The sequence below is a fragment of the Lepidochelys olivacea genome (assembly GCF_965140295.1).
Source record: "Lepidochelys olivacea isolate rLepOli2 genome assembly, chromosome: 3".
NCBI lineage: Eukaryota > Metazoa > Chordata > Testudines > Cheloniidae > Lepidochelys > Lepidochelys olivacea.
The window spans coordinates 11,090,312-11,151,259 of NC_140413.1; the positions used below are offsets into that span (position 1 = coordinate 11,090,312).

Below are 60,948 nucleotides of genomic sequence, written 5' to 3' on the forward strand. Positions count from 1 at the left end.
CTGTACTCTATCTGCTGATGTAAGTGTAGATGGACCCATAGGCAGACCCTGAGAGTGCTGAGTTTACTTTGAGCCCTGGGTGAATGTTAATGTGTGTATGGATGGGGGAGGTGTTTCTAGGAGTGTGTTTATGAGTCTGAAGTGACGGAGACTGAGTACATTTGAATGTGTGTGAGACAAATGAATAAGCAAAGTCCCGGCATGATTTTGTGCACGGAGCACAGGGAGAAGCTTCTCTTCTTCTTCTCTAGAGAGGCCCATTCCTAATGTCTTTGAAGATTTCAGCATTTTTCATGCCATTTTGGCAAACCGTTGTGCCCCACGTCCCGAAATAAAGCGACTGAAGCTTCCTGCTTCTCCCGGTTGAAACGCAGGCGGGGGGATAGTCACAGCATCTTTTGAAAACTGTTTTCATTTCAAAGTTGAAAAAGGAAACGATTTTTTGCTTTACAAAAATAAAAAAATTATTATCCAAAATATGTGGGGTGGGTATTCCCCTTCCCTGCTAGTTCAGATGTCTGGTATATACCCGGTAAGCCAGATAGCCAGCCAATTCATCTGTTTAGATATATCTGACTATCCCCATTAAAACTCTGTAGTAGACTGTTGCAGTGGGAAAATGAACTCCCTGCACTAGAGTAAACTATGGACATCTGTACTCACCAGTCAGTGACTGCACATTCCTATTGTGCCAGTTGATTGAAATCAGTCACATTTCCCGTGTTTTTATGGGAATAAACAAAGAATCTGAGAGTCTTTTTCCTTTGTGCAGGTGGTGGTGTCTCTGAAGGCTCTGCTGATTGCCTAAGCAGGACCTCTGGGAATTTGGGAGACGTCCCCTCATTTCTAAAATCACTGAATCCTGCTGCAATGGAAGCACCATTCACTGGGGCTGTAAAGAACCCCATGAGCTGGAGAATTTCCAGAAGGGAGCCCTTGTATCACCTGTAAAGAGATTCCCTCTTAATTAAATCAAGTTGCTTTGAAAACACAATGCCGAAATGTGTTTTTGTGTCAGAGTGGGAGGGGGAGGGGGGCTTTTCTGCCATTCTTCTCCATAGAAATTCATTTCTTTTTTTCAATTGTAAATAAAATACAAAGCATGTTAAATCCACATGTGCATGTTTATTGACCGTGGTCTACACATCTCTGTGTGTGTCAACAAGCTCAGGTGGATGGATCTATTTCTTACACAAGTTACAAATCCTTTTGGTTTGTGTTGTGTCAGAGGAGCTGATACAGTTGAAGCTTGATGTACAGTGCGTAACCCCCACCGCAGTGCTCCATGGCACCCGGATCTCCTGTCCTGTTATTATTATGAAAATCTATGGGCAAATGCCACAGGGTCTGTACTGGGACTTCTCTGATGCGTGCAAGCAGGGCCGGCCCACAACATTTTGGCACCTGAGGCGGGGAGCTCAAATGACACCCCCATGCCCCCTTGCTTGGGCCAAAACTTTGAAAGGTCTCAATTCTGCCTTCTTCCCGTTCTACTCCTCTCATGGTACTGCTCTGCTACCTACCCCAATAAAGGAGAATGAACAACTTAAAATGCCTTGTTCAAAAATTTTAAGTAACATTTAACTTTCAAACGCCTGAACAGCAAATGTAACTTTTCTTGTCTGCATAGTAAACACTGGCATTTTTATCTCTTTGAATAATCAAAGTGGTGCTTTCCGTGCCTTCTTCATTGTAAAGATTTGAACTACTTCCTGCTGAAGGTCCACAGTCTGGGCCAGCTCATGCTCTATTGAAATGGTTGCAAGGCCAACCAGCCTCTCCTGTGTCATTGTGGAGCATAGATGCGTTTTTATTAACGTCAGCTTGGAGAAGCTGTGTTCTCCACTGGGAACTGTTACAGGAAGTGTTAGAAGTATGCGCAGAGCAACAAAAACATTTGGAAAGAGGGTGGCATCTTATTTGTGCACATATATTCCAGAACAGCCTTTAGAGTTGATCCTGCTGAAATGTATCTTGAAAGGGCTTTCAGTTCATCACCTAAATAACTCGCATCAATATTGTGCATGTCATCATGTGTCAACACTGTCTCTAGTGCCCTGCATTGCTGGTTTAGGTCTTCTTCAGGTATAGTGAAGAGTTTTGGAATATCATACAACATCCCAAATATACTGCTGTGTTCCTTGAGCTGCATGAAACGTTCTTCAACTGACTGTATTGCATAATCAAGCACCTGGTTAAAGAATTCAACTTTGAATTGTTGTTTGAGGGTCTCTTATGGGATTATCCTGTGCCTCGTAACCAAAATGTCTTCTTCTTCAGTGACTCTCGTATTCTTGAATGGGTGGGAAAATAGCTTCAGTGTGAAGTTCCTCTGCCAACTTCTTTGCACTCTTCAGAACATTTTGAAATCCCTCATCTGACTGGTAAGACTGTAGGTATGACTTTGCTTTGTCCAGTTCTTCCATTGCTCCAGATATATCAAGGTCAACACCTTGGAGTCTCTTGCTTACAACATTTATTTCAAACAGTATGTCATGCCACAACACTAAGCCACAGAGAAATTTGAAGTTATGTATGTTTCTGGTGATTCCATTTCCCTCTGCCACTGTTCTCCCACAAACAGTTCCTCTCATAGCATTATCCTCCATAATGGCAACTATGGCACCATCTATCTTCCCAATTTGGTGTTTGATAGGCTTTATCGCCTCCACTCGACTTTCCCATCATGTGGCACTCAGTGGTTTCAGTGTCAGAGAGGATGTTCCCAGATGCTGCTTCAAAATTTGCCATCGATGAGTTGATGCATAGAAAAATACATAGATGCTTTGAATTACATTAAAAAATTCAGCAGTCTCACTGGAAGCTGATGCTGCATCACTGACCACCAAGTTCAATGAATGAGAACTGCATGGGACAAAAAAAGCTCGAGGGTTTAACTCTCGGATCCATGTCTGCACTCCTCTGTTCTTTCCTCTCATGTTGGCATCATTATTGTAGCCCTGACCTCTCATGTCAGCTATCACAATTCCCATATCTTCCAGCTTTTTAAGAAGCACATTTGTCATACCAGCTCCTATAGTAGCATTAATGTCAATAAATTCTAGAAAATGCTCTCTGACAGTCACCATTGCAGGGACATTTTCACTAGGTTCTGTTGTTGTTACAAAACGCACCATTAAAGTCATTTGTTCCATATGGCTGATGTCAGGTGTGCAGTCCAGAATAACAGAGGAATATCTTGCTGACCTCAGATCTGCCACAATCTTCTGTTTGACTTTTGTTGCCAATAATTGTATGATCTCATTTTGAATTGTTTTTCCAAGGTAGTGGTTGTTAGGATATAGATATTCAGGCCTGCCTGTAAAGGCCTAGACTCTAAGAATGTAGGTATATGTTTATCATTTAGCTAGTAATAGAGGTATACAAGAAAGAAACTGTGTAAGGGCCTTCTCTCGCTGTGACAGTCTGAGGCCCTGTTCTTAGGCCAAGGCCTTTGGCTAAGCAGCAGAGGCAGCCATAAGCTGGGAAGCGACCGGTCACATCCTCACATTCCAAACTAGTCAATCTGGGGCTGTTAGGAAGGTGATCCGATCTATCACCTCCAGAGAAAGGGAAGTGCCTAGAAGATGTAAAAGGAAATTTAGGTTGATAGTTTTCTGTCAGGTAAGAACTCACTTATCAATAGACACAGCTGGGAAATTTTGCTGGGTGTAAACTAACTAAGGTGGAGGGATATAATTGGTTAGCTAATCATGTTACATAATGTTAGGATTGGTTAGGTAAATTTCAGGAGAATGATTGGTTAAGGTATAGCTAAGAATATTACTATATAAATTAGGGGCAAACAGGAAGTAAGTTGGGATTTGAAAATAAGGAAAAAGGAACTTGGATTTAAGCTTGCTGGAAGTTCACCCCAATAAACATCGAATAGTTTGCACCTTTGGACTTTGGGTATTGTTGCTCTCTGTTCATGGGAGAAGGACCAGGTAAGTGGGAGAGTGAAGGAATAAGCTCTCTAACAGTGGTGTGTGTACATTGCTTGGGTGGTGACTCTTCTTAGTTGCTCCTGGAGTACAGCATCAAACTCAGCCATCAGCTCCACAATTTTAAGGAAGTTTCCATTGTTTGGCACATACAGCTGATCTGAAGTGCCACGCAGTGCTAGGTTTTGGATAGCAAGCATTCTCACAATGGCAATGAGCCTTTTCAGAACATTTTTCCAGTAAAGAGACTCTGATGAAATCTTCTCTTGATGCTGATCGTCTATGGTGGCCTTTAACCTTAGTCTCATCTCAAGCTTTTTCCGCCTATGGAATGCTCTCTGGTGATTTGCTGCCTTCTCATGGCATGCCAGATTTCTAGCCAGGTTTTTCCAGTTTTTTGTTCCTGTAGAACCCAATGTGGCTGGAACATTAGACTGGCAGAGTTTGCAACAAAAACAGTATGCAGCATTCTGGGTTTTTGAGAACATAAGCCAGGGCCTCTCCACTTTGTCACCATTGGGGATTTCATGCCAGTAATGTGTTGGATGGAAACTTCTATTTTCATTGTCTTTGAGGTACATGAAGTTTGCCACTTGCTGTGGCCCATGCAGTACAAGGAAGTCCCTCAGGCTATTGCTCAAGTGGTTCCACAGCCCTGGATCATCTAGACTTAAAAAACTAAACTCAGTAGCAGCTGTTTCTTGTGCCTCCACCATGTTTTTCTCTGATCTAAACTTTTCTTCAGCAATGTGCATGGTTACATCCATTTGAGATGCAGATATGGATGCTGCAATAGCTGCCAGGTCACCTGCACTCTGACTAACTGGAAGATCAGGCATCTCCTCACCACTCACATCCTCACTGCGGCCGGAAGGCTCACCGTGAACATTTGTGTCTATGTATCTCAGGAGAGCTCCTTCCAGCTTAGATAGAAAAGCTTCCTTTGCTTTCTTTCTTTTTCTGAATGCTGCCCCAGAGTGGCGTTTTCTTCTTCCACTCATGACTGCTGTTCTGTGCCAGCTATACTGGCTCTCCACACTCAATTGAAGGGGACAAATAAGGCTGGTAGCAGGGCCTGAGGGAGGGAAGATATCAGCGTCTTAAGGGACTAACTGGCTCCTACTACTTCAGTTGACTGCCTGTTCTCCTCAAGTAGGTTCAGGGAACCAGTAGGAAACAGGAAGCTCCCTGAGAAGCTGGTGTCAACCAGTCCAGGCTCCTGGGGGTGCTAGAGAGGTACATAAGAAGCTCCTCCTCCTCTCTCCCTGCAGCTCCTGCTGCTTTCTGTTATTCCCTCTCACCTTTTCTCCTGCCTGCCTGTTATGTCTCTTGTGCCCTCCTCCCTCCAGCCCAGCTCTCCACCATCTCTGTGCATCTCGAGCAGAGGGAATCCAGATGCACCAGCAGCAGACACAATCTTCTACACTCTGGGTCCTAGTGGTGCCCCCCCCGACAGTCTGGCACCTGAGGCAGCTGCCTCAGTTTGCCTCATGGTAAGGCCAGTCCTGGTAAATGCTGCCACCACCCAAATGCAAAAAAAACCCTTGGACCCAGGTATTTTCAGAGTGTAACAACCACAGACACCAAGGGAAAGCTTCCTTCCCAATTTTAAAAAGTACCAGCCTTGCCATTGGCTCTTTTCTTTAACTGGGGGACTTTTTAAATCCTTTACAGGTAAAGCAAGCAGAGAACAGCTACCAAGAAGGATTTTACAGCGAACTGGCTGGCTGGGTGTCCATAAAAGGGAGCTACTCCCTCCCCCCCCCAACACACACACACACTTCATTTATCACAATACTGTTCAACAGAAGTTTTTTCTTGAAAAAACAGGTTGCTATGTAGACGACCCAGCGGCTGTATCTTCCTGTTCTGGGTAGTCAGGTTTGCCTGTCTCGTAAACACTTGATTCTCACCATCCAGCTCCACTGCTTCACCTTGTCCAGGAATATCTTTGTATAACAGGCCAGCAGAAAACAGTGTGGTAAGTGTGTCATCATTGTAATTTAGCACTGATTTTATAAAGACCCTGTAAGGGTACTAGTTATTGCTTTGGCTTATGAGGTGGTCTCCCAACTTGACATCCAGCTGACTGCAAAGAGAGGCCACAGAGGAATTCACCAGTTGGCCCTCGGCCCCCCCCGTTGAGAGTGGTTCCATCTTCTTTTACAATATCCGAACAAAGGTACAGTCGCATGTTGTTTAAATGCATATAATCTACGCCATTCCCTGCTATATGAAAATCAAGGGGAGCAGCATTCATAATGGCTGTAGATGCTTTTCTTGATGCTGGTCTCTGTAGGGGCTATTTGGAACAAGTCTAGTTGGTTTTAGTGCACTCTTCAGACCCGCAGTGAACTAAAGCCATGGTGATTAAAATATCTCTCTTTTAACATGTGGAAAGTACATCACAGGGGCTCTGTGATATCCAGGAAGGGCATATCCAGCCTCTCATTGTAATAGTTTCTGTAGTTGAGGAATCTCCGTAATAGTTTAGGATCACCATAGTGTTTTGCTTTTTCAAAGCCCTGCTGTCTCCGGGAGCGCAGGTGCAACTTGATGGCCACCTTCTCAAAGTGAAATGAGATGTGTCTCTTCCGGTCTGTCTGTATTTCAGTGCTGATGGTGCCAATGTGGTGTTTACTGACAGGGACATAACAAGCTTTATCATAGGTGATTGTGACAAACTTGTTGTTTGTTCCTTGAATGGGGATGCAGACAAACAGGGGTAAGGAAAAGTCCCCCATAAACAATTGTTCTACAATGTCTGTGTATAGGCAAAAGAATTTGAACTCCCGCCCCCACCACATAATGTTTGCTGAGAAGGTCATTTTTTGACACCACAATTGGGGACCAAACCCAAAATATTAGTTAGCTCCTTTCTTGAGCAACATCAGAGGATTTAAATCTATATATTCTTCCTTTGTAATTTGATCTGGTTTCACTTTTGGTGTTAGTCTTTTTTGAATTTCAAGTCATTGGAGATCTCCTGGTTAAGCTAGGGTGGTCTCTTACCATACTTCTGTCTTTCCTGTATATTGCGGTATTTGCTCTTGCATCCTTGATAATGTCAAACCAATTGTGGTCAGAAATAAACCTCTGTCACTGGATCACACAGACAAAATTTAGAAATGGAGGTTGTAAACAGAATGTCTCATGACAGACTTAACTAAGTAGAGCCTGCCTCTTTCCATGATTGTGCTGGTTCCTACTCCCCAGCTAATATTCCATATGGAGAAACAACTGTCTTTGGTCACCTTGGTCCAATGGTTAGCACACAGCACTCACAGTCAGGGGGTAAGTAAAGGGCACATTAGAAATGTAGATAGATTCCACCTTCCCCACACTTCCCTTAATGAGGAGACCGTAATCTCTCCCTTCCCCAGATGTACAGAACTTCTCAACCCCCACACTGAACAGGGCAAATTGGCATTTGGAGGAAATGGAGGTTGGGGATAGGACAGGCTGGGCAGTGGGACGTGCTTGAGTCCTGTCTTAAGATGCAGGGAGGGCTTGATAGTTGAGGAGGTGGGAGTCTGGGGCTCGTCTCGTCCATGTGAGGAGGGAGGAGTCAGGTGGGTTTTGAGGCTGTGGGTGTGTCAGCTGGAAATCAGGTAACCGACGTTTTGTCTTCACTGCTGAACAGGGTGACCAGAAAGCAAGTGTGAAAAATCAGGATGGGGTAGGGGGTAATAGGTGCCTGTATAAGAAAAAGCCCCAAATAGCAGGACTGTCCTTATAAAATCGGTGTGTCAATGCAATTACAGTCTTCCCCTGAGATCTTTTCCTCGAGTTCATTACTACATGCCAAGGGAGAGTTCATTCACACCCTCCTTATGGTCGGTTCAACTCATAAATTAAGCTGTTTCTGTGCAATTGTCAACAAGCAGCTGATCAGGCCTTTTGGTTGTTTAGACTTTATAACATTTCAGTTGGATTCATTTTTAGAGAATTTCACTTCTCAACATATCAACTGAATGTATCACCTTCTACAATATAAAACAAAGTCCTTTTTCCCTTTATGAACAATCAGTTAGACATAAATATATATTACATTATCACAATTGTATTTAAAATAGATAACATCGTAGGACATATTTGCAATACTCTTTGAGGTCAGATCTCCTTGGTAATAAAACTTCCTCAAATAGTCAATACTGGCAATGAATTGATCTTTGACTATTAGCAGTAAATATGCCTAATAGCCTGTGATGGGATATTAGATGGGGTGGGATCTGAGTTACTACAGAGAATTATTTTATGGGTATCTGGCTGGTGAGTCTCGTCCACATGCTCAGGGCTTAGCTGATTGCCATATTTGGGGTCGGGAAGGAATTTTCCTCCAGGGAAGATTGGCAGAGGCCCTGGGGTTTTTTCGCCTTCCGTTGCAGCGTGTGGCACGGGTCACTTGCTGGAGGACTCTCTGCACCTTGAAGTCTTTAAACCATGATTTGAGGACTTCAATAGCTCAGACATAGGTTAGGAGTTTGTTACAGAAGTGGGTGGGTGAGATTCTGTGGCCTGCGTTGTGCAGGAGGTCAGACTAGATGATCATAATGGTCTCTTCTGACCTTAAAGTCTATGAATCTATGCACACCCTGGTTACAGAATCCTCATTAGAGCTTTCAAATGTCTATATAGATTCTTAAACTTTTACTGACAACCTTTACTTCTCTCTTTTCCCATTAAACCATTTGTACATGATATTGCCATATCAAGTAAGACCTGGATCTACTGTGTCTCTATTATGGATTTCTTGGCATAAAGTATACAATTTGGAGGAAAAAAAGATAAAGGAGGAAGCCATTTCCCATTTTAACAAGAGTGTGTGGTCAGCTTAGCTAGCAACTGTTCCTGTTTCTTAGTCTAACTCTTCTGTGAAAATCAGAAGCAGCCTCTGTAATTCGACGTGTTTTAAAGGTTTAGGTCTAAATTATGCCAAGTATTCTGGCCTATTCATGGATGCGTATGACATCATTATTAATAGTAAATTCCATGTTTTCTTACTAATAATGACATCTGACAAATATCTATTTTACACAAGTTACACTCTGGAAATACCTAGTAAATACCTACAGACTAGTTCAAAGCCCGTTGAAGTCACTGGACAATGTTCCTTTGACTGGACTAAATTCTCTGGAGAAATTCAAACACATCATATTTATCACGTGCAGCTCAGCAACTAAGTATATAATTCGATCAAAAAAAAATAGAAAGAAAGAGAGTCTGGCCTGCCTGGCACGGCTAGTTCTCTCCAAACCAGTGGGGGGAAAGATCTCAGGAGAAGACTGTATTTCAATAGACACATATATTCTGCCTATGCAATCAGCAGACAGCCCTACTTTGTCAAAGTGATCATTTTTGGCCATGTAACCCTTCTCCCATGTGGTATAGGTAGCAACAAAGACCGGGTTCAATATCAAGGGCTTCCTCTTAACAACACAAAAGAGAACTGACTTGAGATCCCACCCACTAATCTAAGGAAAATAAACGCTACTCCTGGGTGCCACTAAGAGGCAATACTTCCCCTCTCACAAGAACTGAGTGTCTATAACAAAAGAAAACTTTTATTAAAGAAGAAAACACAGCATTGATTTAGGAAGACACTGCAACAAGGATTTGAAAGTACACAACTAATCAGTAAAACACTCACCCTACAGTATCTTGAGCAGTGTCCATTTTCTCAATTTCCCACCTTGCTGTGTGAAACCTATGGAACGAATGTCTTTTTAACATTCCAATCTCTTTTTCCTTCCACTGTCCCCTACTCACAGTTTGTTGTCTCAGATCAGCAATATCCCCAGAGTCTAGCTGTGTGTTTGGGTGGGTTTGTCTTCTGCCCCTGAGGAGAAAGGGTGGTTGAATGATGCCTCCACCTCTGCTCATCAGTGTCTCTGCAGTCACCGTCACTCCCACCTCTCTGCACAACATCATATTCTGAGGTTCCACCACTTAGCCCAAGTCTCTGTGTTTTCACGGGCTAGTAGACAATGTCTCTGCAGCTGTCTATTCTGCACTGCTTTTAACCAAAATGCTGTCTCCTTATCACTTCTAACATCCAGAAGTAATAAAATGCAGAACTATAAGTGAAGCTCAAGAGATCAGGGAAGACTCCATGGTGGCAGGGCCAAGGAGAACAAGGAGGTTTTATATAAGTATTTCAGGAACAAAAAATATTCTAACACTGATACAGGCCTATTACTCCATGGAGATGGTAAAATAATAATAATGATACAGAAAGGGCAGAAGTGTTCAATAAATATTGCTGCTCTGTATCTGGAGAGAAGCACAATGTTGTACATATATCACCTGTAAGAGTGTCCTGGATGGAAGCGCCAACACTTCTCCTTTCAGTCTTCATCTGAACCCCTTCTTTTTTTCTTACCTATTCGCTCTCTTCCATGCCCCATCTTTTCTCTCCTCTCCTAGCTTCTCCCTCATTTCCCCACCCCTTTTCTTGGTGTCCTCATCCCTAATTCCAGAAATCCTCCCAAATCGAAGTTTCTGCAGCCATAATGTTAGTTAATTAGCAGGTGATTAACTAGCAGCCTACAGAGGACTGTTCATGTGGATAACTAGTGTGTCTGGTTAAAGGGAATTTGGATTACTGGAATTATCCAGTAAATTGATTTTAACTCAGGTAGTTTTAAAATTACCACATTTTCATTTGGATAAATAAATCACATGTATTACTGTTACTTATCCATTAAAATTGGCAGGAAGGCGTGTTCTCCAGCATAGCTTCACTGGAGCCTTGAGTGGTTTCTGAAGATAGTTAGAAAGATCATTCAGTTAGTTCATTGATTTAAGGGGTTATGACAGCTGTGTTCTTCTCTTTCTGGATCTCACAGGCATCTCCCTAGATAGTACTTTAAAGGAAAAGTTATTAGTGGGATTATCTCACTTTATGATGTCACTTTAGCAATTGACAGACTGAGGGGGCTGGGAGGGGCTGGGGGGGGATCTCAGTAGCCAGATGATAACAGCCCAACTTGCTGTCTCTCTCAGCCAGATATTTTTGCCTCAGCGACTGACACTTTGACCAAAGCAGCCTGTTTTATACAGATTCTGAAGGCTTGGTTTCTACTTGGTAAAACTGCGGGTTGCCAATCATAAAGTGACCCATGATTCTAGTGAAGATTTGAAATGTGCAACTTCAATTTGAACTTGTTGCAACTTTGTCTTGGGAACATTCCATCATCTTTGTGCCAAACATCTTGTGGCATCCCAGTTTGCATAGGACACATTAGGACACAGGGGTTTGTGCAAAACTTCTTGGGACATATAACAAACATGTATTGGTTTAGCTCTGGTCAGCAACTTACTTCTGAAGGCCACTTCTCATTGCTCTCCCTGTGTTGTGTTCCTTGGCCAACTTGATAAGACCCTGTGTCCTTCCCCATGTGTCAGTTTCTACCATAGAGAGGTCAATTTTGAAATCAGGAGGGATTCTTTATTTAAAGTCTTTTAGAATCATGGAAATGTAAGGCTGAAAGGGACCTCAATCAAAAAATGACCCATGGTTCTAGTGAAGATTTGAAATGTCCAACCTCAATTTGAACGTTGGAATTGTTGCAACTTTGTCTCCGGGAAATTCCAGCATCTTTGTGCAAAACATCTTGTGCCATCCCAGTTTGCATAGGACATGTTAGGCCACAGTGGTTTGTGCAAAATGTCTTGGGACATATAACGGACATTTATTTGTTTAGGTCAGGTCAGCAACTTATTTCTGCAGGCCACTTCTCGTTTTCCTCCTCGTGTTGTGTTCCTTGACCGACTTGATATGACTCTGTGTCCCCCTCTCCATGTGGCAGTTTTTCTGTCAGCACTTTGATCTGCTCCATAAAGGTCAATTTTGAAGTCAGGAGAAATTCTTTATGTAAAGTCTTTTAGACCTGTAGAAATGTAAGGCTGACAGGAACCTCAAAGGGTGATCAAGTCCAGCCCCCTGCACTGAGGCAAGGGCAAGAAATCCTGGACCATATCTGAGAGGTGTTTGCCCCACCTGGTCTTAAAAACCTCTAATGAGGTTCCACAACCTTCCTTGGGAGCCTATTCCAGAGTTTAATTTAGTTAGAAAGTTTTCCTAATATCTAACCTAAATCCCCCTTGCTGAAAATGAAGCCCATTACTTCTTGTCCCGATTTCAGTGGACCTAGAAAACAATTAATCACCATCCTCTTTATCACAGCCCTTTACATATTATTAGGTCCCACCCCAGCAGTCTTCTTTCCAAAAGACTAAATATGCCCAGGTGTCTTCACCTTTCCTCCCAGGTCAGGTTTTCTGAACATTAGATCATTTTTGTTGCTCTCCAGTGGACTCTCTCCAATTTGGCCACATCTTTCCTTAAGTGTGGCACCCAGAATTGGACACAGCACTCCAGCTGTGGCCTCATTAGTGATTGGCAGAGCAGGACAATTACCTCCCATGTGTTATGTACGATACTTGTGTTAATACACCACAGAGTTATATTAACCTTTTTTACAACTGCATCACATTGTTGACTCATATTCAATTTTTAATCCACTATAGCCCCTAGATCCTTCTCAGTACTACAACCACCAAGCCAGTTATTCCCCATTTTACAATTGTGCATTTAATTTTGCCTTCCTAAGTGAAGTACTTTGCACTAGTCTTTATTGAATTCCATTATATTTTATTAAGAGCAATTCTTTGTTTTAGCAAGGTCCATTTATATTCAAATCCTATCCTCCAAAGAACTTGCTAACACTTTCAGCTAGGTGTCATCTGCAAATTATATAAGCATACTCTCCACTCAATTATACAAGTCATTAAAGGAATTATTGAATAGTACCTCGTCCAGGACTCACCCCTGAGGACCCAACTAATATGCCCTCCCAGTTTGACAGCAAATGTATTCTTTGAGTATGGTCTTTCAACCACCTGTGCCCCCACCGTATTGTAATTTCATCTAGACCACATTTCCCTAGTTTGCCCATGAGAATCTTTTTCCAGATTGAAACCTCTCTGTAATGGGATGGATGCATAAAAATAGGAAAAATTAAAAAAAAACATACACTAAGAATATTAATCAATATTGTATGAAAAAGGTACACAAGTAATACACACATACACACACATAGAGTTTGGTCCCAAGTTACTATTATTTTTAATAGTGTCATAAATGTCCAGGAATGAGCAAGAATCCTTTGCAGAACTTAGGGCTAAGCCCTTAAAACACGTCTAATAACAGAGGCTGCATCTGTGGCTAACAGCGGAGTTAGACTGAGTGACAGCAACAGTCGCTAGCAGATCTAACCACAAACTCTCACTCACTTGTGAAGTAACTTCCTCTTTTATCAATTTCTTCTTTATTATTTGCTTTATACCTAGAAGTCCAGAGCAGATAGACAAGATGAAGCTGGGACTTGATGTGGCAGCATAATGTCCATTTTAGAAACAATATAGAAAATTAAAGTCTATCTGGAGGTTTCTACAACAGAGCCCTGAAGTTTGAGAAAGTTTCATTACCCAGGTGGTCTCACTAGAAAGAGTACTGAGAGCATTTTGTAGAAAGTTGTGTGTTTTAAAGGAGTTGGCTGAGAAGCTGGCTGGACCACTAATGTTGGTTTTCAATAAGTCTTGAACACGGGGGAAGTTGCAGAAGGCTGGTAGAAAGCTATTGTTGTGCCAGTACTTAAAAAGGGTGAACTGGAAGCCCTGGGTTATTATAGGCTTGTCAGTCTGACATCAACCGCAGGAAAGATAATGGAGTAGTTGATACAGACAGGATTAATACAGAATTGAAGGCAGGTAACAGAATTAATGCCAATCAGCATGGGTTTATGGAAAAGAGATCCTGTCAAACTAAATATATTTTTTATGAGAATACAAGTTTGGGTCATGAAGATAATGTTGTTGATACAATATACTTAGTGTTCTGTAAGATATTTAAGTTGGTACCACATGACATTTGGATTTAAAAAAAATTGAATGATATAAAACTAACATGGCGTGCACTGAATGGATTAAAAGCTGGCTAACTGTAATTGTAAACAAGGCATCATCATTGATGGGGTATACGTCGAGTGGGGTCTGGTGGGATTGGTGAATTTTAAAGGGAAAACGTGTATATATATATATATATACACATATGTACGTATATATATGTATAGATCATAGCTCATCATGCTGCAACATAAACTCATTTCACTCAGGTTGTTCAGTTTCCCACTAATAATACTGATTACATTAATGGCACAGTAAAAGAAAACAGCTCTCTTCTCTGTACCTTTACCTGGTTATTCTCTACTCTTCATCTGCTACTAAGAAGGATGGCTACCAATGTTATGAGATCTCTTCAGAAATGCCAGTCCAATGAATCATCAGGCGAAATGTCCAAATAGCACTAATGAGATTTCAATGGGCTTCACTTTACAGGTGTTCACTTTTCATTGGTTTCACAACATATCAACAGAGTGTATCAGCTCCCTTATTACAAACAAATGTCGTGGTATACTAGGTGAGTAATCACTGATAAAGAGAACGAGAAGTGGCTGGGCTATAGCTGTAGCCAGGGAAACTGAAGGAAATTTCGAAGGCTTCTGTAACGGAGTCAGTGCTCACTGGGGGCCCAAGTAGAATCAATGAGGGAGAACAATTGTACCCCTGATAATGGTTAGTTTTTCACCCAGTGAAGCAGATCTGGGAGTTGTTAAGAGCTAGGAGCTGCCATACTTAGGGTATGTCTACACTTCAAGAGCTATAGCAGCACAGCTGATCTCTTAGGCTGAAATTTGACCCCTAATCCAAATTTGACCTCACAGGGAATGTCTGCACAGCGACAAGACCCCCGTGGCGGGCCTCAGGCCTCAGGCTTCAGGCTGTGGGGTGGTTTCGCTGCTGTGTAGATGTCTGGGCTGTGGCTGCAGCCTGGGCTCCAGGACTCTGTGAGGTGGGACGGCCCCAAAGCTTGGGCTGCAGCCTGAGGCCAGGCGTCTACACAGCAATGAAACCATCTCAGCCAAACCCCGCGAGCCTGAGTCAGCTGGTCTGGGCCAGCTGCAGTTTTCCTTTTTTTTTATGGTGTAGACGTACTCAGAGAACATCTGCAATATTATTTTAATATTAAAAACTCTTAGCACTGGGGCCACTCTGCTCCCACCATCTGAGCAGGCAAAACACAGCACCCCTGGAGCAGAGCTAAGGGCCTTTTGTTTTAAGTCTTTACAATAAGGGGGCCACCGGCCTGAATCATGAAACTTTATCCCTAAATAAGTCAAAGCAGAGATTTGTTCTACAGGGTGGCCTTCTCTCTTCCACTCAACTAGCGGGGGGTTCTTCCCAGAAATCATGACTTGGTCTCATTATAAATGAGAACCAGGTCTTGAGAGTTAAAATAAGAGGAAAAAGTCATTTCAGAAGAGGCCTCTTGGAGTTTGCAATAAAACAACCATGCCATCAGCATATAGTATCACCGAGATAAGTCTACCTTTAAGGTGTGGTGGAGAAAATTCATTTTCCTTTAAACGTCCACCGCATCATGAATATATACATTAATAACAAGAGGTGCTAGAGGGCATCCCTGGTGTTCTCCCCAGGCCACTGGGAAAACATTCTCCCTTGCCTTTACCCGACCCACATCGCTCGGGTGGAGAGCCTCCAAAATGCTCAGAAGTCTTAGATCAATACCCATCCCTCTTAATTTTGCCCAAAGATTGTCTAGATCAACAGAATCAAATACCATCTATAAAACTCTAATTGTAGCATAGAGTGTGTACCCTTAGCCACAGTATATTTATAAATCACAGAGGAGAAAATAAAGCAATTATCAATTGTGGCTCTACCTGTTTTTATCTAACTTCTCTGTGCATAGGGCAAGAACATAGCAGGGAAATTAATAAGTGTGAGGTGGCAGTCAGGGTGACATGCCCACTCCTTGTGTCCCCCCTTGGCAGAGAAACATCCAGTGCCCCTTGACCTTTCTCTGTGGAGAAAGTGGCAGGTGAGAAGACCAGCACCTTCCAACAACACGGAGCCAGTTGAAATAGAGGGCACTGACTGGGAGATGAGAGGGACACCTCACTGCCCTGTCACAGCTCCTCATTGCCCTGTGGATGTCCTCCTCCCCATGGATTCTCATTCTTCATTCACTCCTCTCAACTTTTCTATTAGGTGCTTCCAAATGGGGGGAAATTGGGGGAAAGAGGAAGAAGGTGAATCAGAATGGGTCTGTGAAGCTTTGCAGGGGGTTGTATTTTGTAGGCTCTGAATCCTGGTTAGATTGAATCCCCCAGGGAACTTGGAGGTGTTATACAGCTCTATAGAACCCTTAGAAATGTTCTTACATTTCCCTAGCTGCAGTTTAAGCCCAATCACTTCTTCTCTCTGTCCTGAAAGATTGAGACAAATCCTGAGAGGTGCTTGGCACCTGCAAATGCCACTGGTTTCCCCATGTTTGATGCATCAACATTTTATGTCTCTACTTTAGATAGTTATTGTTATGAGGGGAAAAGAAAGGGAAAACTCATGGTTTTCTCCCATCACTAACTGTAAAATTCCGCAATTTAGATATACAGAAAAAAAACCCATGGATTCCTGGCACACAGTATTTATAATGTAATTCAGTTTATTTATCATAAATCTCTCTTTAAAAGGATTTTTAACCTTTTTGGAATGGGTTTTGATGCATGAAATTAGGAAATTTCCTTAAATACAAGTAAAATATTGATTAAATATTGTACAAAACAAATATACAAATGCACATGCCCTGCTGCCAGTGCTTCCAAGGTACAGCTGTATTCTGAAATTCTTCTCTGCAAAAGGACTCTCATTTCAATTTAATGGGAGGCTTTCCATTTTTTCAGAGAGATTTTGATCAGGCAGTAGATGTTTGCTAGTTGTGAAGATTCATATTGTAACTTCCTCAAGGCAGAAACTTGGCTACAGTGTTTCCCTGAAATTCTACGGGAATGTTTATGATGCTGTACAAATTATAATTATGATGATAATTATAAACAGATTGCAGCACAAACTTCATAAATGTGATATGCTTCAGAAAAGATTTCAAAAGATCAGCATTTCACAATCCCTGGTAGCCCATAAATAGAGACTCTCCATCTCCTGTCTATTTTGCAGTTTTTTCTCTCCAGCAACGTTGAGTTCCCAGGCAAACTTCAGCCATGAAGATTGTCTACCTCCTCTTTGCTGTCTTTTTCCTGGTGCTGCAAAGCTCTCCAGGTAAGATCTTAATGAGATGAAGGGAGAATATAGAAGGACATTTGTGAGTCTGTACTAAGATTTCTAAACATTTTTATCATAATTTTTCCAGCTTTTTTTTTTTTTTGAAAGAGTTGTATGGTTTTCAGCAGATGCTTGACATTTAACAGGAGAATAGTCCTGGAGTGAAAAAGGTGCCTTTAATGTTCCTATTAAGATCCAGTCAGATTTGGCTGAACTATGACCTGTCAAACTATCACCAACATTCTACCTAGTGGAGTCCTACAAGGATTGGTTCTTGCCCCCACACGAGTCAATCTTTTTATAAAGGACCTGAAAAAAAACCCCATAAAAAAAACACTTATAAAGTTAGCAGTTGAGAAGAATTAAAGGACAGGTCACTCATACAGAGGGATTTGGATCACTTGGTAAGAGGGGAACAAGTTAACAATCATACAGCTAAATCTAAATGTATGGATCTAGGAACAAAGAAGGATGGCCACAGTTATAGGATGAGGGACTCCATCTTGGAAAGCAGTGACTCTGAAAAAAGTTTTGGGGGTTGTGGATGGATAATCAGCTGAAAATTGCTAAAAGGGTTAACACATAACTCGTATGCAGAAAGAGGGAAATCCTGAGTAAGAGTAGAGAGATTATTTTACCTCTGTATTTCACACCTCCAGATGTGATCATTTCTTGAATACTGTGTCCAGATCTGGTGTCCACACTTCAGGGAGAACGTTGATCAGCTGGAGAGGGTTCGGAGAAGAACCACAGGAATGATTAAAGGATTAGAAAACATGCCTTATAGTGATAGACTCAGAAAATTCAATTTCTTTAGCTTAACAAAGAGAAGGTTAAGGGGTGACTTGATTACAAATTCAGACTGGAAACGAGATGTAAATTGTTAACAGTGAAAGTAATTAACCATTGGAACAATTTACCAATATATTCTTCATCCCTGACAGTTTTAAAATCAAGAAATATTGGGGGGGGATTCCTAAAAGATACCCACTAAGAAATATTTTGGGGAAGTCCCTTCAGACTAGATGATCACAAAAGTACTTCAGTACCAGGAGGAGTCAACATGGTTTTGCAATGGGAAATCATGCCTCACCGATCTCCTAGAATTCTTTGAGGGGTTTAACAAACATGTGGACAAGGGTGATACAGTGGATATAGTGTAATTAGACTTTCAGAAAGACTTTGACAAGGTCTCTCACCAAAGGCTTTGAAGCTAAATAAGCATTCATGGGATAAGAGGGAACATCCTCTCACGGATCGGTAACCAGCTAAAAGATAGGAAACAAAGGGAGGAATAAATGGTCAGTTTTCAGAATGGAAACAGGTAAGTAGTGGTGTCCCCCAGGGGTCTGTAATGGGACCAGTACTGTTCAAAATATTCATAAGTGATCAGGAAAAAGGGGTAAAGAGTGAGGGTGCAAATTTTGTAGATGATACAAAATTACTCAAAGATAGTGAAGTCCAAAGCAGAGTGCGAAGAGTTACAAAGAAATCTCAAAAAACAGGGTGACTGGGCAACAAAATGGCAGATGAAATTCAATGTTGATAAATGCAAAGTAATGCACTTTGGAAAACATAATCCCAACTATACATATAAAAAGATGGGGTCTAAATTAGCTGTTACCACTCAAGAAAGAGTTCTTGGAGTCATTGTGGATAGTTCTTGGAAAACATCTGCTCAATGCACAGCGGCACTCAAAAAAGCTAACGGAATGCTAGGAACCATGAGGAAAGGGGTAAATAATAAGACAGAAAATATCATGATGCCTCTATATAAATCCATGGTATTCCCAGATCTTGAATACTGTGGCAGATCTGGTCGCCCCAACTCAAACAAGATATATTAGTATTGGAAAAGTTACAGAGAACGGCAACTAAAATGATTTGGGCTATGGAACAGCTTCCATATGAGGAGAAATTAAAAAGACTGGAAATGTTCAGCTTGTGTCCTCGTCCTCTGGCCTAACTCAATGAAAATACCCTTTGGTCAAGGGGATTCAAATGTTTGGATTGAAGTGTTTGGCAACCTTCACTTGAGATAACAGGCTCTGTGCATATCCTTTTCCTTTGATGAAATGACAGACTTTCTAGGAGCTTGTGTTGTCCAGGATGGTACTGAACAGTACGAGATGCATATTTCTGGGGGACGAGGCTGGGACTGGGAGTTTGCTGGTGTCGCTCTGCACGATAATTCAGGAGAGTCTTGCTGGAAGTTTTCCTATAATTCTGATGGGAGTGACTTTACATGCTAGGGGCTGTGCATGAGCAGGACCAGAAGTGGTTGCTGTCACAGCAGAACAGTGTAGGAGGCATCACAGGTTGGAGAACTGAGGGAATACGGCTGCTCGGTGGTCCAGATTGTACCCTGGGGAATGTCACGGTGGATACTTTAAGGAAAGCACAGCTAAAATCTAGTTTAAAATAGTCTAATATTAATATTCTAAAAGACATATGGACCACATTCTCATAAGGACCAGCCTGTCTGGAATGTCTAACTTGGCAATTGGTCATTGAGTAAGTATTCCCAAGTGCTGAATCTTCACAAGAATATCTGTGCTGAGTCTCACAGACAATCAGGCATTCAGACTGCAAGGGACTGGTTTAAACCCTTCTCTTTCTAAAAGTTCCAGCCACCCAATCCAGTGCTGAGCTGGTTCAACCCTGCTCAGCCAATCAGTATGTAGATACTGCTTAGTACATCAGTGTTTGGAATCAGAAAGAGTCCAAACCATTGCAGCAAAACCACTGCCCCACTATTAGAAGTTGGTGATGCAGGCAGCTGCCCGCTTTCCATCCTGTACAGCTGTGGGGCTGTGAAGGACTCCCATGCTCTGTGCTATAGTTCTAAAGCCTGCAGCCAGAAGGCCAGCAGATCTGCTGAATTAATTCACTCTGCTCAATTCTTAGTGGCAGCCTTTGAACGGGCAGAGAACTACAGACATTTATATCTTATCAAAGATTGCGTGCAAGGGGGCACAGGAAGATCTCTGGGCTGACGTGGTCTTGTCTCAGTGAACTGGAAATTCAGCTAATGGGAAATGCCTGTCATGCTGCAGTCACAGCTCCTGTTTACACTTATGTGTGAATGAAAATCAAGACTCTTCTTCTCTGTGCAGGATTCACTCAGTTTATCAATAGCCCCGCTCTTTGTAAACGTGCTCGAGGCTCCTGCCGCCGTATATGTTATGGCAAATACAGACTGATTGGAAGCTGCGGTTCTGGGCAGAATTGCTGTAAAAGGAGAGCGGTAAGTTCAGGATGCCACAAGGGAGACATTACTGTGTAAACAGAATATCTGTGTCTCTCCTTTCTATAACTGCTGTTTAATGACCTTGCAGGCTCAGAGCACACGGCACAACTCTGGGACATGGGACAAAAGAATCTTTTGTGCTGTCCGGATACTGGACTATCTGGGGTTAACAAGTTAGAGTTAGCGGAATCTTATAGCTGCTTTACTCAGGCTGCCTATGGTCTGTCCACAACCCAGAGCAGCCCAGAGTCTCCATCGTGCTCAGTGCTACAGAGCTTGCCCCTGTGAGACCCAGTAACACCCAGCACCTCCCCAGGATAGTGCTTGCAAGGAGGGCAGAATAGGGGCAATTCTGTGAGCCAGGTATTGCTCCTGTATTGCAGTTTCTCTCCCCAACCTGTTTTGAAGCCCCTCTGGCTTGCCAGCATGGCATCACACAGACAGGGTCTGTGGCCAGTCTGTGGTGAACGTCTACATTGGTGTTTCATTTAAGAATACGGAAGACAATGGGGAAGGACTAAAGTATATTTCCCAGGAAAGAGTATGGGGGATGTATCATTGTGTAGCACCTATGAGATCAAAATGGCTGCTCTTTCGAACATTAATGCTTAATTTAGAAAAAAGAAACGTGTACAAGTGTGGAGCTATGTTTCGGGGGGGGGGGGGGGGTTGTCGTATCCCAGTATAAAATGATCAAATCTATCACAGAAAAATTAGAATAACTAGCAACACGGCTTCTGACTGACGCTTAGACTTTTAAGCCTTTCAAAAATGTTATGTCACTCTTCCAGTCACTGACGGAAGGATCCTATTTTCAATATCTACCCAAGGACACAGTCAAGAATGGTATTTTCCTGGGAGCACTCACCATAATGACAGCTGCCAATCTGATTCCATTATAACCCCTTTTTCTCACACACTCATCCTTTTCTGGAAAGGTCTCCTTTCTGGATATCATTTCTGAATTTGAAAGGCCTGCACTCCTCAGACTGAAGGGAGTTGGTAGGACCAGTTATGAGTCTCTCTGGCAAGAAGAAAAAGTGGCACCTTAAAGACTAACACATTTATTTGAGCATAAGCTTTCGTGAGCTACAGCTCACTCCATCGGATGCATACAGCGGAAAATACAGTGGGAAGATTTTATATACACAGAGTACATGAACAATGGGTGTTACCATACACACTGTAACAAGAGTGATCAGGTAAGGTGAGCTGGAGAGAAAAAATTACCAGCAGGAGAGAAAAAAAACCTTTTGTAGTGATAATCAAGGTGGGCCATTTCCAGCAGTTGACAAGAACATGAGGAACAGAAAGAGAGCAGGGAGGCTGATCTGACAAAAAAAAATGGCTTTAAAATGAAGCCTGTAAAAGCAAACTGAGAGGAGCTTAGAGAATAACTGAGCAGAGGAGAATTTGGGAGCCCTACGTGAAAGCATCTGAGGGGAAAAAATGGTTACTCAGCCCCTGAGGAAGCATCTCTATCCCAGAGAGTATTTGTGTTTTTCTTTTTAATGTTATTTTGCCCCAGATGGGGGAGGTTTTGGTTCATCAGGGGAACTAAACCACCGACCCAACAGGAAAAATGGAGGCACTGGCCAAGTCTGATGATGAGAAGGTAAGCTGCACTCACACAGTATGGATATAACCATGATTTTCCCATAGAAAAAAAGGTATTTTCAAATCATTCCACTCAAAAATGGAAGAACAATTAAACTCAATTTGTGGCATGGACCTCCCTGCAGAGTCCCTCCAGAATGACACAGTGTGAAAAACTGGAAATGAACACAGTGATGAACATGTGAGGATTTCAGATAACCAGGTGCTTTGCGGTATTCTTGGAGCTGTGTTAAAGAACATCTGAGTCCAGATGCTGCAAACATGAGGAGCCATGTTGAGCATAATGTTGCCCCTGTGTGTTTTTGTGGGACAGAGGCGATTTTGAGCACATGTGTGAAGGCAGCTATGCCATCTGGGACCAGGACTCTGTGGTTTGAACCAGAGACCTCCGGAGCTAAATGCGCAAGTATCTTCAGCTTGAACAAAAGAGCCAGTCTCTAGATGGAGCCTGTAACAGACTCACAGCCTCCACCTAGGGGAATCTGTAACACACACTGACCAGTGGGTCACGCACGTATATTATCAGATGCGCTCACTCTGCAATACAATTCAATAAGCACTAGTGCACTTTAAGGACTGATGCTACGTTCAGTCTTTAAGGTAGCTCAGCACATACTTGGAGCTTTTGCATTTCTCCTTTTAGAATTCTAGAGCAATTACAAACCTTGGTGACTTCAGTGCTCGCGTTGCTCCGAATTTCCTTTTACTGGTTTAAACATCATGTTTCCTCCAGTTAAGTTAACTTGGTCTCATTGCTTCTCTGTAGCCAATTCTATTCGTGTTCTTCTTGTTACCTGCTGGATCTCCCCATAACCTGTACAAGGTGCCCAGCATGCTCACATTAGTGTCGCAGCAGGGACAGGACTCAGAGAGGAAGTGGGGAGGGGTGAGAGGCTTTCCCAGGCAGCGTGGGCTTGTTCTCTACATCTAAACTGCTACAGTGACCCAGCAACACCGCTGCAGCTGAGCCAAAGCGCTGCAGTGGAGACGTTACCTGCAGCGAGGGGAGGAGTTCTCCCATGTGTGTAGGCACGGCCCCTCCCCCGGAGGTGCGTCAATGGGAGAATGCTCCCATCAACCCAGTGCTGTCTGAAGTGTGCATAAAGTACCAGAGAGGCCGTTAGGGGTAGGAGATGTGAAGATAGGAGCTCCATGGTAGCACCTGCCCTGCTACTCACCTGGCTGCTTCACTGAGCACCTACAGAGATCATCATCAGGTAGGGAACTGCCATGCGAACAGGGTCAGGCTTCAGGCTTACATGAGCTGGCAGACAGAATAGTCCATGCATTCTTTAAGAATAACTTATTTATCCTCTAATTAAATATTTATGGTTTTAGTTTTTAGGTATGGACAATAGTATGTTTGAGAGGAAAACTGAACATGGACATGAGTCGCGGTGTTCTACGTCTTACACGATTTTGGCTTTATTTTTCTATCTATCATAGAGATCATCAATATTTTTAAAATTCACAATTTTGATTAATTTCCCTCAATGGAATTTCAAATTTCAACTTTTTTAAGAAGTTTGATGAACATTTCGATGATATTGTACAGGATATTTCCAGCCGTTTTTATATTTATTTTGCTGGGGTTCTTATTTTCATCACCCAGCGACTTAATTGTTTGTGGTTGTCACTTTAACTGTGTAGACTGTTCATAGGAAGGACTTTTGTAAGAAAATGAGAATCTGCCTCCTTTACTGGAGAGTTGGGGCAAAGGGAGGGGAGATCCATGTTCAGAAGTCCGGCATATTTACTTCAGAAGTCAGGTGGACAGCCAGTACACATTTAGATATAATAGATAGATTGAGTCTGCTCCGCAGCCTTAGCTAAGGGGCACTTGGCTTTTAGCTCATGCGGTAAGAGGCTCATGCACAAAGCTCCAGAGACCCCAGATTCAATCCCGCCAGACAGTGACCAAGGTCTGTTGGTGTTTCATATACACATACTATTCAATGATGGGGAAATTCCTGCTCTACCTTGCATTTGAAATGGAATGTTATATTGTCCTTGTTTTAATGGTTATAAACATAGAATGTGAGAGTTTCTTCCCTTTTTGCAGTGAGTGAGCGATGGCAGCAGAAATTGTCAATGCAGGATCGCTGAGAATCTGGCAGGCGGCGCCTTGCTTCTAAAATCCTTGGATGCTTTTAATCTGGGCTGCAAAGAATCTCGCAAGCTGGAAAAAACCCACAAGGGAGCCCTTGTGTCACCCCTAAGAGCTTGTTCTTCTCTCTTTAATAAAAGTAGCTGGTTGCTGTGGTGCATTGCAAACAGGCCTGTGAGCGTTTTGTTTGGCACACGGGGGCTGTTTTGGTATGTCTTTCCCACAAATATCCCTTCCCTCTTTTATTTTAATGAAATATAAATAAAATAAATGGTCCCTGCCATATGTTAAGTCCACCCAGGGGTGTTCCTAGACCAGGCGACGTACATATTTATCAATTTCAGGGACCTCCCCTGGATAAATCTTTTCCCTTCCCTTGGTCCTTTGACAAAGCCATTTGGTTGGTGGGGTTGTCCGAGGAACTGGGTTCCGTCCCAGCTTGGCTGTACAGTGTGCAACGCCCACAGCAGTGGTCCACGTCATGTGGACCCTCCCTCTGCTCCTCTCACCTCCCAAACCTCCCCATCGTGAGCAGGGCCGGTTCTAGGTTTTTTGCCGCCCCAAGCTCAGGTGGGCCTGGGGCTCACAGATGGCGCGGGAAGTGGAGGGAGTGATGTCACCGTCTCCCAGCGCCTGCAGGGGCGTGTGTCGTCGTCCTCCCCCGGCCGCACAGAGACGCTCCGAGATAAGGGGTGGCACAAGGCAGCGCAGCCCCCGCTCCCTGGCAGGACTCGCCCTCTCCTCCCCAGGGAGCGATTGGGCCCTGGCACTTCAGCATCCCGGGGCCGGGGCTTCCCCTTCCCGCTGCGGCCGGGGGCACGGCGCCCTCACCCCGTCTAAGTGGCGCAGCTCCCAGAGCGCAACTGCCCTCCCCCACCCCAAAAAAAAGGGTGGCCGGAAGGCCGCCCCTGGAAACGTGTCGCCCCAAGCACGTGCTTGCTTTGCCGGTGCCTAGAGCCGGTCCTGATCACCAGGTCCCCTTCTCTTGTGTCTGAGCTTCCAGACCGTGCCCTGTGCAGCAGGCTCCCCTGCGGGAGCCAGAACGGCAGCGCAAACCCCAAAGACCCAGGATTAGAAACCTGACTAAACTTTCAAGTGAGGGTTTAACTGAGGCAGCCACATGGGGTCCTCCCATGGAGAGGGAGAAACAATGGAGCTCCCAGCTGCTTTGCCATTTCTGTGCAGCAACAAGGTGTTGTTACCCCGGGGGCACCATTTAGGGAAGGCCTCCCCCGCTCCCAGCTTCGTACCAGATTTGGGTGAAGTGTGCAGCGGAAGGGAAGATGCTGCCCTTCCTGCCCCCAGCCCCGCTGCCCTGCTCCGCTGTTGTTTGGAGCCATGTTTCCCTGCCCCCCACCATGGGGCCACCACTGGCATCGCTCCTCACCTGCTGAAAGGGTGTTCCCTTCCCCCCGCCCATTGCGGAAGTGGGTGGCCAGCGCACGCCCCTCACCCTAGGCACTGACCCGCAGAGCTTCCCCCACTGTGCCAACTAGGGACTGAGCATATGGCTGGCCCCTCAGCAGCAGCACCCCCTTGGACACAGCCCCTCCCTGCACCCTGAGCTACACCCTCCCAGCAAACATTCCCTAGCTACCCCCTCACTGCACCCAGAGCTATATCCCTCCCTGCCTCTGGAACTATGCCCTCTCTGCACACAGTCCATAGCTATCCCCTACCCGCACCCTGAAAACTATGCCTCTGCCTGTATACAGGCCCTAGTTACCCCCTGCCTGCACCCTGAGCTACCTCCCTCCAGGAACACAGCCCCTAGCTACCTCCTGCCTGGCCTCTCAAGTTCACCCCCTCCTAGCACCTGAGTACCTCCATGCCTGCACACAGCCGCTAGATACCCCCTGCCTGCACCCTCAGCAGTTTTCAAACTATTTGAGTTGACCCCACCACCTTATATGCAAAATCTAGAGTTTTCAGGTACCTAAGTAGCCCCAGGAATCATGATTAATGTTCAGCACACCAAGATCTGAAATGGTGCCCCTGAAGTTACCCCCAGCTTTTCTCCACAATCCAGCTCCTTCTCTAGGTGCTCTTTCCTCCTGCCCTGCGCCCATGTCTTCCTCACAGCCCTTACGGTGAACGTTTCAGGGATCAGCCCTAGAGGGACTTGTCTTTATTGGGAAAAGGCATTGTGTGAGAAAAGGGGTTAATGTATGAACAGGGAAGACTGTGCAGCCAGGCTAGAGCAGAGGACTGGGACATAGGAGACCTCAATTCTGTGCCTATCTCTGGCCTGTTGGGTGACCCATAGCCCTGCCCCAAGAGGAGTTTGACCAATTAGGGCAAGTCTTGGGGCAAAGAGTGACATGTAACATGAAGTAAGAGGTGGCATGTGACCCCCTTTAAAAACTCGTCCCACTCATCCCTTAATAAATATTATTTCTGTTTTCGAAGAATTACTGCTTGTGTGCCTATTCTTGATCGCAGGGCTGTATCCATGGCCTTTCAAGGAACAGCAAGGCTAACGTGCTCTGGGGAGCCCTCTGTATATCAGAGACAAGCACCCTGGTAATATCTTGGAAATTCCTAGTGGGCGGATCATAATCTTTGTTACGGGTTCAAATAAATTCTAAATTAAGGTTTAAAATTAAAAGCTTTATTTTTAGGTAATATAATTGGCTTGATATAATTAGATCCAAACCTTCCGGTAACACCATAGGACCACCCCACGAACAGGTTTGAGATATGAGGGAAATCTTTTGGGTGGACTGACCCATCCAGAAGAACTACGGGATGTGTTTGGGCTTTCATGTGTTCTTCTACTAAATGTTGTTGCCTCCACTCGACAGTCAAGTTGCAGGATGAAATTTTCTAATTGGGGGAAAATAGGTATTGAAAGAGTTTGTCAGGATCCCCCATGATGCTGGTATTCGGTAGGTTTGTTCTTCAGCCAAATTAATCCCACAGGGAATTTTATAGCAATTTATACATTTGGCGCTTTCATCACCATCCGGTCATCTTGCACTAAGTCATTAGAATACAGTTTTAAAATCTGGTCAACAGCATTGTTACTATGATGGAAGGAAAACACACAGTGATAGCTACAGGTAGGAGTATGGGGCTTTTGTAATTGTCAAGCATGGAACATAATGTCCGCAGCATTTTCATTTAAAAAAATTCATGCTGCTTCTAGGAAACAACGAGCTGTTTGGGCAGTGTCCGTATGACACAAATAACTCTCTGTGGTAACTCTCCCCCAGCTACGAGGTGAGGCAGTGTTCACCCAGCTGGTTTTGTGGTCCACATGATACAGACAGTGCCAGGGCCACCTGTACTTTCTTTTAAAAATGAGTTACTGATATAATCCGCAGTTTATAACCTTTGGTTTCATCACCCATTAAGCAGAAGGCGACATTACTGTTTGACAGTTTTATTTTCACATCCATACTTGTCAAGGCCGATTTCCCACTCTGGCACTCCGAGTGCAGGAGGTGGGGGCCCGCAAGGATTCTAAAAATTAATACTGGCCACTCCAGGCTTGTTTTAAACTCCCAGGTTACAGCTTCTCTCTGACCTTGGCTTGGTAAACAGAGTGCAAACACCTCTGCAGGGCTGCCCAGACTGCCCCATTTCATGCTGCCATTAGCTCCTCTATCTGTACCTCCACAATACATCTCTCTCCTTCAGTTTTGCATTGACAGCTGTACAGATCTGGGGAAAACATTATCCATAGAGCATCTTTGTACTGCCTCCTTCCACTCGGGGCTCATCCCTGCCTCAAGAGCCCCTGTGTAATCCCCACCTGTCCTCCATAGCACCCTAATCTCCAGTCTATGCCAGATCCTCCGTCTCCTTCCCTCCACTCCAGCCTTCACACCCCCAGGTCCCCTTATCTTGTGCAAGAGCTTCCAGCTGTGGTCGTATCCATCAGGTTGCACTGGCAGATATTTAACGATGGTATCAGACCTTTCAGCATACACACGGGGCCTCAGATGTTTTATTGTCTGAGGCCTGATTTCAGGAAGATTGATAAGACTGAAAAGAGAAAGATTCACCTCTTTGTGGAGCATCAGCCTTCAAGTAGGAACCTGCTGTTTCATAGCGCAGCCTGCTGGATTTTAGAGACAATGCAATGTAAACAATCGCGGAAATATTACTGTCTCTGCTTTGTTAAGGATGTCATTAGCTTTCTAATTCAGACCTCCCCTCCACACCTCTAAATAGCGCAAAGGGAAACCAAACTGTCGGAAACTGCTGATATGTGGCCTAATGCCAGGGTATCATTGTGGGAAGTCTGGGATGGGATTGGATCGGCCATTGGTAGGATGTGACAGACTGAAATATTGTCAATTTGTTCTAACCTTTATGGAACGTCACAGGTCTGATTCTGATTTCCCTTACGACAATTTTACACTAGTATCGCTAGACTCACTTTAGTGGAGAGACTCTTGATTTACACTGGGAGCAGTACCACCTTTCAGACCTTAAAACAGTGTGCCCTGATGTCTTTTGTTCTCAATCTGGCTTTGTTCTGGGGAATCTCTCAGAGCTCCCTGTGGTCCCATGAAAACTTTGTGATGTTTGATATAAACACCCACACACAATATTTACATTAATTGTGAGGTGAAAGTAAACTCAAAGTGCTTGTCTCTGTTACAAATTGCAGTGGGGGGGAGAGATAGCTCAGTGGTTTGAGCATTGGCTTGCTAGACCCAGGCTTTTGAGTTCAATCCTTGAGGGGGCCATTTAGGGATCAGACGCAAAAATTGCTTATTAGTCCTGCTTTGAGCAAGGGGTTGGACTAGATGACCTCCTGCGGTCCCTTCCAACTGTGTGATTCTGTGATTGGTATGACTGAAAACCAATTAATTTAAATCTTTGCAAAACACTCTGTGGGCACCCTTATTTTTGTTCAAAGAAAGGTCTATGCCCGTAAACATAGATTACATGAGTAAGGAACTGACTTCAGTTAAATCAACACAGATCTGTTTAGAATTGGATCATAAAGAAATATGAGTGTCCACACCATGTTTTGCACCAGTTAACTACATAAGATTTTAACCAATTTAAAGTTGACCTGTTCAACTTGTTAGATGGACAAGCCCTTAAATGAAAAAAAAAACTGAAACAGGCTTGAATGTGTGGTTCTGGGTGTATGTGTCTCTCTAATTACATCTAGGGATGTATAGTTACCACAGTGGGATGGGGGAGTTACCTCAATGCATGGGTAGCATAGTGCTGAGGTAATTGGCCCTTCACTGAAGGACTGGCACAGGAGATGGTGCCGGGGGTTATCAGAGCTGGAAGGCAGCAGAGATTTGGGGCAGCCCCATGCAGCCTGGATAAGGCTACTGTAAATTACAACAGCCACCAGGGATGTTCTAATATATGTTGGGGCTGCAATGACCCTCAGCTAGCCCAGAATCTGGGTCAGCATAAAGACAACTTTGCCCACCTCGTGGTGGAAAGTGCCCTCATGGCTAAGCCTCCAGGAGGGACAATAGAGACCTTCGCCCTGAGAGCTCACGGTACATGTTTGTCTATGGAAACAGAATGAGCCTTCCCTCAAACACACTCACGCACACCTTCATCCTCTCCCCAGTCATACAGTAAATTAACCAGCTCAACCCACATAGCAAGCCTTTTGAGGTTTGCAAACCCCTCCCAGCAACCTGCCCTGTGACTGTCCAAAGATACTCATTGCCTTTCTGTAGCAAAAGTATTTAATTACTAAGCAGCCATCCCACAGACCTGAGTTTGCATTCACTGCCCATAGCACCTCCTAGCATCAGATTGGGGTGTTTCCAGGATCTTCACTACTAGCACAGCTTGCTGGTAACCTCTTTGGCCTGGTGATGGCCTGATTCTGCTAGGACTCAGTCCCTGGATAAGTTGTGTCTAGTCAGGACCCTTTCCTGGGTGACAAGTCCCAGCACAAAAGTTCCTACCACTCCCTTATGAGATATTCCAGCCTCTCCTTTAATCTTAGGGTTCAGCCCCATCCTGGGCTCAACAGTCCTAACAGGGGGCTTGTGCACCCAGGGGAACCGAGGTCTACCCACTGCTCTGAGTTCCAGCCCAGGGACCTGGCATTAAGCAACTAGGTCTGCGCCTTCAAATGCGCTGCTGTTTTCCTGGCCACCTCCCTTCCTACCTCACCTCGGGCTTGTGCTTAACACAGCCTATCCCCTGCTTTTCAGGCCCCTGGCTTCTCCTCCTCTGCTGGAACACCGACCCCTCAGGAATGGCTCTCTGCCTTTTCCCATTTCCAGAAGCCATCAGATGGATTAATTCCATCCTTGTGGTCTTGGCCGGCCGGCCGGCCGCCTTCCCCAGGCCCTACCTGACAGGGAATCTACCTACTCCCTTCTTGCTTCCTCCTGAGCTGTTCTTCCACCCTTATGTAGTCTTTTCCTGACCCTTTCACAGCTGGGATCACTAATCATAATTAAATTCCCATATCAGGACCAGATGAGCTGCTAGGTCACAGGCAAGATCACTGACTCTAATATAAAACAAATGGATTGTTTATATCTTTTTAATTATTAGTTATGATAACATTTGTGTTTAAAATATGCAGCTTTGTATGTGTGTGTGTGTTTGTGCATTTTTGAATAAAAAGCTAAAAGAAATGCCTTTACAATTTAACAAGTATTTGCAGTTAGCGTAGCCAGCTTGCTGTTGCTACTACTCAGTTTAAGTCCTAGGTGAAACACAGAAGCCTCATCTGCTATTTGACACGTTTTCAAGGCTTAGGACTAAGTTAGGGATGTCTATGACAGTACTGTAGACGACGAGACCTGTTGTGATTTTCCATGCTGCTCCTCATGCTTGGGAAGAGGTCCCCCTAAACATCCACAGAGCACTTCATTATCTTCCTCCAAATGGCGCCACAAAACTCTCCTAAGCTGTGAAGCCTGCAACAAACTTGACAATGGTTAGGCTGCTGTGCCGAAACCATTGCCTATCATGCTGGCCAAGACTGTTTCGTTGTACGCCCGCATGAGTCTGTATCCATCTGCTGTCTCTTCCTTACACTTAGTTTGTGCAAGACCCGTCTTTTCCTCTGTGTGTGTACAGCGCCAAACATAATGGGGTTCTGGTCCATGCCCTGGGCTCCCGAATAAATAATAATAATAATAAGATCTAAGTTTCAACGTCATCAGAATTGTTTTAGTTTTTTTAAAACGAGATTTCATTAAAACTGAGTGTTCCCCCAGAAAGTTTCCCTGTTGATGAAACAGCAGTCTCAAAAGGAAAAAAAAATGTTCCATACACAAATTTTGGATAAGCTGCTTTATTAATAAATTCCATATTTTCTGTGTCACCATTATTACTGACAAGGACCTGCCTGGAGGAAATATCCTTCCAAGGGTTAAATGAGATTTTTTACATTGATATCAATGGGGCCAGGATTTCATCCCAGGTAAGCTTCTACAGCTGACTGAAGTCAATGGAAAGAGTCCCTTTGACTTCAGTGGGCTTTGGACAATGCCACATAGTGCAAAGCCAAATTCAGAGAACAGCTCTAGCTGGGATGTGCCTTGGCAGCAGGGCCTGTGTTTAAGTATCTGTTTTACACACTTGTTCCCAATGTTGTGTGTGTATCTACAGTATTGTCCTTGTCATAAATATAAAGGGAAGGGTAAACCCCTTAGAAATCCCTCCTGGCCAGGGGAAAGCTCCTCTCACCTGTAAAGGGTTAAGAAGCTAAAGGTAACCTCGCTGGCACCTGACCAAAATGACCAATGAGGAGACAAGATACTTTCAAAAGCTGGGAGGAGGGAGAGAAACAAAGGGTCTGTGTGTCTGTCTATAGTCTGTCTATATGCTGGTCTTTACCGGGGATAGACCAGGAATGGAGTCTTAGAACTTTTAGTAAGTAATCTAGCTAGGTATGTGTTAGATTATGATTTCTTTAAATGGCTGAGAAAAGAATTGTGCTGAATAGAATAACTATTTCTGTCTGTGTATCTTTTTTGTAACTTAAGGTTTTGCCTAGAGGGGTTCTCTATGTTTTTGAATCTAATTACCCTGTAAGATATCTACCATCCTGATTTTACAGGGGGGATTTCTTCATTTCTATTTACTTCTATTTTTATTAAAAGTCTTCTTGTAAGGAACTGAATGCTTTTTCATTGTTCTCAGATCCAAGGGTTTGGGTCTGTGGTCACCTATGCAAATTGGTGAGGCTTTTTATCCAACATTTCCCAGGAAAGGGGGGGTGCAAGTGTTGGGAGGATTGTTCATTGTTCTTAAGATCCAAGGGTCTGGGTCTGTAGTCACCTAGGCAAATTGGTGAGGCTTTTTACCAAACCTTGTCCAGGAAGTGGGGTGCAAGGTTTTGGGAAGTATTTTGGGGGGAAGGACGCGTCCAAACAGCTCTTCCCCAGTAACCAGTATTAGTTTGGTGGTGGTAGCGGCCAGTCCAAGGACAACGGGTGGAATATTTTGTACCTTGGGGAAGTTTTGACCTAAGCTGGTAAAGATAAGCTTAGGAGGTTTTTCATGCAGGTCCCCACATCTGTACCCTAGAGTTCAGAGTGGGGGAGGAACCTTGACAGTCCTACTTTTAGGTATCCTGCCCATTACAGAGTGGTACAAAGAGTTTAACATTGAAATATGACCTTAATCATATTGAGGATACTGTGAGCGTGAAAGGGAAGAGGACAGAGCTCCCCGGCCTCACTCTGTGGGGAGATGGCTGCCTCCATCTCCCCACATGGATGGGAATGTGGAGGAGGGGCAGGGGCAGGAGACAATGACGGCAGGGTGCAGTGACTGGAGGATAAGGGGAACAGGTGCCACAAACTCCTTACTGCCCCATGTATGTCCCTTTCTATGTGACTGCAGGACAAATGGATTCTCACTGTGGGTCCCATCCTCCCAACTTTTTCTTCTTTTTGATGACTCACTTCTTGGTGTCTCAGGTAAGATATAACTAACATCAAGTGATAATATAGAGGAATATGTTGGTGCCTATATTAGGATTGCCTAACACCCCCCCCCACACACCCCTGCTCCCAACAGAACACACACACTCATGTTTCAGCCCTGTGATGTGACAACAACTTGCTTTTATTAAAAGGGGAGTTGCAATCTTTTATCAGTGACAGAAGCTCTCCTGTTTGGATTTCTCCAGCGCACATTGCTCTGTCCAGCCCAAATGTACAGTGCTTCCGGCTTCCATTGTAGCAGGATCTAATCATTCTAGAGGTGAGAGGTTGTCACCAGATTCCCAGAGATCCTACCATAACCAGGGCCAGAGCAGTCAGCGACGCCTTCTGCACAGAGGAAAAAGATGGTCAGATTCTTTGCTTATACCCATAAAAATGAAAAATTATATTTAATTTCAGATCAAAAAGCACAGGAAAAATTGTCGCATCAGTGCGGATATTCCCGGGTAATAGTCATTTTCCCTGCTGCAATGTGCTGTTAAAGAGTTGCAGTTGTCATGTGTTTAGACACGTGAACTACCTGGCATACCAGGTAAATGTAGACTTCTGAACAGGGAAGTCTGCTCACTTGCCCCTAATTCTCTAGGAAGAGAGGAGTGTTCTCTCATTTTTGTAAAATGCACTTCCTATTCGCATTTTGCAAAGTTAAAATGTTGACCAGAACATAACAAATGCAGCAGTGACATGATGCACTAAGGAATGGACACAAAGTATGTATCACACCCTTTTAAAACAGATTGGAAAACATGTATGACATTTTTTTTTGGTGTAAATTGAAACTATAAAGGAAACATTTAGTCAAAATTGAAAATTTTCAGCTCCCTCTATTATATGTAGAGAAAAGCAAAGCATAAACTAGACTGTAGAACTGTGCAACTCACGTCCATGTACTGATCTGTCAAACACATCTTTGTCCACAGCTGAAACTAAACCAACAGATACTTAGGTGATGACTAATTCTTAAAGAATGCCTGGAAATTCCAGCCCTGCCTCCCAGCTCACATAGGCCTAAACTGACTCTCTTCTGGTGGCAGATCCTTGCTAACTGCCTTGCCTGGTGAGACCGTGGATATCTAGGCATGCTCAATGAGCCAGTCGGGCCACTCCAGGCTAGTTTGCTGGCTCCCAGTCTGCTTGCCTGTGGGAAAACTTGGCGGCCCACATCCCACGTGTCACAGGAAGTTTGAGAAGCCCACCAGCACTTCCTGCAGAGCCATCGTTTTGGTCCTCCCGGCACCCCAAGCCAGCGATGTGCAGGAGGCGCCATTTGAAGAACTTGCGCCTTCACTCCTGCTGAAGGAAATGGGCAGCACTTCCGGGAGACTCGGGTGGACATTCCAGTGGAGTTTTCTGACCCATCGAAGGCACCGGACAAAGATAATGGAGGAGGAGGAGAAGGAGGACACAGATATGACAGATTTGAACTGGCTGATGTTGCTTATGATGGAGCCACCTGGTGGAGCCACTGACTCCCCATACATAGACCAGCTTTTCTGCAGCAGGGCCACAAACCATGGCTGGTGGGACCACATTGCCATGCAGACCTGGGGTGAGCAGCAGTGGCTCTAGAGCTTTTGCATGGAGAAAGCTACATTTCTGGAGCTTTGTGAGCAGCTGGCCCCCCTCCGCCAGTATTTCCAATGCTGCCAGCTTCTTCGCTCGTTACGTAGGCGCAGTCAGTCCTGGTACTCTGACTAAAATCAAATACTTTGCTAATCTCACCCCAGAGATTTACCAGAAACCGGCTGTGGTCCTGCAACTAGGAAGCAGTGAGCTTGGCAAATGCAGGAGACAGCCATTGCAAAGGCAGTAGAGGATTCACTGTGTTTGCAGTGCAGCAGTCAGAATAAAATGGAAGGGTTAAATGCTGAGCTTCACCGGAACAAAGGGGATTGCCTCTGTTTCCTGCGAGTCAATTGGCAACTTGTGGGACAGAAAGGATAAAGAGCGCCAGGCCATGGGGTTGTGGGATAGCATTGGTGGACTCCCTGTGGCCCAAGCCCAGAGAGGCTGTGTCCACATGGCAAAACCACAGGGCTTGAACCCTGAATGCTGGCTCGACTCGAGCTCAGACCCTCTGTTCCTGGTGGGGGGTCCAAGGACCTGGGGCCAAGTCTGAAAGATGCATGTAGTCAGAAAAGGAGTTAGGGCTTGAGCCTGAGCCCAGGCTTACAATTCCTGCATGTCCATATAGACATACCCTTTGCATACATTCTTTGTAAATAAATACGATCACACCAAATAAATACCTGACCCATATAATCAATTTCTCCTCTTAATGGAGACAGCCCACAAGACCCTTAATGTTGGCTAGCTGCTCAGGCCAAGTGGCAATGGCATTTAATAACTTTGAATCATTTTACATCAGGATGTATCTTGCAAGTCTCACAGCCCCCACCCCCACAGGTGTAACTAAGATCAAAACTCTGAGGCTTCTCTTCTGTGCGTACTACAGCTGTAAAGTTCTAAGATGGTGCCTGTTTGCAGAGAGCAGCCATTTTGGTCTCTGAGTTGCTGTAGACTGACACAGAGCCGTAGACTGATATACTGCTCTCTCTCTCCTGGGGACTTTGTGTTGGTTCTTCCTCGGCCTTCCATTTCGGAATAGGGAACACAAACCATTTATACACTGAGACTGTTTCAGGCCCCACTCTGTGTTTGTACATGCTGCTCCACCAGTGTGTAGGGGTGTGAAAAAAACACACCTGGCTGCGGGAGAGTTACGTCCATGCATGAGCAGCACAGAGTTGTGTAACTGTCTCTGCACTGCCCGTCTGGCAAGCGCTGGTGCACAGAAAGTGCTAGAAATGGTCCTGGGAGGTGTCAGGTCTCAGAGGTGCAACCCCTATCCCCTTGAACACTATGGAGATTCTGGACTCTTCCATGCTGTGGAGCTGGCCATAAGCAGACTGGGTAAAGCAGGAGTAAGAGCAGCCAGCAGGGTTGTTCCAATATATGCAGAGGACACTCCAACCCCAATGCATCCCAGGTTCTGGGTACCCGAGGCGTATCCTTTGCTTGCTGCCTCTGGGCTGAGCCATGTGTGCTGCACCCCCAAGAGCATTAAACAACAGTTTGGATATAGAAAGGAGAGGAACACATGTTTATATTAATGCAGTAATGTCTCTGCCATGGAATTGTAAACTTACCGTAAGCAGCCAAAGCCCCATGTAACACACCTTCCAAAGCGTCTAGTACCATGGGGACAGGGTGCATGGCAGTCACCCCCAAAGCAACCACATTGCGATGGGGTCCAAATATTCTGTGCCAGTCCTACACCAAAAAAAGGAGCCTTAATTATAAGTCAGCAGAGCAGGATGAATAAGGGGCTGTTATTTTAACATGGCAGGCATTCCCCCTTGACTGGATTTCACATTCACCGAAGGCGGACCACATCAGCACCATTAATATCAGCCAGGGCACAATTTTACCACAGCTTTAATGCTACAGACATGGCTGTAGTCCTGGGTACATCCAGAAGTAGGCTGTTAACAGAGGGACGAGCACATTCATTAAATGGGGCTCTGGCTCGCTGGATACATTTAGAAATTACCTAAGAGCACAGGTGTCCTTCTCTGCCTCACATATTTAAGGTATGAAATTCTGATAGCTGCCTGTACCAGACTTTCAATACGAGCTGTTGCTCAGGTTCTGATTCTTCATGGCTCCTAAGAGCAATGCACCAGGAAAATTATGGTAAATGCTAAGTGACTGAGTAGGACTGAACCAGCTCAGCACTAGGATGGATGGCTGCGACTTTTAGAAACAGAAGGGTTTGATCAAGTTCTTTCTGTCTTGCATGCCTGTCTGAGAGACTCTGCGCAGACATGTTTGTGAAAACTCAGCACTCGGGAATAGTTTCTTCACGACCAGTCGCCAGCTTTACATTTACCACATGGGGCAGTCCTGTTGAAAAAGTAGACACAATTTCTATAGCCTCAGCCTTTACGATTCCTGGGTTAAAATATTTAACTGGCGGAGCTGGGCTTTCTCAAAACTATTTACAACCAACAGATATAAATGCAAGACCCACACTGATGCATTGACATTTCTGCACGTTCGGTCTCACCCCGAAATGATGTCATTTCCAGGAATCAAGCCAAGCACATGGATGTGGCAGATTGTTTCTGAGTGGCAGTGTGGGTAAGACAAAGGTCTGCCATATTAGAGATCTGGGCTGTTTTCTCACGTTGTACAATCTCTCTATGGGGCATGAGGCCTTCCTTAATAATGGGAGCTGTGAAGGCACTGAATGATTAGTACTCATCAGCAGAACTTCAGACAATGATATCCAGCCCAGAGCACCAGCCCCTTCACCAAAAAAGAGCCTTTCCATCACAGTAGGTCAGAGGAAGAGGGTTCGTTTTCTCTTTCTCCCATCTGGATGTTGAGTTCTGTGCATCATGCAGTAGCAAGAGCATGTTCAAGGCAGATACAGTACTGGGGATATTTAGCAGCAAGCCTCTAGCAACATCTGCTGAGGAAAATCAGAGACAGGAACTGTGGATTTTTCAACAGAATTCAGCCAGAACTAAATGGACTTTTATGATCACAACAAAGATAACTCCTTGACTCCAGTATAGTTCCCCTGCCACATTTCCAGTGGCATCCATTAGAGCTCTTCAGAAAAAGAGTTGCAAAAAAATTGCAATGCAAAGTTCTAGGCAACCTTAGAATAGACTTGCCAATACCCCTCTATATTATCCTTGATTTCACTGAGCTCTTACCAGGAGCAACTTGGAGCACCAACAGAACAGCAAAGAGAAGGTAAAGGATCTTCATGGCTGAACTTTGGCTGGGAACTCAGTGTCACTAGAAAGAAGAGACAGACAGGAGATGGAAAGTTCCTGTATTTATTTGGTGCTGAAGATTGTGAAATGCTGAGCTATAGAAATATTGTCTATAACTAAATGACATAATATCTGTGCTGCTATTTGTTAGTAATAATATTTATTATCTGTATAGCATCAGACATGGTGCAGAAACATTTCTGGGAAATAGAGTTGTGTGAGGAAAGATACATTTTAAAACACCAGTTGGGTGAGCAATCTTAATTAGCCTGTTACTCACATCAGATTTCTCACAGTTGTGTGAATCACTATTCTTTACCCAAAATACAGACTGAAATATTTCATATTTCTTAGTTTTATTAGCCAAAAGAGAATTGAAAGCAATTAGATTACAGAAAGCAAAATAAAGATGGTTAAATAATCATGTTTATAAAATCTGCTAGAATTAATTCAACATGATATGTGACATTATATCAAGAAAGCAGGTAATGAATCAAATCAATTCATGCAATTCTTCTCACAGTCTCCTTACACAGCAAACTTTATCTTAGTTTTACAATATATTTGGTAGGTGACTTTAGTCTGAACATGGAACTATAAATCCATAAATGTAGATTTTTTTATCCATAAACATGTTTGCCAGTGAAATTATAGAACTGCCTGTGGCATTCAACTACATAGCTCCAACATTAGATTGAGAAATTTGGACAAGTTACTTAATGATTAAGTTGGTCAATACAATTAATTATTAGACTTTGAACCTGAAATATAATACTCAGGTAACGATTTAAGCTATTCTAATTTGTCTGGAATTTTACCAGTATTGCAGGCTCTTTTCCCACTTTAAATATTCACATAATGCTAAAAATCTTTAGCTTAAAAGATAAGTCAAAGCTTCTTCCTCTTTTTGAGTAGGAGGCTGTCAATTTCTGCTGACCACAAACTGTCGATTTCCAGGATAAACCCTGAAACACTTAGGGTTCCTTTCAGCAATCTTTTGCACAGTTTCCTGTTACAAATAGTATTAGGCTTTGAACAGAAAGTTTAACCAGCCTCAATAGTCTTAAGCATGCGTTGACTTACCATCATTTCTAGACAACTAAGATTAAACTTGTTAGTGAAATGCAAGTTTAAATTATGCATTTAAGTCATTTACAGGGTTTTAATTCAGCAGAGTTGCCAGTCCTTATGATTTTATTCTAAACTCCCAGCTGCTGTAATGAAGAAGAACTGCATGAGAACCCTAGCTTTCATTTTAAACAAGAGTTGCATCCTTGCCCTCCTGATTGCAAAGAGAAGCTAGAAAACATGAAACAAGTGTCGTTTACAGGCTCAGAAACCAGAAGGCAAATAAAATGTACCCCAAAGTTGTCATTTTTAACAGTCTCATGATTTAAGCCCATCTCATGTTTTTTTAATGTTTGGAGTTGACAACACTGACTCTGGCAAGTTCTTTCTTAGAAGCGGTTACATTTAAGAAAACCAAGTATGCTTTCCTAATGGATAGAATACTAGGCGCAGTTAACTTAATGAGTTGACTAACCCTCAGAACTCTTACTCACTATTGATTGACCGTAATTTCTCGCCAGCTAAGTTTAAAGTTGTTAGTGAACTGCCTATAATAATAATATATATATATATATATATAATATATAATAATAGGCAGCTTTACACATTTCAATCATTTATGGGATTTTAACTTAGGTACCTACTTTCTGAGAAGCATTTCGCTTTAAAATTACCCTGTTTTCATCTGGGTAAAAAAATAGATGTATTTTTGGTACATAACAATGGAAACTCATGTGAAGGTGTGTTCTCCAGCCCAGCTTCACAGTAGCAATGACTGGTTTCTCCAGACAGACAGAAAGTTCATTGAGGCAGTCCACTCAGGCAGACTATTATGACAACTGTGTCCTTGTTTTTTGTTCACAGCTGTCTCCCTAGTGAGGACTTTAAAGGACATTATTATGAGGTGATTGTCATTGAAGAGACTTTAGTTCTGACCAGGTCTGTGGAGCTCTCACTGGCCAGGCAATGAAAGTCTCCTTTGTCGTCTCTTGGATCCCGATGTTTCAGCTTCAGGGAATGACGGTTTGATCAAAACAGGCTGCTTTATACAGTTGCTGAAGGGCGTCATGGTTTGGTTAGTCTTCTGGGGAAAGTTGATCAGGGCCAATCAGAAAGTGGCCCATGCTTCTGTCAAAGATTAGAAACATCCAGCTAGAATATGAGTTGTCCCTTCTCATCATTTAAGGACAAAAAGAGGTATGTTTATTGAATTTTTGCAAGTTTGTCTCTGGAAAATTCTGTGGCATTCCTGCAACACATCTTGTGCCATCCCAGTTTGTGTAAGATAGATTAGGTTGTGCAAAATGTCTTGGTCCACGCAATGAACACCTGCTGGTTTGGCATCGATCAGCAACCTACTTCCACCGGGCTCTTCCTGTAGGCCTCCCTGTGGTGTGGTTCTTGGCGAACTTGACACAATGCTGTGTCCTTCCTCAAGTGGCGATTTCTCTGTCAGCACTTTGAGTTGTCTTCAGAAATGCCCTTTGAGAAGTCAGGAGTGAAACTTTATGAAGCCTTTTCACATTCCCTGACAATTGTGTCCTTGTTTCATAGCTCACCAGGCAGCAATATAGTCATTAGACTCATTTTCATGGTTCACTGCCAATAATGTGGGTAACGATTAATGGAGCAGTAAGACAAGAGAGCTGTATCTTCCTCTCAGCTGGCACCTGGTTTTTCCCTACATTTCAGGACCGCAGGCAGTCTGCATGGTGCATCAGTCAGTTACCAAGTTGTGGTCAGGAGACAAGCAGCAGAGTCGGGGTCAAGCAGGTCAGGACACTAGGAAGTCAGGGTCAGGCAGCAGGTTAAAGATAGCGGAGCTGGAGTTGAACTGGGTCAGTTACCAGGGAGTCAGGGTCAGGCACCAGGTTATAAATACTGGGCAAGTTGCAGGGTCAGATGCTGGAGTCTAGGGTCCACAACAAGGCAAAATCTGGAGCAGTCTGCATCATAGCTTACACAGCTCCCCATGGTGGCTTCCTGGTTTATACACCAGCATGAGCCAATCAGAGGGTCATGGGGGGCTGCCACTCAGGCCTGGCAGGGCAGTAACTTCCTATAGCGTCTAGCTTCTTAGGATCCTCCAGTGAAAACCTACCTGAAGCTTCTAGTAGTGATGCAGCTGCATCAACAGTCCAGCACCCTTGTGGTCCCATGTTCTAGCCCTACAGGTTCTTACACTACGTCTTGTTAGCAGCTTCAGCTGTCTTTGTGCAATTGGCTACAAACAACTGAGCCGATCTTGCGATTACGTAGAACTTATAACGTTTCAGTTGGATTCACCTTACAGATTTTCATTGGCCTCTCAACATATCAACTGAGCGTATCACCATCCCCAATATAAAACAAAGCCTTTGTTATCTGTTTAGTAAATAGCGGCTATACATAAGCATATATTATTTTTATCACAATAGTATTTAAACTAGACATCATTGTCCTTAGGGTTTGCAGTATTTTGTGAAGTCAAGTCTCCTTGGTAATGAAACCTTCTCAAACTGCAAGAATACTCAGCATAGCTTTCAAATTTCTATAGTTTCTTAAATTTTAATTGACAACTTTTATCTCTCTCTTCTCCCATACATACAATTATATATTATACCACCATCTCAGGTAAGAGTTTGATGTACTGTATCAGTATCATTAACTTCTAGACATAAAGCATATAATATGGGAGAAAAAAAGAGAAAGGAGGAAGATTTTTTCCCATCTTAGCAAGAATTTGTGGTCAATTTAGATAGGAAATGTTGCTGTTTCTCAGTGTAAGTCTTCTGTGAAATTCAGAAGCAGCCTCTATAATTTGATGTATGTTGAAGGTTTAGGTCTAAATTATGTCAAGGTTTCTTGTCAGATGAATATGACATTATTTGTATTACCAAAGCCCGTATTTTCTTATGAATAATTACATCTCACAAGTCTCTGCCTTAAGCAAATTGCATTCTGAATACACCTAGAACCTGCTTCAAAGCCCATAGAAGTCAATGGACAACCTCTACCACATGAAGCTAAAAACCAACTAGCTGTTAGCTAGGGCTGTAGAGCAGACTCATAATCTCTCTCTAAGTGGTCTCGGTGCCACTAGATGGGACAGAGCACCACACCCAGGAGGTGTGTGGGTTACATACGCTCACACCCACGGCCTCAAGACTCTCGTGAGGTCTTCACCATGGGTTACGAGCCCCTGACTCCCACCTCCCCAGCTATCAAACCCTCCTGAACCACTAAAGGTACCTCTGCACAGCAAAACAGAAATCCCGCTGCAGCTGGTCTCTGTTCCAGGGCTTGTGGGGCTCACACTATGGGGCTAAAAGTAGCAGTGTAGATGTTCCCGCTCAGGATGGGGCTTTTGCTTTGAGACCAACCCCCTCCCCAAATTTCAGAGCCCAAGCAGGACTGTCTACAAGGCTGCCTTTAGCCCCGTAATGCGAGGCTAGGTCGGTTGACTGGGGCTCTGAGACTTGGTGCCATGGAGGGTTTTTTTGCATTGTCACCCCCCAATTCCTCCTATTGCCACATGTGCCCAGTTAGATGTGAGGGTTGAGAAGCTCTGTGCATCTGGGGAAGGGAGAGATCACGGTCTCCTCATGAGGGAAGGGTGGGGGAGGGGGAATCTATCTACTTTTCGAACGTGTCTTTTATTTAACTCCCGGCTGTCAGTCCCTTGTCCTGAGAGTGAGACAGAGGTGGCTGAAGACAGTGGCTCCTCCATATGAAACATCGGCTTTGGAGTCGGAACCAGCACAGCGCACCCTGCTGGACTTTAGTGGCAGTAGAACCAAGACAATCATGGAAATAAGCAGGCTCTGCCTAGTTAAATCTGTGATGAGATTTTCCATTTAGCGCCCCTACCTCCAAATTTCTTGTGTGTGAGCCAGTGGCAGAGGTTAATTTCTGAGCACCACAGGGGCACCAGCAGATAAGGCTTGGCGGAGGTGAGATTGATTGAAACGACAGAGACATTTCCCTTTTGTAAACTTGTTGCAACCCCTTTGTGGAACATTCTGGGCCCAATTCTGATCTCTCTTATGCCAGTTTTCAGCACACTAACAAAGCTGTAAGTGAAACAGGCCTCAGACCTTAAATTTCTTCTATTCTCCTCAATATGTACTTGTTTGGGGGAATCTCTCAGAGTTCACTGGGGTCCCACATGCACAATGAAATAATTTGGGCTGCCATTCTGATTCCTGAACGGGAGCCTGCTGCATATGGCCATGTCTGGAAGCTCTGGCAGAAGAGAAGGGGACCAGGTGGTGAGGAGGTCTTAGAGGACAGGAGAACAGAGGGAGGACTGATGTGCCCTGACGCACCACGGTGGGTGTTACACATCGAACAGCAAACTGTGATTCAATCCAACTCATCTGACAACAACACAAGCCAAATGGATTTGTGACAAGTGTAAGGAACAGGTAAAGATTTATCCATGTGATCTCACTGCAACAGAGAAATTTGTATGGCCCCAGGTCTAGGAACGCACCTGGGTGGATTTAACATACAATAGGGACCTTGTATTTTATTTATTTCTAATTTAAAGAAGGAAAAATAAATGGATTTTAATGGAAAAGAAATAGCAAAACAGCCCTGAATTGCCAGTAAAAACACTCGCGTGCACATTTCAGCAACACACCACCACAACCAGTTACTTTTATTAACAGGAAAATAACACAACATCATGGGGTCCCTTGAGGATTTTCTGCAGCTCACAAGATTCTTGGGAGACCAATAAAAAAGATCCAATGATTTCAGAAGCAAGACATCATCTCCCAGAGATCCTGCATGGACAAGTGATGCCATCACACACTTTTAATACTGCAAAAAGGAAAGAAAGCTTCAGGTTCTGTGTTTGTACCCATTAAAACAAAGAAAATATGAGAGCAGATTTCAAACCAAAGGCAGAGCAAGGAACTTCCCCAGCACTGAATGGTGAGTACAGGTATTCCTGGTTAACTCCAGAGTAGTGGATTCATTTTCCCTATGACAACATATTGCTACAGAGTTTTAGTGAACATAGTTGTAGCTAAATATGTGAACAGGCTGCCCACCTGGCTTACCAGATAAATACCAACCTTCAGCACATGAATCTCCCCTCCTTTTACCCCTAACTCTCTTCTAAACGAGGAAGAGTCCCTTTTTTAATATTAATCCTTCCTGGTAACATACTACAAAGTTAAAGCAACAACCACAAAAAATAAATTGAGCACGGACATAAAAACAAACAAACCCTGGCAAATTAAATATTAGAATTGCTGGAAGTAGTAGGCAAATTAATTTTTCATTTAAATGTTCATCACAATTAAAACAAATCTTTAAATTTGAAGTTCCATTGAGGAATTTTATCAAAATTGTGAACTTTAAATTTTTTGACTAACTCTCTTACACAGAAAAAAATAATATCAAAACTACACAGAATCATAGGACTGGAAGGGACCTTGAGAGGTCATCTAGTCCAAGGACCCTGCACTCATGGCAGGACTAAGTATTATCTAGACCATCCCTGAAAGGTGTTTGTCCAACCTGCTCTTAAAAATCGCCAATGATGGAGATTCCACAACCTCCTTAGGCAATTTATTCCAGTGGTTTACCACCCTGACAGTTAGGAAGTTTTTCCTACTGTCCAACTTAAACTTCCCTTGCTGCAACATAAAGTGTAGAATAATGCGACTCACATCCATGTGCAGTTTTTCTATCAAACACACTTTTGTCCACAGCTAAAATTAAAACAACAAATACTTAATTACATGATCAATATCTTATTCTGAAAGAATGCCTGAACATTTGAATTCTACCTCCCAGCTCACATAAGCCTAAAGCCTGATCCTATTCTGGCGGCAGTTCCACGCTAGCAGCCCTGTCTCCTGATAGCAGGGATCTCTGTCCAAGCTCATTGAATCAGCCAGGAGAACAGCACTGCAGTTGCTAGCATGGAGCTCCCACCTTCACATCCCCTGCCCTCAAGCTGCCTCTCTGGTGTTTTAGTGACTGGGAAAGTCTGTTCCTACTGCTCCTCTGCAACCTGTCTTTGTTGCGACATTAATTTGAGTACGCTGGGCATCCTGTATAGTTTACGTTCCAACGAGCAGGTAACAAAAAAGAACAGAGATAGAAAGGGCTGCAGATCTGTAATGTTCTTAAGTTCACTTTACTGTAGGAACCTTCATGTTTAAACCATTAAAAAGAAATTCTGAGCAATGTTAACATTGAGGTCACCAAGGTTTGTTATTGCTCTGGAATTCTAAAAGGAGAAATGCAAAGGCTCAGAGTATGTACTGAGCTGCCTTATGGACTGAAAGTAGCATAAATAAAGTGAACTGGTGCTTATTGAATTGCTTTGGAAAGTGAGCACATCTGATAATGGGCACGTCACCCACTGATCAGTGTGTGTTACGCATAGAATCAGAGAAGATCAGGGTTGGAAGAGACCTCAGGAGGTCATCTACTTCAACCCCCTTTTCAAAGCAGGACCAACACCAACTAAATCATCCCAGCCAGGGCTTTGTCAAGTTGGGCCTTAAAAATCTCTAAGGATGGAGATTCCACCACCTCCCTAGGTAACCCATTCCAGTGCTTCACCACCCTCCTAGTGAAATAGTTTTTCCTAATATCCAACCTAGACCTCCACCACTGAAACTTGAGACCATTACTCCTTGTTCTGTCATCTGCTACCACTGAGAACAGCTGAGCTCCATCCTCTTTGGAATCCCCCTTCAGGTAGTTGAAGTCTGCTATCAAATCCCCCCTCACCCTTCTCTTCTGCAGACTAAACAAGCCCAGTTCCCTCAGACTCTCCTTGTAAGTCATGTGCCCCAGCCCCCTAATCATTTCCTCCTCCCCTCTGTGGAGTTGTGAGTCTGTTACACTCTCCAGCTAGAGGTTGGCTCTAGTGCAAGCATATGGAGATGTATGTTTTTAGCTCTGGAGGGCTCTAGTTCAAACCACAGAGTGCTGGCGAAGACGGCATGGCAGCCATCACACATGCACACTTGACATCGCTTCCATCTTGGAAAAACACATGAACAACTTTACACTCCGGTTTGCAGGATCGGGACCCAGATGTTCTATACCACAGCTCCAAGAATGCTGCCCATCACCTGCTGTAACTGCAGTTTTCACACATTCACCATTTTGTTCATTTCCAGTTTTTCACACTGAGTCCATCTCCCTGAACTCTGTAGCAAGGACTCAGCCAGACATTGAGTTTCAATGTTCTGGCATTTTTGAGTCAACTAGTTTGAAAATACCTGTACATTTTTTTATTCTGAGAAAATCGCAGTTATTTCCAGACCGTGTGGTTGCAGCTTATCCTCCCATCATCAGACTTGGCCACTGCCCCAGTTTCCCCTGTTGAGCAGGTGGTTTACCCACAGCTAAACCAAACCTCCCTCAGCTGGGTCACATAAAATAGTCAAAAAGAGAAAACAAAACTCTCTTGGTTAGAGGCGCTTCCTCTGGAGCTAAGTGAATATTTTTTCCCCTTCATCTGTTTTTGTGTAGTATGTGTCCCAAATCATCCTCTTCTCAGATCCTCTCTGAGATCATAGATTTATAGGTTCTTAGATGCCAAGGCCAGAAGGCTCCAGTGAGATCATCTAAGCCAGGGGTTCTCAAACTTATTGCACCATGACCCCTTTCCAACAACAAAAATTACTACATGACCCCAGGAGTGGGGACCAAAGCCTGAGCCCATCCCAGCCCCACTGCTCTGGGTGGGGGGGCCAAAGCCCAAGGGCTTGAGCCCCAGGCAGGGGCCCTGTAACCTGAGTCCCCCTGTCCAGGGCTGAAGCCCTCGGACTTCGGCCCAGGGCAGTGGGGCTCAGGCTTTAGGCCCGGGCGGTGGGGCTCGGGCTTCAGCTCCAGCCCCGGGCCCCAGCAAGTCTAAGCCAGCCCTGGTGACCCCATTAAAATGGGGTCATGACCCACAGTTTTAGAACCGCTGTTCTAGTCTGACCTCCTGTATAACACAGGCCAAAGAACATCCCCAAAATAATTCAGAGTCTATATTTAAAAAAAAAATCAAAATCCAATCTTGATTAAAAAATTGACAATGAGGGAGACTCTGCCATAGTCCTTGGTAAATTTTTCCAGTGGTTAATTATCCTCATTGTTAAAAAGTTACACCTCATTCCCAGTCTGTTGTTTGGCTTCAACATCCAGCTATTGGGTCCTGTTATAACTTTGTCTGCTAGAATGATGAGCCCGTTATTATATATTAATTCCCCATTTAGGTACTTATTGTGACACAGGCATACCCTCGCATATTACCTCGCATCCAATCATCTGGCCTTATTGTGAGTGCTACCAAGAAAATGCTATGGTTGACTCTCTCTTCAGCTAGTTATTGAAAATAGGATCCTTTTATCAGTGACAGAGAAAGTGACATATAAACATCCTGAGAGGTTTAAAAGTATAACTCTTGATCAGAAGCCAACAAGTGGTAGTTATTCTAGTTGGTCTATGATATATTCAATCATTTTATATCAGAACATGGCAGACATCCCTTGCCTCCCGCACACATACATGTTTAACAGAGGTCAAAATTTGTAGGGAATTCTTTTTGGTAAACAAAGCGTGCAAGTTCTAAGGATGCCGCCGGTCTGAGGAGAGCAGCCATTTTGGTTGCAGAGTTGCTGCAGACTGATACGAAGGAGACACATCCCCCACGCTCTCCCCATGGAGACTTTACTTTTGTTTTTCCCTGTTGTTTTCCCTATTCTAAAATAAGCCAACATGCAGACATAGGAGTGAATCTGGCCACAGCCCCTGCCTGTATTGTGTTGCTCTGGCGACATATAGGGGCTATAAAAGGGGCTGGGGGAGAGTTACCCCAATTTATGAGTAACACGTGGCTGACATAACTGACCCTATGTTGCCCTTCTTGCAAGCAATGTCCTGAGGGTGATGCTGGAGATGATACTGGGTGTTATCAGGTCTGAGAGGGGCAGGCTCTATATAGCACTAAGCACTATGGATTCTCCAGGCTTGGGACTGGCCATAGGCAGCCTGGGTAAGGCAGCTCTAAGTAAGAGAATTCAATAAGGTTGTTCTAACATATTCTAGGCTAACATATGCTAGTGCCAATCCAGCCTCCAGGCAGTCCAGAATCAGGACAGCCTAGGAGCCTTCTTTGCCCCCCCCCCCCCGCCTCTGGGCTGTACGTTCTGAGTCTCCGAGGGAATTAGATAACAGCTTGCATATATAAAGGAGAGAAACAACTCTTTTGGTTCACACAGTACCGTTCCCTTTGTGCAATCCTGAACTTACCCTCCTACAGCAAAGGCGCCAAGAACAGCAGCGTCCAATGTTATAAGTATTTGCGGGACATTGCCAAGGGTAGCATCTACCCCCATTTTGTAGACATCGCATGGTGGCACCAGGACTACAGGTAAATCCTGCAGAAAGAATAAAAGAGTCTTCGTTTTCATTCACACGGCAGGGCAAAAAAAAAAAAAAGGTGGAAGCATAATGGGCATTTCCCAGTCACTGAGACTCAGACAAGTCACAATTATCTTCCTGTGCACCATTTTACTAATACTTAAATGGCTGTAATTCTGTGCCCATTCAATGAAGGAAGAGAACAGAGTGAGACAATTAAGCACGTGCTCTGGCTCCCTGGCTGCGCACTGCAGAACCCTATCACTGAGCATGGATGTCCGTCACAGCCCCACACCTTTAAAGGATAGAAAAGCAGGTAGCTGCCTGCATCCCCGACTTCCCTTAATGGCTGCTGCTGTGCTTCTTTCTGCTTCCTAACAGTGACGGACCAGGCAGTATCATAAATGCTGATTGACCAAGCAAGGCTGAACCAGCGCAGCACTGGGCTGCATGGCTGCAAGACTTAGAAACCGGAGGGTTTGAACAAGTCCCTGCCACTCCAAATGGACTCTGCACAGACATTCTTGTGAAGGCTCTGCACACCGGAATAGTTTCTTCTTGAACAGTTGCTCGGTTTGGACATGCCAAACCAGCAGGTCCTTGTGAGAATGTTGCCTAAATGTCCATCACTTCACCATTTATTATACTTTCAGTAGACTATTTAAAACTGGATTTTATCTGTGCTTTCCTTAAAGTATCCACTACACACGGACATAAGCTGAGACCTAAACAGTATTGTTTCATTGCTTCCCTATGCTACACATGTCTGTATGTGATGTCTCTCTTGTCTTATACTCCGATTGTAAATCCTTTGGTAAAGGGAGTGTGTCTTTGTTGTATATTAGTTCAGAGCCTGACAATATGGGGTCCCAGTCTGTGACTGGGGCTCCTCGGTTCTAACGTAATAATAATTAATAAATAATAAAGAATGCATTGTCATTTCTGTAGAAACTCTTACAACCCCTGCAAATGCATTTCCAGGAATGAAGCCAAGCACACAGAGATGGCAGACTATGCCTGGGGTCAGTGAGGTTAAGACATTGACACAGTGATCTGCCACATTAATGATAGGTTTCAGAGTAGCAGCCGTGTTAGTCTGTATTCGCAAAAAGAAAAGGAGGACTTGTGGCACCTTAGAGACTAACCAATTTATTAGAGCATAAGCTTTCGTGAGCTACAGCTCACTTCCTCAGATGCATATCGTGGAGACTGTCTCCACGATATGCATCTGAGGAAGTGAGCTGTAGCTCACGAAAGCTTATGCTCTAATAAATTGGTTAGTCTCTAAGGTGCCACAAGTCCTCCTTCACATTAATGATGTGGCTTCTATTCCCCAATTTATGTAATCTCTAATTGGGGTGTGAGATATTGCTTAATAAAAGGGGTGTGAAAGCTCTGAATAATGAACACTAGTCAACAGACGAAGTTAGCCTGTAATTCATGCTCTCCTGGCTCGCAACTTACTTCACCATCCCCTAGTATATTTTCATCAAGTCAGGCCAGAAGGAAAGGATACATCTTGTATGTTTCCTGTGCAGATGCTCAGCTCTATTTGGCATCAGGCCCACCCAGCAGGAATAGTGGGCAAAACGGGCAGTGTGCCACAGGCCTTGTATTTGAGAGGATTCCCAAAATGACAGTAGCTCGGTCAAATATGATTGAGAGGCACTGCGACTAATGTACCCTTCTAACAATGTGCACGTGCATCCTTCATGACTTGTGAATACCGGAGCTGGATGTAGTAAAGTATTCCACCGTGATATGTAGTAGCATTTTAGTTCTGTCACTCCCAGGATATTAGGGAGGCAAGCTGGGAGGTCCCAGGATATTAGAGAGACCTGAAGAGTTCTATGTGGCTTGAAAGCTGTTTATCTCACCAACATAAGTTGGTCCAGTAAAATGATATCACTTCACCCAACCTATCTCTATAGTATTCTATCAGCAATCACACCAGGGCGAAATACAGGGCTAAAAAAACCTGTCCACTCCTATTTGAGATTCCCCTGTTTATTAATCCAAGGATATCATTAGCTCTTTTGGCCACAGCATTGCACTGGGGAGCTCATATTCAGCTTCTCATGCAGTATGACCCACACATCTTGTTCAGAGTCCCTGCTTCCCAGGATAGAGTCCTCCATCCTGAAAGTATGGCCTACGTTCTTTGTTCTTAGATCTATATTTCTGCATTTAGCCATATTAAGATGCATATTGTTTTGCTTGTGCCAGGCTTACCAGGTGATCCAGATTGCTCTGTCTTTGTGACATGTTCTCTTCATTATTTACCACTCAGCCAGTTTTTGTGTTGTCTATGAAATTTATCAGTGATGATTTTGTTTTCTTCCAGGTCATTGATAAAAATGTTAAATAGCATAGGGCCTAGGACCAATACTTGTACGATCCCACTACATAGAATGGTGGGGATATTTTTATAGGATATAGCTCTGCCAAATCTGAATGGATTTTCATAGGCACATCAAATGTACCTTCCTGACCCTACGACTATTCTGCAGCCAAATTTCAAACATCTACTGAAAACCAAATAAGCATTAGCGAGCTTCAGAAAACAAGCTGGAAAAATATGAAAGTTTTAGGCAGGCTTAGTACAGTTCACAAATCTTCTTCCATATTCTCCTTTAATTTCACTAAGATCTTACCTGGGATACTCTGCAGCACAAAGAAGAGGACAGCAGAAAGAAAGTAAAGAATTTTCATGGCTGATGTTTGGCTGGGAACTCCACACCACTGGAGAGAAGAGACAGTAAGATAGTTAGGAGACAGAGAATCTCTCTCTTTATAGGGTGCTGGGGATTGCGATATGCTAATCTGTTGAAATCTCTTTTTTATGCCAGTGACATTTAAAAGGTGTGTGCTGCAATCTGTTAATTGTAATGATTATTTGTAAAGCACCATAAAATCCTTGGAGAATTTCAGGGAAATAAAACTGTCAAATCCCTGCCTTGAGGAAGTTACAATATGAATATTTACACCTAGCAGACATGTATTGCCTGGTCGGAAGCCATTTGAAGATAAAACAAAAGGCCCTTTGCTCTGCTCAAGGGGTGCTGTTTTACCTACTCATATGATGGGAACAGAGTTGCCCCAGCTCTAAGAAGGTTTAACTCCAAAACTGACATAACAGATGCTCTATGGGTTTCAAAGTTTGGTTTGGAGCCAAATTTTGGCCTTAAGAAGTCACTCAAAATATATTTGTAGAAGACTTTTAATTCTCCCAAATTCTACCCCGGCCTTGTTTTTACATACTGCTTTTATTAAATTTTGGTCTAAATTTTACTCTTCCAGATTATAGATTGCCCCATCTTTGATTCAGGAGATGGAGGAATAACTCTTCATTTCCATGGTATAAGATTCTTCAATTTATTATAGTTAGGTGCGGTTTCTTCATTACTCACTTACTGTGGATACTTTTTAATCAATGTAATCAACTACTCAAACAAACAGAGAGTAACTGATATTACCCAACAAGAAGATCTGGCTATGATTCATAATTCTAAATGTGCCTTTTGCCTTTCTACTCTGAAGACAGCTCATGTTTTTGATCTGTATCTGAATGAGATCAAATCCTCATTTATGTATGACATATACTCAGCTAAGATTCCAAACCACAGAAACTGCTTTCCTTAAGGGTAAATAAGAAAAAGTCCCTTCAGATTGTCATTTTTGTCCATGTAAATCTGGAGCATTGGAAAAATCTACTTCATTATCTTTTAGACTGCAGAATCCATCTTCTGAGAGCACACTGGATTTGATATCTTTTGTATAAAAGTAATTGTTCTCACCATCTGAAATGATAATTCTTTTATTTTTTTCTTAATCCATGGTAGTAATCAAATTGGTGGCAATTTTTGCATTTTTAGCATTGTGCCAAAGAGTTTTGATTAGGTTCTAACTGACATTTTAACGTGTTACATGGTTGTTAGTGTTGGTGCAATTTTTTCTTTTTGGATTTGCAAAAGACATATGCCATGTGTGGTTTAATAAAATGGAATTGAATTGCAGGGTAGTGACAACATAACTCTCCTTTAGTTAGAATCATAGAATATTAGGATTGGAAGGGACCTCAGGAGGTCATCTAGTCCAACCCCCCTACTCACAGCAGGACCAATCCCCAATTTTTGCCCCCAATCCCTGAATGGCCCCCTCAAGGATTGAACTCACAACCCTGGGTTTAGCAGGTCAATGCTCAAACCACTGAGCTATCCCTCCCCCCTTCTTAGAATTCAGAACAAGAAGACACCAAAACCCCAAAAGAGAGACAGAGAAAGGCAGTTGCTCCCTAAAAGAGAAAGGCACAACTCACCCCACCTTACTGGAGGCTGAGTGGCTGGCTGCTGACTAACAGCTAAGGCCAGATCTCACACTTCCCTGTAAAGCCCCTTCACCTTCAAGAAGGACCAGACATCTTCAGTGGCACAGGAGCCAGCAAACAGAGCTGTAAACAGGGGAGTTTGAGTGGGAGTTCTGTTGGAGGAGAAGGACTCAGGTGGGAAGGCTATGACAGATACAAAGGCAGCAGTGGTAGTGACCCAAGCAGTGGAAGACACAATGAAGATGACTGGACGTGGAAGCTGCGGCATGTACATGATCCTGGAGGGGGTACCTGAAAAGAGTTTTGTCTGCATGAAGTGCTGCCTGGTAGAGCTGATGGAAGAAAAGGATAGGTTCCTGGGTTAGTGGTTCTGTTGTGTGGTATGTGGTTGCTGGTGAGTATTTGCTTCAGGTTGGGAGGCAACACAGCCCTTTGCCAACTGTGCCCACATATCTATTCAGGGGACACCATCACAGGGCCTAATAACATCAGCCACACTATCAGAGGCTCGTTCACCTGCACATCCACCAAAGTGATATATGCCATCATGTGCCAGCAATGCCCCTCTGCCATGTACATTGGGCAAACTGGACAGTCTCTACGTAAAAGAATAAATGGACACAAATCAGATGTCAAGAATTATAACATTCATAAACCAGTCGGAGAACACTTCAATCTCTCTGGTCACGCAATCACAGACATGAAAGTTACTATATTACAACAAAAAAACTTCAAATCCAGACTCCAACGAGAAACTGTTGAATTGGAATTCATTTGCAAATTGGATACAATTAACTTAGGCTTGAATAGAGACTGGGAGTGGCTAAGTCATTATGCAAGGTAATCTATTTCCCCTTGTTTTCTCCTACTCCCCCCCCCCCCCCGACGTTCTTGTTAAACCCTGGATTTGTGCTGGAAATGGCCCACCTTGATTATCATACACATTGTAAGGAGAGTGGTCACTTTAGATAAGCTGTTACCAGCAGGAGAGTGGGTTTGTGGGGGGGGGAGAGGGGGGGGGAGAGAAAACCTGGATTTGTGCTGGAAATGGCCCAACTTGATTATCATAAACATTGTAAGGAGCGTGATCACTTTAGATAAGCTATTACCAGCAGGAGAGTGGGGTGGGGGGAGGTATTTTTTCATGCTTTGTGTGTATAAAAAGATCTTCTACACTTTCCACAGTATGCATCTGATGAAGTGAGCTGTAGCTCACGAAAGCTTATGCTCAGATAAATTGGTTAGTCTCTAAGGTGCCACAAGTACTCCTTTTCTTTTTGCGAATACAGACTAACATGGCTGTTACTCTGAAACTTGTAATTTTAATGTGGTTTTCAATACGCCGCTCTTTCCCCACAGGTGGCGATGTTCTAGCTGGATCCCCTCCAGCTGCAGACTGGAACACCAGGGTCTGCCCTTAATTGGTGCCTTCCTGTTGCATTGATGACCACATCTGGCTGTGGGAGAGGCTGTAGGATGTTGGTGACATAGATAGGGATGAGAAAACTTCTCCATATAAAATAAGAAACCACACTCTGCAGAAAAATTAAAAGCGCTGCCTTTCCCCCTTCTTCTGCCAATTAACCCACCTTGGCATCTTCTCAGAACCACCTGGAAGTGGGAATGAAGCCTGGCTGAAGCTTGAAGATTCACTTAACCCCTGTCACCTGCCCACCCTGCACCCAAATCTCCATCCCTCAGGAAGATTGGGGTGAGGGGTGGTGAATATTCTTCTTGTGTCCCATCAAACCTCCTCTCCATAGGCCCCTCACAACAGATCCTTCCCTCCCAACAGCCCCATGCTTCCCTCTTGTTTTGTGCTCTGATCTAGAGGGGAGACCAAGCTACCATCTGTTCTTCCTGCCCAGCACCTTGAGGAAATGGCCCATCACCCTGCTCACTTTCCAGAGAGTGGTTGGCGGCCCTCTCCCCTTCCCACTATCTTAGAGGTCTGGGTGGCCGCCCTCACAGGCTAAAGACCCTGATATATTCTCAGACATAGGAACTCTTATGCTTTAGTAGCAGGATGTGGCAATTCTTCATTTTATACTAGGTCAGGCATTTCCTAACACTCTTCATGCACTGCTGATATTTAACCAAGGTGCTGCAGATTAATTGCAAAAGAGAAACTAGCACTGGGCCTGTGTTCTTTTCTGACTCTTTACAAGCTTTCAAGAGACCTGAAGAGTGTTTTGGTTTTTAATTTGTTTTGTTTTTTCTCCTTGTTACTTACCTTAGCAGTATCAGGAAAACCAAGTCTGGTCTTCTCTCTTTTGCTGGAAGGCTCTTTGGAGGCTCCACAGGTTTGAGGTTCCTCAACCCTAAATGGAAAGCGTGACAGGATTTTGACTCTTTAACAAGGAAATTTTATTTCCTAACTGCTTAAAATTATTTGAATACCATAGGTGTTAATAAACACCCCCCTCAAAAAAAGAGTTTTAAAATCTTCCTTACTAACTATTTCTGCAGGGATCATCTCCCAGTCTTCCTGGTGGTCGGTCTTTGGCCAACTTGGCACTACTCCATACCCTTCCCCCAGGAGCAGTTTCTCTGTCTGTACTTTGAGCTGTCACCAGAAATATCCAGTTTTAAGTCAGTAGACATTATGTAAAGTCTTTTCATATTCCACGATGATGCTGTCTGTGTGTCATAGCTCATTCATTTGCTTGGTTCATCGCCAATAGTGTTTCTAACAACTAATGAAATAAAAATAACAGCTCTATAATCCCCTCTAATCACATATGATTATTTTCTATACTTTATTTGCATGCTAGTAGGATTGCTTCACATGTTAAATTGTCTCTTTGCTACTGGCAAGAAACAGGATATCAGGCCATGTGGTTGTTTAGGTCTTATACCATATTAATTGGGTTTACCTCACAGACTTTCAGTTGCCACTAGCCTCTCAATATAACAATTGAACAGATCACCTTCTGTAATATAAAAATAATGGATTGTTATATCTTTGTTAATAATTAGTTAAGATAACATTTGTATTTAAAATATACAACTGTGTGTGTGTGTACGTGCGCATTATAGAATAAAAAGATAAACAAAATTCCTTTACAATGTAACAAGTATTTTCAGCTAGCTTAGCCAGCTTGCTGTTACTCAGTTTAACTCCTAGGTGAAACACAGAAGCCTCACCTGCTATTTGACATGTTTTAAAGGCTTAGGACTAAGTTATGGTTGTTTATGACATTATTGTAGATGACAAGCCTGTGACGGGTTGGGTCACAGAGACCTGCTTGGGACTGCCTCCTGACCTGCTGAGACTACCTCCAAGCTCGTTCTCCCTGACAGCTTGGGACTTCATTACCCTGTCTTGTTGAGCCAGACATGTTAGCCTGCTGCAAACACAGACCCGGGTCTGAACCACATCCCCCAAAAGCTGCAGGCTTAACTGAAAACAGCTTAAGAAGTGCTCCTGTCTCCAGCACCTAGATACCCAGTTTCCCAATGGGGTCCAAACCCCCAAATAAATCCGTTTTACTCTGCATAAAGCTTATACAGGGTAAACTCATAAATTGTTCACCCTCTATAACACTGATAGAGAGATATGCACAGCTATTTGCTCCCCCAGGTATTAATTACTTGCTCTAGGTTAATTAATAAGCAAAAAGAGATTTTATTAAGTATAAAAATAGGATTTAAGTAGTTCCAAGTACTAATAGGCAGAACAAAGTAAATTACCAAGCAAAATAAAACACAAATATGCAAGTCTAAGCCTAATACAGTAGGAAACTAAATGCAGGTAAATCTCACCCTCAGAAATGTTCCAATAATCTTATTTCACAGACTAGACTCCTTCCTAGTCTGCGTCCAGCAATCACTCACACCCCCGTAGTTACTGTCCTTTGTTCTGGATTCTTTCAGGCATCTATTTGTGGTGGAGAGGTGACCTTTTGAGCCAGATGAAGACAAAATGGAGGGGTTTCCAGGGCCTTTTATATTCTCTCTCTTGTGGATGGAAACCCCTTTGTTCTCCTGTGCAAAATCACAACAACAAGATGGAGTCTGCAGCCACCTCGGAAAGTCACATGTCTATGGATGATTCAGCTTTTTGCAGGCCAATGCCATTGTTTACATGTTAGTTTGAACATTCCCAGGAAAGCTCAGCTGTGGATTGGCATCTCCCAAAGTCCATTGTTAGTTAAGTACTCCCAATTACTTGAATAACCCCTTCACACTATGTTTACCAAATCAGCTGTATGTGCTTCCAAACACTTTAAATACAAGCATAGAGCCAACACTCATAACTTCAGATATAAAAATGATACATGCATACAAATAGGATGAATATATTCAGTAGATCATAACCTTTCCAAAGACGTGTTACATGGCATATCTATCATAAAACATATTCCAGTTATGTCATATTGACACTCATAAGCATATTTCTATAAAGCATTATGGGGGGCAATGTCACACCCTCCTCCTGAAATTACTGCCAGAGACTTGGACACTGTCCATGGCAGAGACAGTACATGTAAAATCCCTGTTTGTTTCTCGTCACACCTCCTTCCAGTACCTTTAAACCTTATGATGTCATTCATAGGTGTTTTAGCAAAGTTCTGAGTTCTTGGTCCCTGGAAACATGCTGGGGTGTAGTACCATTAACAGAATGCAGTTAGCAACATCAGTTAAAGTATAGGAGTCTTGGCATTTACACCAATGCCAGGAGGCAGTGTGCCTCAGTTTCCCCTTCCACACAGCAGCTTAGGCCTGTTATGCTTTTGCTGCTGTGCCAAGCTTCCAGCCTGTTTACAGATATAAGCTGAAAAGCAACATGCTTGTGGGACTGTTTTGTCACCATCCCTGGCATGTGCAAACGTTTTTTCCACAAATCAGGTATGTCACACATCTTTAAAGCATTTACCATTAGTATTAACTCCTTCGTCTTGACCCATAGATGAAGTAGCAAAAGACACAAGATTAACAGCAAATCTACGGCGGATAGGCTTTGTCCACACAATTTAGCTTGTTTAGTGTCTATTGCATTCCCCAGTTCCTTTGTGTACCATGGTAGGTGCTCTGATACAGATTCTTCTGCCTCTTTGGAGAAGGCTTTCAATTCACCCATGTGTTTGAGGCTTTGGCAAGGAAAGGGTGCACTGCAACCATGCCTGTCCTTGGCCCCTCCCTCTGGAATTTCTTTGGATTGGACCCCTCCCCCTGCTTGTGAAGCTTCCCAAATGCAAAGTTTTTTAAATGCAGTTTTTTCACCCTCTTCCTGGGGAAGAACTTCCCTACAAAAGGTAGGTAGACCCACCTGTCCCCCCTCACCTTCTGTCGGGACTTCCTTCTCTGGGCCAAACACTCCTGTGTCCCCCAGTAGGGAAGGTGGCCTGGACCCAGGTATAGGGTAACAGCTACCGGCTATGACAGACCCTTCATTGGCCAGCAAAATCCACCCCCCACTTTCCCTCAGGTTGGGCTTGTTTCCAGCTACAGAGTCCTTGGGGTCCATTCCCACAGCAGCAGATCGAGGGAAGTGATTAGTCCCCTCTATTGAGCACTGGTGAGGCTCCATCTGGAGGTTTGGGTCCCCCACTACAGAAAGGATGTAGACAAATTGGAGAGAGTCCAGCGGAGGGCAGCAAAAATGATTAGGGGGCTGGGGCACATGATTTACAAGGCGAAGCTGAGGGAACTGGGCTTATTTAGTCTGCAAAAGAGAAGAGTGAGGGGGGATTTGATAGCAGCCTTCAACTTCCTGAAGTTCCAAAGAGGATGGAGCTCGGCTGTTCTCAGTGGTGGCAGATAACAGAACAAGGAGCAATGGTCTCAAGTTGCAGTGGGGGAGGTCTAGTTTGGATATTAGGAAACACTATTTCACTAGGAGAGTGGTGAAGCACTTGGAATGCGTTACCTAGGGAGGTGGTGGAATCTCCTTCCTTAGAGATTTTTAAGGCCCGGCATGACATAGCCCTGGCTGGGATGATTTAGTTGGTGTTGGTCCTGCTTTGAGCAGAGGGTTGGACAAGATGACCTCCTGAGGTCTCTTCCAACCCTAATCTTCTATGATAGTTCCATTATCCTCGCTCTAGATTTTTTTTTTCCTTTTACAATTTGATCTCCTGGGGTAGAATTTACTCCTTGGATAGTAATTGCCAGGATCACGCCATTTTCCTTTTCTGTGAAACTCAACCAGGAAGGATGATCTCATTGTTCAGTCACCGAGCATTAGGGACTGGGATGTAGGTGGGCTGGCCTAGTGGTCAGAGTAGGAGTCAGGTCTAGTGGGTGGAGCAGGCCTCCAGGTAGAGAATGGAGTGGAGGGTCATAACCAGAGTCAACTGCTGCTTACCAGAGCCAGGGGTCGAGTTGGAGTCAGAGCCAGGAATCAAAGCTGAGGGCAGAGCCGAGGTCAGATACCAAATGACAGAGCCAAGGGGTCAAGCCAGAATCAGAGCCAGAGCGGGGACGGGTAAGTGATAGTCAGAAGAGAGGCATAACAGAAAGTACCGGAGGTGAGGCAAGGATCAGGCATGGAGCCAGAGCTCAGTGGGAGCTAGGAGCAAAGGCAGGGCTGAGGCAAGAGGCAGGAGCGGAGAGGAATCAGGAACAGGGTTGGGTGTGGAATGCAGGAAGCAGTCACAAGCAAGGAGTAACGCAGCAGCAACAGGGAATCATCCAGTGACTCAGACAACTTCCTGTGCCTCCTTCTGGCTTAAATAGCATGGTTGGGCCAGTCAGTGGAGCTGGGTGAACCTCCAGTGAGGGCTCCCAGGGGTGGTGCTTTGGCTGAGGCTGTCATCCTGCTAGCTCCACAGCCTGCAAGGTTTCAGCAGATATTGGCTAGTGGCCAGAATGCAATGGCTGTCTGGGAGCTTTTAGGCCTGGGTTTCAGTCCTCGGACATCATGGTGAGAAATCTGGGTTTAGTTCCCAGTTCTGCCACAGACTCATTATGTAACCATGGGCAAGTCACTTCATCTCTCTGGGTCTTGTCCCTTCATTTGTACAATGGGGTTAATAGTACTTTCTTTTTCTGTCCTATTTCAACTTCTTTGGGAGAAGAACCGTCCTTTGCTATGTACAGTGCCTAGCACAACGGGGCTCTCATCTAGATTGAGGCCTCTAAGCGTGACCACAATAATAACAGGTGAAAATAGGGTCCGACTATAAAGGACCCCAGAGCAGCAGCCTCGCCACTGACCATGGCAGTCTGCATCGTGGCAGGGCCTTGGGCCAACATTACAAGATCACGCAAGAAAAATGCAAATGTGGTACACAGTTTTGCAGGTGAAATTCACTGATGTTGTTCCAAAGCCCTCAAGCCAAGTGCATGTTTCAGCAATATGATCCCATACCAACTTGCTTTTATTAAAAAGAAAATAACAAATACTTACAGGTGATATGAGGGCTGCCTTCTGCAATTTCTCCAGCATGTGAGGTTTTTTACAACCCACATGATGGGGCACTTCTGACCTCCACGGAAGCAGGATCTGATGATTTCATAAGCAAGGGATGTCTACCAGATTCCCAGACAGCCTGCCTATGTAATCAGTCATGCCTTCACCTGTACAAAGGAAAGAGTCACTCTGATATGCAAAACAGGGATAATATAATATTTGAATTCAAATAAAAAGCACAGAAGGAATCGCCCAGTGACTGAATGGTGAGTGCAGATATTCCTGGTTAACTCCAGAGCAGGGAATTCATTTTCTCTACAGCAACATTTTGCTACAGAATGTTATGGGAGTTAGTCATATGTGTCCAAACAGGTGAACAGGCTGCCTACTTGGCTTTAACAGGTAAATACCAGCTTCTGAACATGGAATTTCCCCTCACCTCACCTCTAACTCTCTAGTAAAGAAGGCAGGGTTTCTGCCTTTTTTAAAACAGCTTCCCTATGTGCATTCTACAAAGCTCAACTGATGATCACAAAAATCAATCTTGCTGTCACATGATAGAAAAAAGGACCACAACCAATTAAACATCAGAGCTGGTCAAAAAATAATCCACAGGTTTTATGGAAATTTCATGCCTGTTTGTTGAAATTCAAAATTAAACCGAAAAATTCAGTTGAAATTTGAAATTACATCATGCCAATGATAAAAAAATGCACTGTAGAACTACAAGATTCACATTCATGCACCGCTGTTCTATCAACTACAGCTTCAGCCCCAGAAGAAATGACAAATGACAAATATGCATTTAGGTGATAAATAACTAATTCTGAGAGAATGCAGGGAAACTCCAATTCTGCCTCAAGTTGTGGCCATATTCTTGTGGCAGTTCCATGCTAGCAGCCATGGGCTGGTGATAACAGGGACGAATGGATGAATGGACTGTAAGGTGTATAGAAAGCTGGCTAGATTGTCGGGCTCAATGAGTAGTGATCAACAGCTCTATGTCT

The 60,948-nt window shown here is 43.8% G+C and overlaps 4 long non-coding RNA genes across 4 annotated transcripts in view; 2 read left to right on the plus strand and 2 right to left on the minus strand.

The window, feature by feature from the left end:
• LOC311518570 overlaps positions 1-955 on the plus strand; it is a 3,436-nt gene extending 2,481 nt beyond the window's left edge. The window contains exon 3 of the long non-coding RNA XR_014711028.1: positions 773-955. This is a non-coding gene — a long non-coding RNA (uncharacterized lncRNA). The remainder of the gene's footprint in view (positions 1-772) is intronic.
• A 16,074-nt stretch (positions 956-17,029) lies between these two features.
• LOC311517321 lies at positions 17,030-24,288 on the plus strand. The gene is made up of 3 exons (XR_014710661.1): positions 17,030-17,144; positions 20,264-20,394; positions 24,077-24,288. It is a non-coding gene; the product is annotated as an uncharacterized lncRNA (long non-coding RNA).
• Positions 24,289-33,133: 8,845 nt separating this feature from the next.
• LOC311519070 lies at positions 33,134-37,846 on the minus strand. Its single transcript, XR_014711188.1, has 3 exons — positions 37,761-37,846; positions 36,183-36,306; positions 33,134-33,360 (listed from the first exon to the last, which is right to left on the minus strand). It is a non-coding gene; the product is annotated as an uncharacterized lncRNA (long non-coding RNA).
• Positions 37,847-43,501: 5,655 nt separating this feature from the next.
• LOC311518685 lies at positions 43,502-55,266 on the minus strand. Its single transcript, XR_014711077.1, has 5 exons — positions 55,039-55,266; positions 54,818-54,905; positions 50,912-50,999; positions 48,147-48,274; positions 43,502-43,697 (listed from the first exon to the last, which is right to left on the minus strand). It is a non-coding gene; the product is annotated as an uncharacterized lncRNA (long non-coding RNA).
• Positions 55,267-60,948: the final 5,682 nt, after the last annotated feature.